Source organism: Manis pentadactyla, chromosome 1 (genome assembly GCF_030020395.1).
Source record: "Manis pentadactyla isolate mManPen7 chromosome 1, mManPen7.hap1, whole genome shotgun sequence".
NCBI lineage: Eukaryota > Metazoa > Chordata > Mammalia > Pholidota > Manidae > Manis > Manis pentadactyla.
The window spans coordinates 66,446,684-66,518,772 of NC_080019.1; the positions used below are offsets into that span (position 1 = coordinate 66,446,684).

Genomic DNA, 72,089 nt, shown 5'->3' on the forward strand with positions numbered 1-72,089 from the left:
TGCAAGTTCCGGGGGGTGAGGATATGATGATATTTGACCAGCTGTTCAGGGAGCGAGAGAGGACCTGTAGCAGGCATGACCTCTCCCCCAGATAAACACCTCTGCTGGCACCTAGTTCTTTATCAATTTAGGAATAATAAACTATAAATGACAAAAGACTTACAATTTACAATGGTTAAAGATATGAGGAGAATTTACTATAAGACAGTTGATATAAGGCTATTTGGATATATCTGTAATATAAAACATTTAATAAAGTTTAGCATTATTCCTTTGACTGCTTTCTAGGTAATTATATATTAGATAAATAAGCTCAATTAGCCAAATATTTTCCCTAATGAGGAGAAAAAGTTTCTCTGACATGTTCCAGGGGCCCTCTGGAAAATATCAGAGTTAGCTAGAGGTAAAAGCACTTTTCTGAATTTGGTTTTGAAAAGTTGTCAAAAGAAAAGTTTTTAAGGCATTTGCCTAAATATAATTATAGATTATTATTAAATAATACTTATTATTTAACCAGAATGACAATAAAAAGGTTTAAAGGCAAATATAGAAGGTTACACAGTTGTTAACAACACTTAGCTTATAGTCCTCTTAATATTGAGATCTTATTTTAAGCACTTAATAAACAGCTGTACTTAAGAACAAGCACTCTCAATACAATGCATTTCTATTCCTTATACCTTCTCTTATCAAAACACACATTCTTTAGCATACAGAAATGTTTACCTTATTGTATTAAGTAGTTTTAATTAGAATTTAAAACCATTTGGTACCTTAACCTTCAGTGAACACTGAAAAATAGGCTATTATAAATTGTTACATCAGCATTCTTCAGATTGATACATTTATGAACACATTTTATCATTCCTGGAAATGTGCTTTACAGCACAATTTTTCAGTGAGCACAGAATATGTCTACATAATTTAGCAAAACTTTAAGAATTTTGGTTACAACAAAAATTCTTAGACTGCAGATATATACAGTTATACATTAATACACTATTATTAAGATGTTCATTTGCTACACTTGTTTACTCATTCTTAGCAACTATGCCACATCACTTATAAAACTTTTACCAAACATTAGACAAAGTCAAGCCTTTCTTTAAAGCATCTTCTTGAAAGATTTAATAGATAACATCAACTTAAATGACTTTAAGTAAACTTGGGCAGCTGATAATTATAAGGACATGTTCGTTTCAGTTAAACTTAAATTAGCATTAATGCTGAATATTTTTTATTAGAATTTCTGGAAGTTTTGGAATGCCCAATTTTCACAAGTGCTTGTCTGTAAATAATTTTTATTAATACCATCCAGAGGTAGAAAAATATTTATTTACACATTTAGACATATAAACATATAGACTGAGACATAATGAATACAGTTAACATAAAAGAATATGTACACAGAAACTGATACAAAGATTTTTTAGTTACTAATATTTAATTGCAAAGTGATGATGTAATTATGGGTTGACCTATTGTCTGTTTGCTAAAGAGTAAGTTAAAGATAGAATCCATTCTGCCTTCTACTATGTAGTTTACAGATGGGCTTGCCCAGTTTGCAAATTACTAGAGAGAATGCAGTAGACTTGCAAAGGGAGGGAGCAGGAGATAAGGAGAGGTTATTTTAGGCTTTCCAAGGTCAGTTTGCACTGACCCGGAGTCTGTAGGCGGATTCAAGTTATTATTATCCTCCTCCCAGATTCTCTTTGAAAGTATTGTTGTTTCTTCTGGGTTAGTTTCTGCTCAGATTTGGGAGGTAAAGATTCATCACTCTCTGAGGCCATGGATTTTACAAGCGCCTCATAGCCAGTGACCGCCTGTTTAAGTTGTTCAGCCACAATGTTCTCTTCAAGAGGTTTATCTGGCAAACAGGAGGCTGTCGGGGAGGAGTCCAAACTTTCACTAAATTCCACAGGGCAAATGTTTCCGCCCAACGCCTGAGGCCCATGAAGGGTGAAGTGTTGTTGCCCCACCTTTTGCCAGATCTGTTTGTTTATGCTTCCTTCTTCAGGGAACCAGGGGCAAGTATCTTGCACAAAAGTAAGAAAAGCATCTAATTGCTGGGCCCGTACAGCAATACCATGGCCACAAAGAGTAGTTTTAAGCATATGCACAAAAAACAACCTTCGATCCAGACTGACCCATAGCTAAAGCTCTAAACGTACAAACAAAAATTTTTAAGGGTCTGACAGCCCTTTGACCCTTGCTATCCCTACTTTTACTCCTGATGCTACTACTCACATACTACCTCTAGGACTTCACCAAGTCATACCTTACAGATATGCATCTATTCACCAATGGGAGCCGCTCCTCACTGAAAGTGCCAGCCGTGCACACGAGACCTGAGTCTTCTCAGGTCCCTTTCACTCCGTATTTAGATTTTTGTTAGGGCGCCACCTGCGGATACCAGCTCCACAAACCAGATGATGCTGAATAAAGTGGGAGTGACTAGCTTAAGGAAAATACAGTGAAAGATACAAGAAAGACACAGAAACCAAAGCTGGGATCAGGAGGTTCACTGCCTGCTGATAGCAGACAAGTAATGCAGTTTATTTTCTGAGCACCACTTATATACAGAAGCTCATAATGATGTTACTTCTAGGCTGCTCTCACATCTGGTGTTGTCATTTCTGCTTCCAGTGATCTCACGGTGATCTCACTTCCTGTTGCCTGGATCCAATGATGTCACTTCCATGGTGACATCATCTCTGGCCCTCCACAGTTTCCCAACTTGCAGCAACCACTAACTGGTACTGGATCAGACCTAGTTTGCTCTAGGCAGCCAGGCTGCTGCTGAACAGACACAGATTCTGCAAGCAGAAACACTCCAGGAAGGTGCCCTCAGTTTTGAGGTGCTGAGATTCCCACCTCAACTTTCCAAAGTTCAGGAAAAAAGAGCAGAAACTGTTCAAGTGTGATATAACAATATTTTTAATATTTAATTAACAAAACATGCAGGTCAATACTCAATGCATATACAATAAGACCAAGCAACAACAAAAAAATTACAAAGCACTATCTAATTACATGAAGGCTTTCAAGCAATTAAGTGTTGGATAGAAAATATGCTTACTAAAAACCCAACCTAGGCACACCACAGTGCCTCAGACCCAACCAGGGACTTTCTGGTGGTAGGAGGGAGAGCCTGCTTGTACCCCATGACCTTCAACTCAAATCCCAAGAACCCTTAACAATCTCCATGCCCTAGATTGCTCAGCTTCCTTCTCCGACACCCTTGCTTTTTTTTTTTTAAATTTCTTGAACCGATTTATCTGTTTATTTCTTGTCCCCTCTCAGACAATGAGTTCCATGAGTACTTTACTGAATTGGTCTAAAACCATGGCTGTCTCGGTGAAGAGTCTCCGAGTTTATTTTGGCTCTCAGTGCACATAATTCCTTTGTTTAATGAGCCACGATCTGGTCTTTCCTTAGACATAGTCTGTCCAGCCTGAAGACCCCTGCAAACATCCACCTGTCTCCTTAGAGGCCCCTTTCATGGGCACTATTGGTGTGAGGACTTTGTTTTCCCAAATAATGACCCAGTGGTTAGATTGCCCCAGGGCCGGTGCTGCTCCCTGATCAGGTAGTTCTGAGGGACTGCGCGGGTCGGCCCGGCTCTGTGCTGGGGTGGAATTCCGGTGGCCTGGAGGAAGGGGGTTAGGCTCTCTGCAGCCACGATGCAAACCCAGGGAAAGTGTGTGGCTGCAAAGCGCTTTCAGTTCTTGAACATCCAACAGTCCAACCACTGTAGGAGAATTTAACGAAGGGAAGGACTAGCTGTCAGAGTAACAAAGCTGACCACAGTGCCTAATAAGTGCTACCATCAACTGACAGGGGCCTGTAGCCGGACAAGCACGGACAAGTGTCACTTGGAAGCATAACATTACATTCAGGCTCATTGCTTTTTTTTTAAAGAACTGCTTTCAACTCCCTTCCTAGGACTTGCTGTGTTCCATTATTTGGCTTTTAAAAGGGTTCCACTGACTATCACACATAGTCAAGAGTCCTGGAGACCTCAAAGGGAAAGAATTAGGATCAGTGAGCACTCGTAAAATTAGGACCTAAGTGTGGTTTTACAAAGTAAAATATAGGCATCAAAGCAATTATTTTTTTCATTTTCTTCTATCCACATGCACGGGTGAGGCTATTTCACAGAGACAGTGTGTCATTTCACTAATACATTATTTGTTCTAACTACATTTAGAATACCAAATATATTCAGGTTGACAAAAAAAAATCAATTTTTCGGTCTTCTAGGGACACTTTCTGGCCTGTGACAGAAAAAGGACCTGCAGTGAAGAGCCCAGGAGGCCTGGGGGAGAGTCTTGCTGGAATCAGCAGACGCCAAAAACAGCAAAAAGACTTGGTTTTCTCAAACTGAAATCGCTTCAGTTCAGGTAACAATCAAGATCACGGTGTACAAAAACTCAGATAATGAGCTGGGGGACATTATAAATATCTTTCCCTTATCACCTTTCCTTCATTCAGTATTTATTAGTAGCCACATTGTGGGGAGGGAGACAAAAATCAAATAGCAGAAAATTATGCCTTTTGATTGACTCTCCTTTTTTCCCTTCAGAATTGTTCTAGGGGATGAGTTGGGAAATAGATAATCAATGGGCTATTTAATGTCTTATAGGAATTCAAAACACATTCTATCATCAGATTGTGAGAAATGCTCTCACTGGTCCAAACTCAGTCAAAGAGAACAGCAGAGCGAGGCTTTAGTGACGGTCTTGCAAGATCGGGTGTCTGGCGGGCAGGCGCACTCTGGGCAGTTATCACAAGCAATTTATTCCTTAGCCTGCAAGTCCCTCCCCTGGTTCCTCATTGGCTGAGTACTACAGGGTTCACATTCTTTCCTGGATGTCGCCTAAGCAAATTATATTTATACTAGGCTCTTTTTTTACATTTGTCTTAATTTTCCTGGCTTGTTTAAAACTTTTTCTGCATTTTTTGGGAAGTGATGCAATCTTTCTTATCTTAATCTCCCTCTCCCTCCTCTCCCAGCCAGAGTGACTCCCTGGTACATGTTCTGACATGTAGGCTTCTTATTAATACCCTTTTGTTTAAACATTAATTCCTCTGGGAATAAATCACATTTAGTTTTATGCCATTTCTAACAAGATTAAGAAGGTTATTTAAAAAACAAGAAATAGAGGTTTGGAAAATGTGAGCTATAGCCTCTAATTCACATCTGATAACTCAGCTGTTTTGTGATGGAAAACTTAGAGACAGATACATGCAGCCAAGACGCTTTGGCCTCACCACAGGTGAAATCAAGGCTTTTCTAACTTCCAACTGTGAGTCCAAAGCAATTGCGAATCAAGGAAAAATGTCCTTGTTTTGGGGGGAGCTCTCATTGGGGGTGTCTTCTGCCTGTGCTGACGTGTCTTGGAGTGCTACACGTAGTCATACTTGGAAGGATGAGATTGTACCTCGTCCTCCGTGTGAGCTCCCCCATCATACATCCTCTTGTTTTTGGAGCTGGGTGCAAAGGCAGTGCTGGCCTTGAAGCCTCCAGGCTTATAGGAGACATTGTTGCCTGAGGCATGATAAGATACTGCTTTGTAACTGAAAGAAAAGAAAACATTCCATGACAACAGAAGTATCTGGAAGGAGGCCAAACCGCCCCACTTACCCTGGTAGGTCTCAGTTTTAGCACCGCAGGCCCAATGCCCCAGGAAAGTCCTCAGTCTTGGACAAATGGTGACAGCTGGACAACCTAGGCTTTGGGAATCCTGCAGTGGGGCAGAATTTCTCGCTTTGTTTTAGAGCTGGTGGTTAGTGACGAGTAAGTGCCCTCTGTTAATCAATTAAAATGAAGCTGAACCAGAAACAATGTCCAGGGGAACATAGTTATGCCAAAGAATCATAGAATTTGTGGGCTGGAAGGTCCTTACATCCAGCCCACCACCTGCAATCTGCTCAGTTTATGGATAAGGTAACCAAGTAACTAAGGCCCAGGGAGGGCAAATGGCTTGTTAGAGGTCACATAGAGGTGCCATAGAACCTGTGGCACCAGACTGGGATCCGAACTGCAGGTCCATTTCTCAGCAGCAGTACTACCAACATTTGGAACAGATGCTTCCTTGCTGTGGGGCTGGGAGCTGGCCTGTGCATTTCAAGTTGTTAAGAAGCCTCCCTGGCCCCCACCTGCTAGATGCCTGGGTCTTCCACACCTCCAGCCCTAAGCAGCAACAATCAAAAGAGTCTTCAGATATTGCCAAATATCTCCTGGGGGGCAAAATTGCTCCCAGCTGAGAACCATTGAGTTGCAGAATACTGGAGTCAGAGGGAACCTAGAAGGATGTTTTCTTTTTTTCCTTCAAATAGGATCACTCCTAAAGCTACTCAGGCTGAAATACTCTTGTTCTGCTCTTTAGTTCCCTGTAAAAGAAGGTTCATGACCCTTTAGTCTATGAAATTCTTCTATATATGTAAGCTGATCATTCTGGCTGCAAATTATACTTTAAAATGGACTAGGATCAAATGCCTGATTGCATTTGGATTGGGGGACTCACTTGGTTTCCTCCGGTGCCAGACCCCGGCAGGCGATGCACATCATCACACCCCCAATTAGCGTGAGGCCTCCAGCGACCCAGCCCACGAACAGAGCTGAACCAAAAGTATACCTGCGTGGGGAGATACGGCTATGAACGTGACTGACTCAACTCTCCAGGCTCCACCCACTGCCCCTGGCCACACAGACTCTCTAACCCCCACTTTTGGATTCCATGCCAATCTCCACACATTGCCTCACCCCCGGAGACATGCTCCTCTGGATCACAGCCAGCTGATCATGTGCCCTGCAGAACAGAACTGGGACTGCGGTTAGTCAGCAAAAGAGCAGTGGGATTCGTGGGCCCTTAGCATCACTAAAGCACAGAATTAATTATGTCTTTAATCTCAGAAGACATTACAGGAAATCCTCCTCCCTCCCTATTGGCAAAGAGGAGTGTCTTAAAGGCTTGGCAAGAGAAGCTTGAGAGATATGAAATCAGTCTCAAGTTATTATTTCTTAAGGAATTTTGGTCCCTTGAGTTCTTATGGGCCAAGAAGGTTTCATCTTTCCTAACTCAAGTAACCCTGGCAACCATCCATGAAGGTAGAAGCATTATATTCAGAAAGAACTAATATGAAGTGACCGTGCATCCTTTCATTCATTTGTTTACTCATTTATTCAACAGGTATTTACTGAGCTCCTACTATGCAGTGCCTTGTATTGGGACACCGGGGTGAAAAAGACAGACCCAGATGCTATCCTCATGGTGCTTCTGTTCCAGCCCACAGTGGACTGCTAACCTGTGGTGGTCTGGCTGCAAAGCTGGCACCCTTCCCCTGGGAGGGCCGTCTGCAACAGGACTCAGTTACATCAGAACAGGATTGTCTGAGAAAAGTGTCTCCTGAGAATAAAAGATTTCTGATTTTAAATGGACATTTAGCTGGTGGAGAGAATGATGAAATCTTCAGTGACAAAATGTGTTGGGGTGTTAGCAGGCATTTCCATGGTAGCTCCCCTGCAGAAAAGCAGAGCTCAGCATGGTGGGTACCTGCCCGTGGAGATTTCCCTTTGTGTTCCTCAGAGAGCCTGGGGCTGTCTGTGCAACAGAGAGAATCACTGGTATGTTTATAATCACAAACTAAGAACATTATACCAGGAAGAAAGACAGTTATATGTTTGCAGACCTCTGCAAACTAAGAAAATAAGGTACTTTAGATGTGCTTAAAAAGCACATATATTTTAGCAAGATCAAAGTAAACAATATAAGCCTAATGACCTAGTGTAATGTGAAGAGCAAAGCTGGCAGACTGAGCTCGGACCTTGGAAAAGTTCTGGGATAAAATTTATCTGTAGACTATTTTTACTTCCTTTGGACTAGGAAAAGACAGATATTTGGTTTGAGGGCTCTTGCCTTCGAATGAAGATCGTTATCCTGCCCTCTTATCCTCTCCAGTGTAGCTGTGGGCTTAACAGCTGACCTATACCTGGGGACCCTTGCGGGATCCGCGGTGAATCTCCTGGGGCAGCCTTGGTCTCTGCCCAGGCACAGACAGAGGCCCTCTCCTTGATATCCCTATAGATGGTTGAGAGACTGTATAATGTTAATCATAACAACAGTCACTATTTATTGGGCCGCTACTGACAGTGCTATAGCCACTTTTATCAGAATTTCATTTAATTCTCTCAACAGCCACTGGGATAGGATTTATTACACCTACTTTACAGATGTGGAATTTGAGGCCCAGAGAGGTTAAGTAACTTTTCCAAAGACCCAGGAAGGATGTAGCATTGTCAGAATTTAAATGCAGGTCCCTCTGCCTCCAAAGCCTCATTGTTAATCATTAATATATCTTTTGTGCATCAAGTCCCTTTCCTCAATTTAGACCTTCTTGGTCAAGGTTAAAAAACTTAAATACTTATTTGGGAGAAGTAAAAAACTTAAATAAGTGAAGTGGGCTGGGTATGAAAAGATTTCACTTTATTAACTCTGTTATATGGGGGAAAAAAACCCCCCAAACATGAGGGTAAGTGGCTTCAGAGTTGGGTCATTTGAGAGTGGAGGGGACTGTGGCAAAATGGAGAGTTGAGCTGCCTCTCAGCTGCAGAAATTGTTGCCATATGAGAATGAGAGCCCAGTGCTACCAGATATTTGATTTTTTTAAAATAAGAAATTGGAAAAACAGATGTGTGTGTGTGTGTGTGTGTGTGTGTGTGTGTGTGTGTGTGTGTGTGTGTGTGTGTTTGTGGTGTGAAATCTCCATAATAGGCACTGATGTGCTTTGTCCAGGTCCCTTCTGTCCCTTTAACCATTTCTGAGTTTCTTTCTAAGCTCCTGGATTCTTTTTTCTTTGCTTCTGGCCCCATGATTCCCCCTGGAGTTCTGGTTTTGGTTCAGCCACTGGAGCCTCTTTAACCACATGCACAGAGGCTGACAGTGCTGAACTCTGGCAGTTTGGGTCCAGGCACCTCTGAGATGTAATTCATGCCCCCCAGCTCCCTGGGATCAGGCTTGAGTCCCAGACTTCATCTGAAGGGCACCCCCACTCCCTATCCAGCTTCCCCTTCCTGAAGACATTACTGGCACCTGGACCCTCAGCGTCTGTTTCTCAGAATCTGTTTGTGTGACCCAACCTGTGACACTTCTAATTTTTAAAAGTTGGTGATTAATTCAGGTTATAAAATGAAATGTTTAGGTTAATACAAAACACCTCACAAACTGTGTACAGCATGAAGGAAGGCAGTTTGTAGCTCTGGTCCAGGCTCAGACTCCAGTTACACTCAGTGCAGCAATGGCAGAGGAGGGCATACGGGGACCAAACGGGGCATCAGAGCCAAAGCCCCATCCACTGACTGCCAAGATCTTTCTTGGAAGCTGTGCTGTGTTGTGTGACTTCTGGGTAGAAAAGATGAGAAGACAGAAAGAAGAGGGAAAACAGCTGCCCATCCATGGACGAAGATGTCCGGAGCCCTTTCAGAGCTCTACAGCTTCCGTCTCAGGACTGACATTGGCTGCCTGAGGGCCAGGAGCAGGTTCTCGTGAGACGGCGTGAGAGAGTGATGGTCAGCATTGGTGCAGGATGCCAGGTGGGCGGGTGACTCCTCTGGGCAGGGGCAGTGACAGTAGGCACCCAGGTACTCCAGACAAGGTGGATACTTCTAAGTAGGCTGACCAATCATCCTGATTTGCCCATGATAGGGGAGATTCCCAGGAGTTGAGATTTTCAGTGCTAAAACTGAGGGAGTCCCAGGAAAGCCAGGATGAATTGGTCAGCGAATATCTAAATTGCCCTTGTAACCAAGAGACCATGGGAGGATCATGGAGGAGGATGAAGGCAGTTTATGGGGATCACTTCTTTCCCATTCGTAAAACAAAGCAGGAACATAGATAGGGCTTGGAGCTCCAGGGACCCAGAGAGTGATGGGTTTATTGCATTGTCACACACATCCCATGGATGGTGTGGCTGGAGAAATGCCAAATGTATCCACTCTGGAGATGTTGCGTCACTGAGGTACAATATTTACATCAATCTCCCAGGATGAGATCTTTCTCCTTCAGGAATTTGCTACAGCTTCTTGCTATGAAACATGTCTCTTTGAAGTAGCTAAATGCATGCAGGTGTTAGAATTGCTCTGCCATCTTTTGACAGTCCTACCCTCCTTCAGACACCAAATTGTAATGGAGTTTCATCTCCCTCTGCTACACTGTAACCTCTGTGAGAATGGGGCCTTGTCTTTATTGTCAGCACTCATAAGAGCTCCTGGCCCACAGCAGGTGCTCTATAACACTTGTAGAATGAATGAATGAATGAGAGGAAGAGGCAGCTGTGCCAGGAAGTAACATTACTTTTGTTACCAAGACTGCATCGTGCTCATTTCTATTCAGGCTTTTACCTGTCCCTAGTCACGTTCCCATCATGGACTGGAGACACGGGTTGCTGCTCATTTTCATGCCTGAGCTAATAGTGTCAGTTTCATTGCCACACAATGGGGCCTGTGTAAGAGTGTTAGATAAATACTGTGAACTGCCGCTGTATTTCAGTGCAAATGTCAGATCAGCCTCCCATCATATCACCAAGGATATTTCACTGAAATGAAGTTTATGAATTTACAGATCATTCTTGATTTACGATATGGAACAGCTGCCTTTGATAAATTTTTGCTTTTTCAGGCACTGACAGCCACATTAGGCATATGTGTTTAATTGGATTTTTACAACAGTATTCATGATGGACTACTGAGACTAGATTAGGAGGTTACCTGTTCTGAACAGTCTGCACCATCCCACCCAGGCTGGTGTACATGCTGGCTGTAGACATCCAGAAGTTAGTGACCAGCATGTTGGCAAACACAGACACTCCAGCGATTGCACAAAGACCTGTGGACAAAGGGCCAGAAAGCTCCAGAATCAGGGATCACAATGTTTCTGAGGCACTGTATGCTTAAAGGTGTATAAATGAGCAGGCTGCAGAATATTCTATTCCTAGAGCAGGTCTGTCAATCTTAACATTGATTATTGACTTCCCAGTATATACTAGGCACTATGCTCGGTGCTTAGACTCTCTTATCTCTCTAATCGTGGAAGGGTTTGTTTGTGTGCAGAAGGAGATTTTCCCTGCATCTTGGGACCAGTGACTAATAGTACAAATATTTGGGGCCTTGTCCTTTGATGATGTCAAGAGCTCTTACCTTAAAATCATTTTATAGAGTCTTACCAAAATAATGGCTTTAGGGATTGTGTCAAATGACTACTTTAAGGTTGGGAATCTCTTAATGCGGTGGGGGTGGCAGCTAAGGGAATTTAGCCCTCATGCTAACCCTGTAGAGTACAACTGGGTCTTAATCTCAGATCTTGAATCTCAGTGTGTAAGGCTCGGATTCATGTTCAAACCATGCTCAATAGGGAGAAAATGTTTCTCTGACAGAATAATTTTGCTTTGACATTCCCAGAAACACATTTGAAAAAGGGCCCCCAGGCTCCCTGTTTACCTGCAATGATGAACATGATCCCAGAGGTCAGTGTCATGTTGGCCTTCGCAGAGTCCTCCATGCTGCCAATGCGGATGCACTTCAGGGCAAAGATGGACACCAGGAGGCCTATGGCACCCAGGACAATGCCCACGATCATCAGGGCTCGCACTGCCTGCAGCATGGCTGTGCGACAAGGGGAAAGACACAGCAGGCAGGTAAGACCACCTCACCATGATTGGTTTAGGCTCTGGTTTAATAAAGCAAAGCAGCTACAAACAGCCAGCACCAAACTTCCAAGGTACAGCAAGTCTTTAAAATGTGAACCTTGTCATTGTCAGGGGATGTGGACTTGTGGGAAATGCAAACCCATCATTTACAGCCCTCTAATTGTGAAGGACATGCACACAGATATCTTCACGCTGAGAAAATTATGGACCACTGGAGTTGGGAGGAACAATGGAATTTAGCTATTTTATTTCCTCAATTTAAAGTTTGATAATCTGGGGTCCAGGAAGGTAAAATGGCTTGACTAAGGTGACATTAAAAAGTATTGAAAGAGCTTACAGGAGAACTGTGGTGCTTTGATTTCTAACCCAAATACCTTCTCTAGTCATTTCATATTGGCTTGTTGCTTAATATAGTTGTGTCCACCTTAGGAAAACCCAGTATTTATTTAGCATATAAGGATGCAAAGTAACTAGGTGATGTACCAAGGGTACTATATTTTTGCCTCTTTCAAAAGGGACTATTAAGGTCATGGTGAGCTATAAGTTTTAGGTATATATAAAAAGATGACTCTATCAATTGCAGGCCCTTCAACATGACCAGTTTTTCAGCTGCACCCTCTCCAAGAATCTATGGAGGATGTAGGTCATGCTCCTGTTTTGACCTCTCCTTCAGATATATCCAAAGTGGCTTGCAGTGCATCTTGGAAGTACAGTGTCTCATCTCGGTGGATTATATGGAGCTCCTATAACTAGGCATGGGGATGACAGCAATTAACAAGTCAAACATCGTCAAGAACAGTCATTAAACACAACAACTACTAGCCTAATGACTTCTACAAAAGGAAGATAAATGAGTGCTTGCTGTCTTCCAGAGGGAAAGGCCCCTATTGTGGGTAGTTCTGGTAGGGAAGAACTGAAGAACTGTGGGAAGCAAAGCAGAGAGTTCCACCTACCCTAGTTGTCACAGCCAGTTGCTACTTTTGATAGAGAGCAATTAGGGGCTTTTCAGACCTTAAGAAATTTAATCCAGACACAAAAAAAACCCTGTAATGTAGGTAATATTATTACCTCTATTTCACAGTTGAAGAAATTGAGACTCAGAGGTTAAGAAACTTGCCCAAGGACATATATATCTAGGGAAAAACAGAGCTGGGGATCAAATCCAGATCTGTCTCAAAATGGACTTTGCTATCACAGTCCATTGCTTTGAGGTACTTTGCTCTGCAGAAACAGGCCGAATTCTGGCTGCTGTCAAGGTACAAGGATCTGTAAGCTCCTAACAGAATGCAGCCTCCAAACTTGGAGACTCGGCCATATTATGCCATCCCCTGAAATAGATGCTAAGAATGTATAAAGGAATTTTCTTCAAAAATCATCTCAGGGAATAACCTATCCCAGGAGATTATTTATAAATGTCACTCTCAAGACAAGGGAGCCCTGAGCGAGAATGTTCTCCAATCTGTTCAGGAAGATTTCCATCTCAAATATGGCGACTATCAGTGGAATGGCCAGCTTATTCATTTTAAGGTGTGTATCACAAGGCAATTTGTCCTGCTGGATGAATTGGTGATCAGTGAGATGTACTGAAAAGGGAGAGGGCAATCATGTAGAATTTGTTAGTCTTTTGCAGTATCTGAGGAATGGAGGCCCTGGCAACTTTCTCACCAGGCATTTCCAGCTGCTCTAGTTCTATGCCGTTGACCTCCATTCAGATGATTCTGGTTCTCTTCTCCCCAAAGAAACCTCTGATTTTAACTTAACTTCTGTGCTGGGAAGAGAATTCTATAAGTGGCCATTATCAGTCTTGGTCCTATTTGCAACTATATTCCCAGGGTGAATGTGTTGGTTTATGGGCTTGCCTGATGTGGAGAATTTGTTAACACTGACATCTTGGGCTTGCAGCCGAGTTCTGGCACTAGCCCTGTGTGACTCCAGAAAGGCAAAGAGAAATCACGAGGGCCTTGGAGTGGACCTCCGCATATGGAAGGGGTCTGGCATGTCACCCTCTGCTCTCCAAAGCCTTGCCCAATGGCTTTGATGGCCCCACAGAATGCCAGACACAAACACCCCATTCATTCCCTCATTAACAAACGCAAACAGTTGTCATCTACTTGTGTATTCATTTACGTCTTTGTGTATTAAAGAGAATGAGAACCATGTTGGTTCAGCATGTCCAGCACATGTTGGGGTGCTCCCACAGCCATACATTAACATATTCATATGCTCATCCATGAAGTTCACTCATTCATTCAAGAATCTATAAACTCAAATTATCTTAAAACCCTTTGCCAGATGCTGTAGGAGGTATATACAGTTTCATGAGAAATAATCTCTGTCTTCAGGTGGTTTACAACCTGGGAAGATTATATTTAACTGGAAATCCTGAACCTCAAATTTCTCTTCACGTTGGATGTATGCTGGCTAAGTAATCATAATAGAAGAACCACTTCCTGACAATAGCTCATAGTGTGGTTCTAGTTCTCTTTAATACGCACAATTAAGCTGTAAGCCTACGGTTCAGGACAGCTATGGAGGGAACATTTATGGGGCAGTCCCAGACTTCAGGAAACATCTTCAGGCTGTTCTGTTATTGTGTTACTATCAGAAATCTGGACATATGAGAAGAGGAAGGGACTTTGACTTTCTCTCCATCTTATCACCACGGGCCCTCTGATAAACTTCAAATCTACCCAGGAACCTGTTAGAGATTTCAAATCTGCTCTTATTCTGATATTTTAAGACTTAAGCTATTCAGAGAACAAAATCATTTATTCCTTTTGAGAAGCACCTGGCAAGGCATCTGGTTACAAAACAACCCAGAGTCAATCAACCAACCAACCAACCAATCAACCAACCAACCAAACAGACAAACAAACAAACAATATTAACCAAGTAGGATAAAGGATGTTCTTTATTCATTCTATGAAAACTTACACTATTCCAGACTCTTGGCAGGCATGGGGTTACTGGTTCTCTTTTGATTGAGTGGTTCTAATATTTATCCCTGAGAACGTATCACCTACATGCCGTGGCTGTGGCTGAGGTACAAGGTCTTCCCGATCATTGTTGGATTAGGAGGGTGGTGATGCTGCCAGGGTGGAGGTGAAAGCACTGCGATTGTCTGGTGTGGGGACCTGCTGCTGGGCCACAGGAGCCCTTGGGTCCTGGAGCCCTGGCCAGCCTGTCCTGGATAGCCTGTCCTTTGCTTCAGGCTCTCAGATGCCCTTTTGCCTCCACTGGATCAGGTTTGCATGATAAAGCTTCATTTCTTTCCTGTTCTCTCTTGATTGCTACATTTCTTTTAAACACTGGTACCTGCTTTGAAACAAGGGTCTATCCTGACCCTAGGCTCCTTTTTATTTCTTAGAATTGCTTTCCAGCTTATTCCTACCCCCTTTTTTATCCTATGATTGGAGAAGATACAACATTGGTTTATATTTTGTGGGGCCACTGTCAGAGCCCAACTCTGGGCCTAGATGGATGAACCAAGGTCTTCCCTACTTTGGAGAATCTGTGGGGGTTCTTTGGAGAGTGGGGGCTGTGATGGAGGCAGGTGCCAGGAAGTGGGGGGAAATGTTCTCCATCACTCATTGCTAGAACCCCCCTATGTCTCGTAATTACCATTAGATGCATGATGGTGACCTGAACTTCCTTTCCACCTGGAAGATTCTACTATCTGAGATTCTAATCCTTCTCAATAGATATGTAACCTGCTCCCAAAGAAGGTAGGTTTCTCTTTTAGCCACCCTGTCTCCTATTTGATATTTTGAGCAAGAGGCATAGGCTTATCAACTGATAACAGTGAGTCAACGGGATCTGTAGACTGATGCCCTGAACCAAAGGTGTGTACAGCATTCTTCCTAATGAACAATGAGGCATTATCAGACTTGAAGGGTGGGCAGGACTCAGGGCTAACAGAAGTAAACAGAAAAAGAGAACTCAGCCTTCCCTCCCTGTTGCAAAATATCTTAGTCCCCCAAAGTAGCTATGGACTGACTGACAAGCAAGGTACCTTTGGGTGTGATTCCCAACCCTGGCTGCACCTTAGCACCTCCTGGGGAAACTTACAAAGAAATTTTATGTTTTGGCCCTATGCCTAGAGATTTTCATTTAATTGTTCAGTAACTAAAATTTCAAGGAATACTCTGGGAAACCAGCCCAGCCTTCAAGAGGGCTCAGGAGTGGGTGCTTAGAGTGGAAGCTGAGAGGAAAGGGAGTTTCTAGGGGCTGTCCTCACTGAGCTGGCCGGGGTGTGGGGGTGGGGCTGATGAGGCGGCGGGGCGCCAGGACCCAAAGGCCTGACCTGGGGCTTATTTAGGGTGGAGAGGAGAACCAGTGCCTTCAGGCCCACTTGGCCTCAGACTGGATGCAGGACGCACTGGTGGAGTAGTCCAAAGGAGGGGAGCCTAGAGGAGAGAAGTCTGAGGCCAGACCTCAGAGGAAACCCCTTCAGAACAGGGCAGGAGATTCTCCAGAGCCCAGGGACCCAGTATGGATGGCCTTTGTGTATATCTTGAAATCCTACAGAGCGATGCGATACCAGGTTAGTATGGTTAGGCAAGTCTTTTAACCTCACTAAAGTGGAATTTCCTCAACTCTGGAGTGGGACAGAGATATCTCTTGCACAGAGATACTGGGAGGACCAGGTGCTACTTGGCGCCGGCAGAGAACCAAGGCGGGCTCAGTAAGGAGCAGTTTCCTCCCTCTCCCTGAAAAGAATTCTCTCTCTCCAACCCCGCAGGGCTGAGCTTGCACTAACTGTGCCTACAACTGAATCCTCTCATGTGGTGATAAATAAGGTTGAGGATTTGAAAAAGCTAAGTGCAAGGGAGTTAAAGGGCAAGAGGAGAAGATGATTTGAGAAGAGGAGGGAGAGAACGGCCTGGACCACAGCAGGGCTAAGATCAGGAAAAATGGGCAGAGGATCTGGCTGGCACTGGGGCAGAGGATGTGGCTCCATTCTCACTGCCCTTCCTGGTCGCCTCTCAGGTGCGGTTGAGCTACCTAGCTCTTGACTATGGGTGTTGCCACCAAGAAATGGTGCCGCCCCACCGACTAGTCCACGCTAGGGCATGATGTTGTGTGGGTGGCTGTCCCTACTATCAAAGCACCAACTTCCCCAACCACGGGCTGAGGAGGCATTCTGACACTTGGGTCTACCCAGCTTTGATGGTTGGAAAAAATCAGGGCAAACAGTCTCATTTTATACCATAGGCCCAGGTTCTCTTGGGCTTTGTAGATGTGTTCTCAGTTGTCTGTGGGGTCTCCTTCAGATGTACGATGATGTGTACACATTTAGATGTTTGACCACATATTTAAAAAGGCATCTTTGTGCTAAAACATGGCTCATTTTTGAAGACTGGGAAAGCAGCTTGGCCAAAAACCAAGAGGCTCCCTCAGATCTCATTTGATCTTTATAATAACTTACAATCACTCCACCTCTTAGGGCCAGTTTTTTTCCACGAGATACTGGAGAAAGATCAGCTGATGTCACAGGATCATGAGCATTAGACTTCATGTGAACCATGCAGCCAAGAGTAAGAATAAACAAGGCAGCTCCTTTAGAAAGGAGTTCATTTTTGCAATTAATTAAGAGCAGTTTCAGATTGTTTTCCCTTATGGATTTTGGATTTTGTGGCAATATTCTCTGGTTAAACGTAGTTTTGTGAAAACCTCCTGTTCCCATGTGCATAAATATGACTGAGAGGTGGATAGGAAATGCCCTGGTTCTCCAATGGCTGTTGATTTTTCACACTGAGGTAGAAAGGGGGAAATATAGTCAACTATATGAAAAAAGTCAAGATGCTCAGTACCTAAAAAGGGGCTGAGAACCAGGGAAGTGCTCAGAACACAGGTGGAATGGAGATGGAAAGGAGAAAAAAAGGACCCCCAATAATCTGTGCTTTGCTTATTTGAGTTCATGAAAGGTATTTGGTTTTGGAAAAGAAAAAAAAAGTCTGGAAGATCAAACATCCTAACTGTGAGCTCTGGGTGGTGCAGACAGGACAGTAATGATTTAATGATGTCAAGAACCAGGTCTCTCTAATGAGTTCTACACAATGATATAAAGGGCATATAAAAGTGTAGGCAAAGGGTCTGTTTGTGTTTATACAGAGGATCAAAGCCTAATTTGGCTACCCCGAAAATGAACTAAGATACGATATGAAAAAGAACTTCCAACATCAGCACTCTTGGGAAGACTCATGACAGAAGATGATCAGCAAAAAAAAAACTTCAACAAAGATCCACGCACTGTCACAGGTGTAGATGCACTCATCCCACCAGTTCCTGGACTTGCCATGGGAATGAAGAAGGAGATATCTAAGATGGCCTGTGCATACAGTAAAACAAAAAATTGGACTGGATCTATACTGTTGGAACTCAACCAAGAATTAGGAGAAGTGCAAATTGTAGCACTCCAAAATCTTACAACCACAGACTATTTATCGTTAAAAGAACATATGGGATATGAACAGTCCCCAGGAATGGGTTGTTCTAGTTTATCTGAATTCTCTCAGACTGTTTAAGTTCAGTCGGACAATATCCACCATATCATAGATAAGTTTTCACAAATGCCTAAGGTGCCTAACTGGTTTTCTTGGTTTCACTGGAGATGGCTGGTAATTACAGGTATGCTTTGGTTAGGTAACTATATTCCTATTATGTTAATGTGTGTGCACAATTTAATTAGTAGTTTAAAACCTATACATGCTGAAGTTACTCTACAAGAAGATATGTCAAAGAAATAATCAATCTTCCCAGGTTTTCTTCTGCCTGCTACTTCTGTAGCTTTTCTTCTTCCTACCTAATCACAACCTTTAAATAGAACTCGTGCCACATGTCGAATTTACCGAGTATCATAATTCTTCCAAGTGGTAAAGACACCTCAAGACAAATGCTGGGCATAGAAGCCACAGGGCATAAATATGCAAAGAAGTAAAAAGCTAACCTTTTCAAACAATAAGGCTTCTATCTCACTTACCAACTTAACATTTCCCTGTATGGCCCCGGAAGATGACTGGTTAGCCAGAGACGGGTAAGATTCCTCAAGGGAGGAACAACCTAAGACAGGCACAGTCGCAGGGGGCCATCTGGTGAGAAAATGGGGAGCAGCAGAGGTGAGGCTTAGAACCTCCCCCCTCATATTCTGAGAGAAATCTTCTGCATACATGGATGTTTATTGCCCTCGTCTAGCTCGGATTAACACATAGTCTACAGGCACACACCTGATCATCTACATTTGCTCTCTTACAACACTAAACTCTGTTTTCTACCTTTATCTCGTATCTACCTACCACTTCAGCATTTTATTAAAAATAATAATAATAGAGAAATGTGGTATCCACATATAAATCAAGTTTAAAAATCAAATGAATATTCATATTTGAACTGACTGTGTATAGTTCATAATGCATGAACAAAACCGAAAGCTTCTGTGATGACTGCCCTTGCACTGTTCACCATGTAACTTATTCACTATGTAAGAATTTGTTCTCCATGTAAGAATTTGTTCGTTATGCATCAGAAGATTGGAGACTGACGAAAATTAGGCTTGGGGTGGATTAATGATTGTGCATTGAGTATTGACCCCCCTATACAGAAATTTATTGTGGTTAACAACTATTTGATCAATAAATATGAGAGATGCCCTCACAAAAAAAAAAAAAAAAAAGAACCAGGTCTCATAAATGGGTCACAGAGCACTTTCTCACAAATGCCGTATTGTGAGGCGTTTCACACATGGGGAAAGCAAGGTCAAGAGATGTAGGTGGCCAAACTAAGCTCCCAACCCCAACTTACTGCCCACTAACTGTAAGCCCCCGCTACTGCCCCAAATCCAGTCTAAATATTTGCAAACACAGTAGAAAAAACATTACTTGACTATGATGTTATCATGGAGCCAGGGACATGAGTTTGCCAGGCGTGCCTCCTCCCCACCCTGCTCACTAACTTCCCTTTGCTTTTCCCTCCCACTGTCCCCAGGGATGGGGAAAGGTAATGACATACAAGTCATCACGCTTCCAACTCAGTAGTACTCCTAACTGTGGATTGTTATTGATATTGCTAAATGGGTCACGGTGCCCATGCACCTTCTACTCTCTTCGTGTTCAAGCCCAGACCAGTCTCTTCAATTCTAAAGGCAGCCACTCCTAGCTGGAATGTGGAAATATGGCCTGAGCATGGGGCAGGGGAAAAAACACAGAGTTGGAAGTCTTTTAGCCCCATGCTCGTATCCTGCTTCTGCCATCTTCTTGCCATTGGAATCTGGGCATGTTACCTTGTCCCCCTGAGACTCACTTTCCATTTTTGTACAAATAAAGCTAATACATATTTCCCTAATAAGATTAAACTGGAGAGTCTAAGTAAAGTTCAATAAGAGGTAGCTATTTTTATTTCTGGACATTGTCCTTAGAGAATTACTGCATGCTACATTGTTTGGAATAGGGTGAGAAGGAATCCTGGGCTAAACATTATTCAGAGCTGGTAATATACAGGTAAACAGTCCTGCAGCTACCACCCTTTACCTCATTTATCTATCTGTAGATTACATAATACAGCTAGTTGAATGGAACTAGATGATTCTGTGGCTGTAAATTCTGAATAAACGTAATACATTTTAATCAGTGAATGGAAAGAGACATTTTTGCAAGGAAGAGCGTTCACTTAGAAAGAATTGAATACTTGGTAGTGATTATTATGATTATTAACTAAAGTATTAGAAGGGTATCAGCCTCATGCCTTCATAGCACTTTAAGGCTTACTTCTCTGCTGGAGAGTGATACTCCCCTGGGTTCAAGTTCAACTCTCTGCACCCTTCCATTTCTATCTCCAAGCATTTCATCCAGCTCCTTGGCTTCATGTCCTTCTTCCCTAAGCTCCATGTCATGCCCAAGAGAATGCTTTCAGCAGCTGTTTCTGATGGCCGAGTTCCCTGTAGGTGCTAAGCCTGGGTGGTTATATCTATGCCTTTCAGCTCCCTCAGGAGCCACAGATGTGCACGAGCCACCCTCTAGCCTCCTCTGGCTGCTTCACCTCATGTCCCTGCCTTCAGCTTTTGAGTTTCTTTTCAGCCTTTCCCTCCTGGTAATCTTCCTGCCCAACCCTTACCTCAGTTGCCCAAATCTTAAGTTATCAAACAAATATTTGCATTTCGGGATGCCAGTTTACACTGTAGTCAGTCCTGCTGCATGGGGCTGGCTATTCTTAAATCCACAGTATTCTCCATTGTCACAGATTATCGACAATTCAAAGCATCTTGTTTTCTGCAAATTCAGTCCCCAAAAATGTCTTTCCTAGCTTTTGGTGGAATCCTGTGCCCCAGGCCAGACAGGCAGGACTGGGGTGCACCCCTGGGATGGCTGCTGGGGCTTGTCAGCCTATCCCCTCCTCCGTGGCTTTCCTCCTCTGAGCAGACTCTACCTCCCTAGTGTCCCAATGTCCCAAAGCAGGTCTCGCTTAGTGATCCTGTCGGTCCTGCAATGTAAGTGGTTCTAAAAATGGAGTAAATATGCAACTTTTTCTCTTCTTCTACCTATCTTCTATTTTTTTTCTGAAAATGATGATGAATTAGGTGAATTGCTTTTCACAATTCAATTTCAAGGGCTTCACAGATCAACAGGTTCATGCAAATTTCTTCACAAGAGGTTTGTTTCAGAGAGGGAAAACCCAACACCATTTTCCTTTCCTCACCAAACTCACATCTTGGCCACTCCTTGGAGCCACTAATTGGTGGGATCTTTTATTTTCTTTTTGCCTTTAAAAAAAAATACAAATAGAACTTGCATAATATCTAGAATGCAAAGTTCCTATGATATGTATTTGAAATATTTATCTGTATTAGGAGCAGAGGTTTAGCTTATTCATCTTCATGGGTGAAAGGATATTTCATTATAAGTTATTGTCCCTAATTATATTTATGTTCTGAAATTATTATAACATAATTATAGTTCTATAATTATATTCTGACACATTCTTTTCAGGAGTGCATACCAGAACTTCTCAACAGAAATGCAGAAAAAGGATATTTATAATTTAATGGCAATATACATTTTTCCCTCACCTACAGAGACTAACTTTTCATAGAAAAACTGAATTGAAAATGAAATGAAATTAGCTCTCAGTAAACTCTGGCTATGAGAAAACACCATCCAACTTGCCTACTCCCATGTGTATGGAGGCAGAAGCACCTCACGTGCACGTAAGGAGCATCTCACATGTACCTAAGCTTCTCCCTGAGGCACATCAGTCTAGTAGCATCAGTAAGAGCCATGCCCTTAAAATAGACCCATTCTTTTGGTGACCTGCTTCTTTACTATTGAGTCCTTTGACTTGAGTATGAATTCTTCCATACTCTCCCATCTGACCTAAGCCCTCTTTGACATAGTGCCAATTTCTGTTCTTATTCACACCTTTTCTGCTGAGCTAACCCTGCAAGGGTCCCCCCCAGAGTGGGAGCGCGGCGCAGGCTCTGCGGCGATTTCCTAGTCCTGGGTGCGCTGAGAGCGACGGCCGCTCCCTTGCGCTCACCTGGTCGGGCCCCCGTGCCCCCGGTGCCTACCTGGAAGGCCCAGGATGGTGAAGTAGGGTCGGCACTCGGTGAACCCCGAGCTCTGCCTCACGCAGCTCCGCCAGAGCCCTTGGTACTGGAACACGGAGGTGACGGGGTTGTCGTACAGGTCCTGGGTGCTCCACATGTCCATCCCCGTGGCGGCAACGCAGCCCGCCAGGCCCAGGATGGATAGGAGGAAGCCCACCCCTTGGAGTGTGGTGGTGGACATGGCCCCGGCACCCTGCCCTCCAGCCGCGGCCCCCGGAGCAGCTGCCCCGGTGGAAGTTGTGGGCCCGCCAGGCTCCTGGGGGGAGCTGCCCTAATCAGATGGCTCCCCGCAGCTCCTGGTGTTTGCTCACAGTGTTTTCCTTAGATAGCTGGGTTTCACTCTTGGTTCAAGGGCATTATTTTTTCATTTGTTAGGGAAGTGGCCCCAAGAGGCACTTGGCCAGTGGAGGCCCAGGTGGTTTGAGGGCAGAGCTGCCAGACGACGCCCTTCCGTCGACCAGGCCCCCAGCCCCCCAAACCCCCAGCACGCCTCCCCCTTGGGGGAAAGCTGCCCGGCCCCGCCCGGCTGCTAATCCCCACAGGCCCTTCCTTTGGCTCTGCCCCTCATGCTAAACCACCGTGGCTGATCTCACTAAGAAGAAGAAGAAGAAACACAGAAACAAAAAATCGCGCGGAAGCTCTCTGTGTCTTAAACCAGACTTTCTTATTTCTCCTCACAGCTCATAAACTTTTCACTTACTTTATTACATTTCAATCTTAGAGAAATGGGTAGGGAAGGCATTATTGTGTCCCACTCCTATTTTGTGGGGCTGGGTGAGTCAAGTGAGGTGCAGGAAGTTAAGGAACTTGTCCAGTAGCTTGAACCCCAGATGCTTTAAGAGGGCAGTGGTGGAGCTCACAGCTCATCTTCTGGTGTGGGGTCTCTCTTTCCATACAGAGTGGCAGGGGCAGGCAAAGTTGTCCCCACCTTTTGAGACCAGGAAGCCAAATCCTAGAGAGATGCTTTTGGTCCACAGGTACTGGAACTAGGGTGTGAAGGCCCAAGGTGTTCTGTTGACCTTCATCCCACCCTTCCACAAGACCCAGGGGAAGAGCATGTGGCAGATACAGAAGGTTCCACGAAGGCCAGAGAAGGGTCCGGGGCTGGCTGGGCCAAAGACCCTGACCTGGTTACTGCGAGTCCTAGAATCTGCACCTGACGCTGCCCCTAACAGTGCTGGGTGATCTAGGCAAACCGCTCAGCCCCTGCAGGCCAGAGTTTCTTCAGCTGTAACAGGTGGAGATTAAACGAGAACACTTGCAGAGCCCTTTCAGTTCTCACATGCTGTCTTCTACATTTTACGGAAGAGTTTTCACTACAGTTGGTCATAATATCAGAAATTATATAATCACACAAAAGAGAGACTTGTCTTGAGATCAGCCCTTGCATTTTGTCCCCACAGTTCTATTTTGTTAGAGAACTGATCTGTCTGATGCCTCCTGTGGGTTATCTGTGTCTGCCCTCTGAATTCAGGTACATTTTAATTAGACCTTCCCATATCCATATTTCAAGGCCTGGATGCACCTCTACACACACCCCAGTCTCTAACCTGTACAGTTTCTCCAGGAAACAAGCCTGTGCATCTGGACATTTCAATGTTATCTTGGGTGCACCCAGTCACCACTCCCATGGCTTTATTCCCAGTAAACACCGAAAGCAAATATGGAAGATCTTTCCCCTAATTTGAATGAAGGCAACACTCCCCTCAACCAGTCACCTTCCTTGCTTTAGGTTCTGGGATCAGTGTTTGTAGAGAGTGAAGCATGAGCCAGAAAACCAAAAGAGTTACTAGCAAGAGTTATGTGACTTCTGGGGAAATAGTGTTGGTGGCTCTGCATCCCCTGACCTGAGCTACAAGGCCAAGGTTAAAGAGTGGGGCGGGACAACTACAAAAAGTGACTGTGGTCTCTTCTGAGAGGGGAATTGACAAAGTAGATAGAAAATGTTGAAATAATTCAGGAATGATTCTGCCATTGTTTCTGTGGACAAAGTCCATTTTACTCATATTTCAACCAAGAGGCAAACTTTTTTCATTAAGAGATCTCTGAGTTTGGTTTCCAGTTGTTCATTTTATGATGTTTATCCAACAGACCAGCCCCCCACCCAATACCTTCACTATAGTACCACCAAAATGGTACACTGAAAATGCAAATTAAGAAAAAGGTTATTACCAATTATCTATTCTCACTCATGGAAATTTTCCCTCCTACTTCCCACTTCCCTATGCAAATGTGTTTATTCCCTATGCAAAATTTCAAGACGAAGGGGTGAGGCGGGGGCGGGTGGGGAAGTTATTCAGGTAATAATGAATTAGGCTTTCTTTCTTATTTGAAACTGTGGCAGTGACTTTTTTTGGACAAAGGAAAAGTTAATTTTAAAGCATAAACAAATTGATCTCTTCCTAGGCAAATACTGAATGAGTAGAAAGAAAATAAAGGTTTACACACTTTTTTTATGTGAAATAAATATTGACATGTTTTAAAACATCTGGAAGATGGGATTTGTCACATCCTGGTGAATTTGCTTTGCTATGAAATGAGTGGACCACAGCTTTAGATATCACTTCCCAAAAGTGAATGGGGGTCCACTGAGGAAAATTTGGCTTCCCTGTTCATGGCAATAGGCTTTGTTAAATGTATCAAATGCATCTCTAATAATAATGATAACTCATGCTCTGATTATAATATAGAATAATAATATAGAAAATAATAAATGATGATAATTCATGGCCTGTTTAACAATAACAGGGTTGGTACAACTTGGCTTAATTACCTTTAACAAGAAGCAAAATCTTTTGCTGGTTTCTTAGGGGAAAATCATCCCTATATTCAGGTTTAAATATGGTTCTGGCAGTTTCATTTCAGGCTATAATATTCAGGAGCGTATATTATCTTACTGATATTGTAGAAAAAATTTCCCCCACCTTTTCTTTACCTCTTTTTAGGAATATTAATATGTATAACACTATCTATGGTGACTAGGCAAAAATGGTGGTCATATGGTAATATAAACTGTAATAGCTAAGAATATGGGAGGTGGTAAATTAACATATTAGCAGGACAAATAATTGATACCTTATTAGCTTTTCCTTTAAAAATATCACATTATAGATCACTAATTTCTGATTCTATCTTTTGCTGTCATGACAAAATATTTGAAAGTAGAGAAAATTTTAACAAATCACTCAAAATTTTAAATCTAGACAAATTATTTGACCTACTTCCTTTTTGTTCCTTCTTGGTATATATTTTTTACATGATTAAGGAATGATACAATTTAATGTTTTGCTTTTTTCACTTAATGGCATATATGTGCAGTTAAAGGTCCTTATACACAACATTTAGTATATTTAATATTAAACATTTAATTTGATATGAGCAAATTAGTATTTTGATATGCATATATATATACTCCCATTATATAGATGCTGTTATTTACCTAAACAACATCTATTCTTATACAGTTAGATTTATACCCCTTCCCCAGGTTTTTGTATGAAAAACAATGTTACAGTGAACATCTTTGCAAAACTCCCTGCCAGCATTCCTGATTACTCTTTTAGGATAAATTTCTAAGTCTGGAATTACGAACTCGAAGGGTGTGAGGTTTTAAAAAATCTTTTATATGTAGAACAGCTTTTTACTATGAATTTTATTCCCAGCAGTAGTATTTTAAAAATATTATCTCACTACACCCTTACCTATGTTATGAATTTGTTAAGTAATACAGATCACGTTTTAATTTGCATTGCTTTGATTACTAATGAGTTTGAAACTCTTTTTAAGAAAATATTAATGAAGAATTGGTTTTTTCCTTTTCCTTTTTTTGAAGTTTGCACTCCTTCCTCATTTATTGACTGGAATTTGAGCATTTTGTTATCAATTTATATGAATTATTTATTTGTTAAGGATCTTAATATAGTGCTAAAAAGATCTTTTCCCATTGATTATTTGCTTTTTAATTTTTTTCGTGGTTTTAGAAAAAATACAATATATTCCATTTCTGTGCTCCACAGTACCTGGTGCATAACATGTGCTTAATTAATATTTGTTGAATGATGTAGTCAAATGAGTTTACTTTTATGTTTTCCTTCATCATTTCTATGCTTAGCAATTTATTTTCCATTAAAAAGAGTAGAAAGTTATTAGAGTATTTTAGAATATTAGAACATTTAAGAGTATCTTATGGGAGAGACGGGAAGATGGCGGCGTGAGTAGAGCAGCGGAAATCTCCTCCCAAAACAACATATATCTATGAAAATATAACAAAGACAACCCTTCCTAGAATAAAGACCAGAGGACACAGGACAATATCCAGACCACATCCGCACCTGAGAGAACCCAGCACCTCGCGAAGGGGGTAAGATACAAGCCCCGGCCCCGCGGGAGCCGAGCGCCCCTCCCCCCAGCTCCCGGTGGGAGAAGAGCAGGCAGAGCGGGAGGGAGACGGAGCCCAGGACTGCCGAACACCCAGCCCCAGCCATCCGGGCCAGAGTGCAGGGCCCTGGATACTAGGAAAACAGGGCAGCAAGAACAGTGAGCAGGCACCGGAGGCCGGGCGCCAGAGGACATAAGAAAAGCGCGCGACCATTTTTTTTTTGCTTTTATGCTGTTCTGTTTTGGCGAGCGCTTTTTGGAAGTCTTAAAGGGATAGGGACCCCAATACTAGGGAAACAGGGCAGAAAGACCGGTGAGCAGAGGCCTGAGGCTGGCACCAGAGAATAAAGAAAAATGAACGACCTTTTCTTTTTTTAATTAAAAACTTTTTTTTTTTTTTAATTTAAAAATTTTTTTCTTTTTTTTTTTTTTTTTTGGTGGTCGTTGTTTTGTTTTGGCGGGTGCTTTTTGGAACTATTAAAGGGGCAGGGCGGGTCACTTAATCCAGAGGTAGGGAATCCGGGGATCTCTGGGCACCCTAACCCCTGGACTGCAGGGAGCAGGGAGGCCCCTTACGGAGATAAATAGCCTGCCAGCAGCTCCTGCTAAAACGCGACGCCACCATTTTGGAGTAGCTGCCGAGCCAGGCCACGCCCACAACAACAGCGGAGATTAACTCCATAGCAGCCGGGCAGGAAGCAGAAGCCCTGTCTGCGCGCAGCTGCGCAGCACAAGCCGCTAGAGGCCGCTGTTCTCTCAGGAGAGGAGGGCCACAAACCAACAAGAAAGGAAGTCCTTCCAGCCGTCACTCGTCCCAGTTCTGCAAACTATTCCTATCACCATGAAAAGGCAAAGCTACAGGCAGACAAAGATCACAGAGACAACACCAGAGAAGGAGACAGACCTAACCAGTCTTCCTGACAAAGAATTCAAAATAAGAATCATAAACATGCTGACAGAGATGCAGAGAAATACACAAGAGAAATGGGATGAAGTCCGGAAGGAGATCACAGATGCCAGAAAGGAGATCGCAGAAATGAAACAAACTCTGGAAGGGTTTATAAGCAGAATGGATAGAATGCAAGAGGCCATTGATGGAATTGAAATCAGAGAACAGGAACGCATAGAAGCTGACATAGAGAGAGACAAAAGGATCTCCAGGAATGAAACAATATTAAGAGAACTGTGTGACCAATCCAAAAGGAACAATATCCGTATTATAGGGGAACCAGAAGAAGAAGAGAGAGGAAAAGAGATGGAAAGTATCTTAGAAGAAATAATTGCTGAAAACTTCCCCACACTGGGGGAGGAAGTAATCGAACAGACCACGGAAATACACAGAACCCCCAACAGAAAGGATCCAAGGAGGACAACACCAAGACACATAATAATTAAAATGGCAAAGATCAAGGACAAGGAAAGAGTGTTAAAGGCAGCTAGAGAGAAAAAGGTCACCTATAAAGGGAAACCCATCAGGCTAACGTCAGATTTCTCAACAGAAACCCTACAGGCCAGAAGAGAATGGCATGATATATTTAATACAATGAAACAGAAGGGCCTTGAACCAAGGATACTGTATCCAGCACGACTATCATTCAAATATGACGGTGGGATTAAACAATTCCCAGACAAACAAAAGCTGAGGGAATTTGCTTCCCACAAACCACCTCTACAGAACATCTTACAGGGACTGCTCTAGACGGGAGCACTCCTAGAAAGAGCACAGCACAAAACACCCAACATATGAAGAATCGAGGAGGAGGAACAAGAAGGGAGAGAAGAAAAAGAATCTCCAGACAGTGTATATAACAGCTCAATAAGCAAGCTAAGTTAGGCAGTAAGATACTAAAGAGGCTAACCTTGAACCTTTGGTAACCACGAATTTAAAGCCTGCAATGGCAATAAGTACATATCTTTCAATAGTCACCCTAAATGTTAATGGACTGAATGCACCAATCAAAAGACACAGAGTAACAGAATGGATAAAAAAGCAAGACCCATCTATATGCTGCTTACAAGAAACTCACCTCAAACCCAAAGACATGTACAGACTAAAAGTCAAGGGATGGAAAAACATATTTCAAGCAAACAACAGTGAGAAGAAAGCAGGGGTTGCAGTACTAATATCAGACAAAATAGACTTCAAAACAAAGAAAGTAACAAGAGATAAAGAAGGACACTACATAATGATAAAGGGCTCAGTCAAACAAGAGGATATAACCATTCTAAATATATATGCACCCAACACAGGAGCCCCAGCATATGTGAAACAAATACTAACAGAACTAAAGGGGGATATAGACTGCAATGCATTCATTCTAGGAGACTTCAACACACCACTCACCCCAAAGGATAGATCCACTGGGCAGAAAATAAGTAAGGACACGGAAGCACTGAACAACACAGTATAGTAGATGGACCTAATAGACATCTATAGAACTCTACATCCAAAAGCAGCGGGATATACATTCTTCTCAAGTGCACATGGAACATTCTCCAGAATAGACCACATACTAGGCCACAAAAAGAGCCTCAGAAAATTCCAAAAGATTGAAATCCTACCAACCAACTTTTCAGACCACAAAGGAATAAAACTAGAAATAAACTGTACAAAGAAAGCAAAGAGGCTCACAAACACATGGAGGCTTAACAACACGCTCCTAAATAATCAATGGATCAATGACCAAATCAAAATGGAGATCCAGCAATATATGGAAACAAATGACAACAACAACACTAAGCCCCAACTTCTGTGGGACACAGCAAAAGCAGTCTTAAGAGGAAAGTATATAGCAATCCAAGCATATTTAAAAAAGGAAGAGCAATCCCAAATGAATGGTCTAATGTCACAATTGTCAAAATTGGAAAAAGAAGAACAGATGAGGCCTAAGGTCAGCGGAAGGAGGGACATAATAAAGATCAGAGAAGAAATAAATAAAATTGAGAAGAATAAAACAATAGCAAAAATCAATGAAACCAAGAGCTGGTTCTTCGAGAAAATAAACAAAATAGATAAGCCTCTAGCCAGACTTATTAAGAAGAAAAGAGAGTCAACACAAATCAACAGTATCAGAAACGAGAAAGGAAAAATCACGACGGACCCCACGGAAATGCAAAGAATTATTGGAGAATACTATGAAAACCTACATGCTAACAAGCTGGGAAACCTAGGAGAAATGGACAACTTCCTAGAAAAATACAACCTTCCAAGATTGACCCAGAAAGAAACAGAAAATCTAAACAGACCAATTACCAGCAACGAAATTGAAGCAGTAATAAAAAACTACCAAAGAACAAAACCCCCGGGCCAGATGGATTTACCTCGGAATTTTATCAGACATACAGGGAAGACATAATACCCATTCTCCTTAAAGTTTTCCAAAAAATAGAGGAGGAGGGGATACTCCCAAACTCATTCTATGAAGCTAACATCACCGTAATAGCAAAACCAGGCAAAGACCCCACCAAAAAAGAAAACTACAGACCAATATCCCTGATGAACGTAGATGCAAAAATACTCAACAAAATATTAGCAAACCGAATTCAAAAATACATCAAAAGGATCATACCCCATGACCAAGTGGGATTCATCCCAGGGATGCAAGGATGGTACAACATTCGAAAGTCCATCAACATCATCCACCACATCAACAAAAAGAAAGACATAAACCACATGATCATCTCCATAGATGCTGAAAAAGCATTTGACAAAGTTCAACATCCATTCATGTTAAAAACTCTCAGCAAAATGGGAATAGAGGGCAAGTACCTCAACATAATAACGGCCATCTATGATAAACCCACAGCCAACATTATATTGAACAGCGAGAAGCTGAAAGCATTTCCTCTGAGATCGGGAACTAGACAGGGATGCCCACTCTCTCCACTGTTATTTAACATAGTACTGGAGGTCCTAGCCATGGCAATCAGACAAAATAAAGAAATACAAGGAATCCAGATTGGTAAAGAAGAAGTTAAACTGTCACTATTTGCAGATGACATGATACTGTACATAAAAAACCCTAAAGACTCCACCCCCAAACTACTAGAACTGATATCGGAATACAGCAAAGTTGCAGGATACAAAATCAACACACAGAAATCTGTGGCTTTCCTATATACTAACAATGAACCAAAAGAAAGAGAAATCAGGAAAACAACTCCATTCACAATTGCATCAAAAAAAATAAAATACCTAGGAATAAACCTAACCAAAGAAGTGAAAGACTTATACTCTGAAAACTACAAGTCACTCTTAAGAGAAATTAAAGGGGACACTAACAGATGGAAACTCATCCCATGCTCGTGGCTAGGAAGAATTAATATCGTCAAAATGGCCATCCTGCCCAAAGCAATATACAGATTTGATGCAATCCCTATGAAACTACCAGCAACATTCTTCAATGAACTGGAACAAATAATTCAAAAATTCATATGGAAACACCAAAGACCCCGAATAGCCAAAGCAATCCTGAGAAAGAAGAATAAAGTAGGGGGGATCTCACTCCCCAACTTCAAGCTCTACTATAAAGCCATAGTAATCAAGACAATTTGGTACTGGCACAAGAGCAGAGCCACAGACCAATGGAACAGACTAGAGAATCCAGACATTAACCCAGACATATATGGTCAATTAATATTTGATAAAGGAGCCATGGACATACAATGGGGAAATGACAGTCTCTTCAACAGATGGTGCTGGCAAAACTGGACAGCTACATGTAGGAGAATGAAACTGGACCATTGTCTAACCCCATATACAAAAGTAAACTCAAAATGGATCAAAGACCTGAATGTAAGCCATGAAACCATTAAACTCTTGGAAGAAAACATAGGCAAAAACCTCTTAGACATAAACATGAGTGACCTCTTCTTGAACATAACTCCCTGGGCAAGGAAAACAACAGCAAAAATGAGTAAGTGGGACTATATTAAGCTGAAAAGCTGCTGTTCAGCAAAAGACACCATCAATAGAACAAGAAGGATCCCTACAGTATGGGAGAATATATTTGAAAATGACACATCCGATAAAGGCTTGACGTCCAGAATATATAAGGAGCTCACACACCTCAACAAACAAAAAACAAATAACCCAATTAAAAAATGGGCAGAGGAACTGAACAGACAGTTCTCCAAAAAAGAAATACAGATGGCGAACAGACACATGAAAAGATGCTCCACATCGCTAATTATCAGAGAAATGCAAATTAAAACTACAATGAGGTATCACCTCACACCAGTAAGGATGGCTGCCATCCAAAAGACAAACAACAACAAATGTTGGCGAGGCTGTGGAGAAAGGGGAACCCTCCTACACTGCTGGTGGGAATGTAAGTTAGTTCAACCATTGTGGAAAGCAGTATGGAGGTACATGAAAATGCTCAAAACACACCTACCATTTGACCCAGGAATTGCACTCCTAGGAATTTACCCTAAGAATGCAGCAATCAAGTATGAGAAAGATCAGTGCACCCCTATGTTTATCGCAGCACTATTTACAATAGCCAAGAATTGGAAGCAACCTAAATGTCCATCGATAGATGAATGGATAAAGAAGATGTGGTACATATACACAATGGAATACTACTCAGCCATAAGAAAAGGGCAAATCCAACCATTTGCAGCAACATGGATGGAGCTGGAGGGTATTATGCTCAGTGAAACAAGCCAAGCGGAGAAAGAGAAATACCAAATGATTTCACTTATCTGTGGAATATAAGAACAAAGGAAAAACTGAAGGAACAAAACAGCAGCAGAATCACAGAACTCAAGAATGGACTAACAGGTACCAAAAGGAAAGGGACTGGCGAGGATGGGTGGGTAGGGAGGGATAAGGGGGGGAGAAGTAGAGGGATATTAAGATTAACATGCATGGGGGGATAGGAGAAAAGGGAGGGCTGTACAACACAGAGAAGGCAAGTAGTGATTCTACAACATTTTGCTATGCTGATGGACAGTGACTGTAAAGGGGTTTATAGGGGAGACCTGGTATAGGGCAGAGCCTAGTATACATAATATTCGTCATGTAAGTGTAGATTAGTGATACCAAAAACAAAGCAAAACAAAAAGGGCAGTTCCTGTGTGGTAACCTCCAATGAGTTCTACACAAGGGTATAAAGGGCATATAAAAGTGTAGGCAAAGGGTCTGTTTGTGTCTATACAGAGGATCAAAGCCTAATTGGGCTGTCCCGAAAATGAACTAAGATACGATATGAAAGAGATCTTCCAACATCGGCACTCTCTGGAAGACTCATGCCAGAAGATGATCATCAAAAAACCCCAACAAAGATCCACGCACTGCTACAGCTGTAGATGCACTCATCCCACCGGTTCCTGGACTTGCCATGGGAATGAGGAAGGAGATATCTAAGCTGGCCTGTGCATACAGTAAAACAACAAATTTGACTGGATCTATACTGTTGGAACTCAGCCAAGAATTAGGAGAAGTGCAAATTGTAGCGCTCCAAAATCTTACAACTACAGACTATTTACTGTTAAAAGAACATAAGGGATGTGAACATTCCCCAGGAATGGGTTGTTTTAATTTGTCTGATTTCTCTCAGACTGTTCAAGTTCAGTTGGACAATATCCACCATATCATAGATAAGTTTTCACAAATGCCTAAGGTGCCTAACTGGTTTTCTTGGTTTCACTGGAGATGGCTGGTAATTACAGAGATTCTTTGGTTATGTAACTATACTCCTATTATGTTAATGTGTGTGCGCAATTTAAGTAGTAGCTTAAAACCTATATATGCTGAAGTTACTCTACAAGAAGATATGTCAAAGAAATAATCAATCTTCCCATGTTTTCTTCCGCCTGCTACTTCTATAGCTTTTCTTCTTCCTTCCTAATTACAACCCTTAAATAGAATTCGTGCCTCATATCAAATTTACCGAGTATCATAATTCTTCCAAGTGTTAAAGATACCTCAAGACAAATGCTGGGCATCGAAGCCACAGGGCATAAATAATGCAAAGAAGTAAAAAGCTAACCTTTTCAAACAATAAGGCTTCTCTCTCACTTACCAACTTCACATTTCCCTGTATGGCCCCGGAAGATGACTGGTTAGCCAGAGACGGGTAAGATTCCTCAAGGGAGGAACAACCTAAGACAGGCACAGTCACATGGGGGCCATCAGGTGAGAAATTGGGGATCAACAGAGGTGAGGCTTAGAACCTCACCCCCCCTGTTCTGAGAGAAATCTTCTGCATACGTGGATGTTTTATTGCCCTTGTCAAGCTTGGATTAACACATAGTCTACAGACACACACCTGATCATCTACATTTGCTCTCTTACAACACTAAACTATGTTTTCTACCTTTATCTTGTATCTACCTACCACTTCAGCATTTTATTAAAAATAATAATAATAAAGAGAGAAATGTGGTATCCACATATAAATCAAGTATAAAAACCAAATGAGTATTCATATTTGAACTGACTGTTTAGAGTTCATAATGCATGAGCAAAACCAAAAGTTTCTGTGATGACTGCCCTTGTACTGTTCACTATGTAACTTATTCATTATGTAAGAATTTGTTCTCCATGTAAGAACTTGTTTGTTATGCCTCAGAAGATTGGAGACTGATGAAAATTAGGCTTGGGTTGGATTAATGATTGTGCATTGAGCATTGACTCCCCTATACAGAATTTTATTGTCGTTAACAACCATTTGATCAATAAATATGAGAGATGCCCTCACAAAAAAAAAAAAAAAAGGACAAACTTCCAATGGTAAAATAAATAAGTAACCGGGATGTAATGTATAGCATAAGGAATATAGTCAAGATATTGTAACAGCTTGGTAGGGTGATAGCTGGAACCTAGAATTATGTATATAAATGTTTTATCACTGTGTTGTACACTTGAAACTAATGTAATGTAATACTGTGGGTCAACTACCCTTCAATAAAAAATAATTATTTAAAATTAAAAAAAAAAAAAGAGTATCTTATGTATTTTTACATGTAATCAATATGGAATCTACTTTGGTATATATGTCAGTTATTACTGTAATTCTTTCATTTCCCCTCAAAAAAAGCTAATCAATAATCCCTGCCGCACTTACTGAAAAGCCTCCCCTTTCTCCACTGCTTTGTAGAACCTCATCTGTCTGTACTAAATTTGCACATGTCTTTCTAATGTTAGATTTTGTTCTATTGACGTACCTGTCCATCTTGGGCCAAAATGCATTTTTAATGATCACAGCTTTGGAATTTGGTTGAATATCTGGCAGTTAGTCCCCTACTTTTATTTTATTCTTTTTTTTTTTTTGGAAGATGCAATTATTTATTGAAACAAGATTTTCTAAGAATTATTATAAATCACACATTTTAATAAATGTGTTTAATTTTGGTTTGTTTCCCTTTTTTAAATTTTGGTATCATTAATATAAAATCACTTTCATTTTCTTCTTAAAAAAACTTTTAAAAGTTAATTTCATTTGCTTCTTCTTATAGAAAAGCATTCTGTCAAGTTTCCAAAGGAAAATTCTCACTGGGATTTTGATTAAAATTCCTGTAATGTAGCTTAAGCTTTGGAGAAAGTCTGCCTGGGTTTGAATCTTAACCCTGCCATTTACAGTGACCCTACAGTGACAATTAGGCAAATTCTTTAACCTTTCTGTGCTTCAGTTTCCTCATCTAAAATATGGAGCTAACAATACTACTTACCTCATAGGATTTTTGTGAAAATTAAAATACGTATATACAAGTTATTTATGTAAATTTGTTATTACATAAATCAGGTATATACATATATGTTAATTTAACCAACTAATGCCTAACACATAGTAAGGTCTCAATACATTTTATTATTACCAATATGTTATTTATTTTATACATTAACTAGGGACAAATTCACTTCTTTATAATATTCCTATCTAGCAACCTGTACTATATATTTCCATTTAGTTAAAGCTTTAACATTTTTCTTAATAAAGCTTCTTTTTTCATTTTGATTCTTGCCAAATATTTAAAGATATTATTCCTAAGTGTTTAAACATTATACCATTGCCCTGTGTTGCCCCCCATCCCCAGTTCATATTGCACCCAAAAAAACTAAGTTACTTTAATTCTCGTAACACATTACACTCTCTCATTCCATTGTATCTTTTCCAGATAATGGTTTCTCTTCCTGGAAAACCCTTTACCTCTTTATCTTCTTGGGTAACTCATACATGTTGGTAACTCAGCTCAGCTTTCATTTCAGTGGCAAGGGAAAGGACATCAAAATGAGTATGTTCCATATACACAATGGAATATTATTCAGTCATAAGAAGAAAAAAAATCCTACCATTTGCAACAACATGGATGGAGCTAGAGGGTATTATGCTCAGTGAAATAAGCCAGGCGGAGAAAGACAAATACCAAATGATTTCACTCATATGTGGAGTATAAGAGCAAAGAAAAACTGAAAGAACAAAACAGCAGCAGAACCACAGAACCCACGAATGAGCTAACAGTTACCAAAGGGAAAGGGACTGGGGAGGATGGGTGGGATGGGAGGGATAAGGGCGGGAAAAAGAAAGGGGGCATTACGATTAGCATGTATAATGTGGAGGGGGGGTCGGGGTGGGCTCTACAACACAGAGAAGACAAGTAGTGATTTTACAGCATCTTACTACACTGATGGACAGTGACTGTGAAGGGGTATGTGGGGGGGACTTGGTGAAGGAGGGAGCCTAGTAAACATAATGTTCTTCATGTAATTGTAGATTAATGATAACAAAAATAAAAACAAAAATAAAATTTCAAAAAAATTTTAAAAATATGAGTATGTTCCAGATCCTCAGGCTGGCCACTTACGGTTTATGTTTATGTTAGTGCTTATGATCCTATTTCTGCCAGGGCCCAGTGAAGTGATATCCTCCATGAACAAAGGGGCCATTCTAGCTCAGACAGAAAACGGAGTCAGGGAAATATCCCGCACCTTGTGGTACTGGCACTCCAAGCTCAGACACCTGCCTCCTGGTGGTCAATACCAAATCAGCATCACCAGCAAGGATTACACTGCCTTGTCTTAGCACATACCTGACTGCAACAGTTAGTGGCAGTAAATACCCAGCAGAGAACCTCCCCTCCCCAATTCCAAAAATAACTGATAGCCTTACAACCCACATTATAGTAGTTCCTCCACACAACCTTCCCTCAAGTGAAGAAGACCACTGCAAAGAGCTATCAAGTCACAGACACCTCATTACCAAGACATGATGGGACAATGAAGTTGTGGCTAAGTGTGAGTCATGAGTACCTTATGAATGCCACTCTACATGAATAGAGAATCTGCATTAACAATATTGAAGTCAAAACACTGAAACCGGTGAAATACAAAATCGGACTTGAGGCTGTATCTTTGTCCTGTTAAACTCCAAGTGTAAAATAACGCTACCCCTAACAGCAAATGAATTTTGAAATTTGGGTTTATTAGTTTTTTTAGTGTTACTTGTATTATATGTTTAAATGTGGTTTTTTACTTGTATAATATTTATATGCCTTAGGAATTTAAATCTATTGTTATATGTGTATATACTAAAGGGACATAAAAATAAATACAATGTAAATCAACATTGAGGGTCTGCAAGAACTGTTTCTTTTAAAAGGGATTCCTGCAAAATTCTGGAGCCCTGACAGCTCCAGAAAGCTCTTCTCTCTCTCTCTCTCTCTCTCTCTCTCTCTCTCTCTCTCTCTCTCTCTCTCACACACACACACACACACACACACGCACGCACGCACGCACGCACACTCACATGTCCTTACAGAAAGCCTAGCAGGCATTGTCAGTCTGGCCCAGTTTTAACTCTGTGAACTTGGGTAAGTCACTTTGCCCTCCTGAGTCTCCATCTGTAAAATAAGTGTGGGGGTGTTGACAGCTGTTGTCAGCCCAGGACACCTGCAAGGAGAAGTTGGCACCAGGCTTAGGCAAGAGATGTGGATAGAGGGCACCTCTGCATTGGAGATTTCTGCTTTAGGACAAAAGAGATTTCTGTCCGAATCTAAGAGCCTCAGGGCTGCCAGTTAGGGCTGTGAACCAGGGCAGGACAGGGTCTGAGCCCTGTCACCATCTGTGTCTGACCTTGGGCTAGTTAGCCAGATTTAGTTTCCTTGTTTCTAAAAGGGTGATAATAGTAGCACCAAGCTTACAGGGTGGTTTGTAGAGGTTACACAAAACGCTGCTAGGCATTGTTTACCCAAGTGCTAGTGTATGATTTACTGTTGTGATTTGCCCTTTGTGAAGCAGTATGACCTCCTCAGATGTCACACGGGTGGCTCTGAGAAGTGTGAGGTCAGCCCTAGGTTGATTCTGCCTGCCACGGCCTCTAGCTCTGTGGACTCAGGTCCTCGCCTCTGGAGAAATTCTGGGCATTTTGCATTTCAGGTGAGGGAGAATCCCAAGAGCAGGCGGTCAGACCCGGAGCTGAGGAGAGGTTGTCAGGACATAGGGATGTGGGAATGGCTCACCTTTCCTCCAGACCCCAGTGGAGGGAGATCCCACCTGTGACCCACTGTCCTGGCTCACAGTCTACAGTTTCTGCCCAGCCCCTTGGCGTTCAGTACTCTCCATAACTGTCCCCACAGAAATGTTCTCCCCTAGCCAGGGTCATTCTTTCATTTTGCCCCAAATAGGCCTTGGGTGGCAGCACCCTCATGCCTTTGCCCACATTCTTTCTGGTTCAGTGAGGCTGTTCCCTCAAAATCCTATTCCTTTCAAGGGCCACTGTAGTCTTCCTCCTCTGGGGAGCCTTCCCTGAGCAGTCCCATCCTTGTCTCCTCTCCACAGCACTGGCCCTCACTTGGTACCCCGCCATGCCTAATCTGGGTGCATCCACAGTATCCTGAGGTTATAGAGTGCTCTCCACTGCTAAGCATGGAAGATACAAAATAACGAACTACTGTCTGATTGAAATCCTCACGTTTCACTTTTCATGCATGTCTGAGTCTTGGCCCTGCAGGCAAGGGGCAAGTTCCTGGACGGGAAAGCCCAGTTTTCTGGTTCTGATCCTCCTCACAATGCCCACCTTAGGTCAGTGCCCCTCTCAAGACTTTGATCTATATTTACGGAAGGAACAAAGAACTGGAAATAAAAGTGGCATGCTTATTCATTGTCTTACACTGTTACCTGAGTGAAAGATACTTTTAACATTTACTCTCTCTTTTTTTTTTTTTTTTAACATTTTTGACATCTGCTCTTGAGAATCGAGTTTTTCTTCAAGTCAAGACGACCACACAAAAGCAAACACACACACATGATCCTTGTGTGGCCCATGAGGCCATCTGGGGAGGTGGAAGTCAGCTCACAGACCTCTGACCCATACGGCAGAGCTCACTTGCCCCAAGAGGCCTCTGTTCAGAGTGCCCTGAATCTGCTTCCATGTGGCCAAGATGTCCTGGAGGTCAGGAGCCTAGAGCCACAGAGAAGGGGGCCATCTGGCACACCCCGGAGAAACACAGCACTGGGGTCCTTTTCTCCATCCCTTTCCTTGGCCCCGTTTCTGTTGCTGCTGTGTGCTTAGCTTCCCTGAAGCTGGCACCAGGCACAAGGGCCTGGAGACAGAGCTCTGTTCAGGAGATTCATAGTCCCCAGTTCAGGGAGAGGGGAGTCTTGAGGCTAAAAGAAGGAAGTGGCTGAAATCTGGGCCTCCCGAGTTCTGGTCCTGTGGGTGACTGAGACTCAGTGCCATTGCTCACATAGGAGCTATTTTTAAAAAGTGTCCTTCGTGGAGAGTTAGGGCAACAGGAGCCCTGACAGATGCAGAAAGCTCTTCTCCCCAAGATTCCTGCACCCACTCTGGTGGCGGCTGTTGCTCCTCCCTCCCCAGTGGTCCCTATCTGGTGCCTCAGTCAGAGGTACAGTCTCCTGTCCACCTCGTCTCCCCACCAGCCTGCCGGGTACCCGGCCCTCACCTGGCAGTCCCAGCAGGGTGAAGTAGCCCCGGCACTCCGTGAAGCCAGAACTCTCTCGAACACAGGAGCGCCACAGCCCTTGGTAGTTGAATACAGCTGTCACTGGGTTGTTGTACAAGTCCTGGGTACTCCACTGGTCCATGCAGGTGGCGGCAATAATGCCCGCAATCCCGATCAATGAGACCACGAAGCCCAGGCCCTGGCAGGCGGTCACGGCCATGGTGGGGCACAGCATTCACAGAGCGCCACACAGAGGGACAGCCCGGCTCTGAGAGTGCCAAGGGCAGGGGTAGAGTTTTCTTGGAGAGGCTGGGACACACGTCACCAATGGGCCATGCAATAGAGGAGGGGACTCACCGGTACCGCTGGGCTCGCCCTGCTCCTTTATCTGAGTGAGTGAGATAATTCCCGTGACATGGTACCAGGAGCCATTTGTTTTCCACCATATGTACATTCGACTCACTGTTTACCTTTTGAGGGAGTTTCTTTCCTACTAGCCAGGTTCTCCTCTCTAGAGGGTGAAGCAAGTGCAGAGCGTGCTGCCTGGAAGGCCCTGCACGACGGCCAGTGGCTAGGCCACAAAATCCTTGGAGATAAAAGGACTTGAACACTGAGGCCCTCCCGAGGTATCCCTGCTGTTTTAATTTAAAACTTAGATAAGGCTGGTTACGAGGCAGGATGAAGTACAGCTGATTCTCATTAACTGTGGCAGTTGTGTTCTATAAAGTCACCAGGAACACTCAGCAAACACTGAATCATTGCCCTTAGGGGAACTACAGGGTTAGGCTCCTGTAGTCTCTGGGCGCATTTCATTAATGATCAATACATAAACTCATTTTGTGTGTGTTTCTGGTCAAAGACCCCTTATTTAATATGTATTTTTGATTCATTAACATTGACCTAATGGCCAGCAGCTCTATAACTCACAGCTGAGGGAGCCTATCTAACACAGCCTTTTCTCCCTGAAGCTGTCACAGCCTTCCTGCTCCGGGGAACACTAGACTGCACGGCCGCACTACACCCGGGGCTATTTTAAGTAAAGAAATCCCCAACAAAACGCATCAAATGTGAAAAACGTGGCACTAAACAGCATGCGAGAGGAACGCTGGTCTCCAGGATGAGAGCTGAGACGGAAGGCAGCGGTTACGTCGTTCCGCCTCAGCGGGGAACGCGCACCTCCTGCCACTCCGAATTTTTCACCCTCTGCATATGCGCATGTTCAATAATGACTGAGGAAGTTCCTCAGGTATTGATTCCAGGGTTCAAAGCTAAATTTTCACGAGTAGGCAAACTCTTAAATATGAATCTGCAAATAATCGGCTGTAGTTATGTGATGGAACTGAGTCGTTAATGTGGTCCAGCTGTTTGCACCTTCTGTGGCACTGACTCTTCCTTCCCCAGAGACGCCATGGTGGGGGGTGGGGGGGTGGAAGCAACAGGAAGGCCTGTGGTCTCAGAGCCAGACAGCCTGAACTCAGTCCTCACTCCGCCGCTGGCCAGCTGTGTAGGACAACCACTAAGTCATTTAACCTCTGTGAGCCTCATTGTCATCATCTGTAAAAAGAGAGAATAGTGTTTATCTCCCTGGCCTGTTTTGTAGAGTAAATATGATTATGCATGTTGGCATGCTAAGCAATCCATGTGGAGCACTGAGAAAATAACAGCAAATATTACTAGTGGAGACTGATAGTATTATAATTAAAAGTTTTACCAATTGACTAGTCACTTTCACATTGTATTTCTTCACATTGATCAGAAATTAAACACTAGCCACTCACACAAAATGTCTCTATTTACAGGAAGGCATTAAAATTATTTTTTGGTTCAAATATCATTCCTATCTACTTTGAATCTGGATTCAAGTCTTAACTCTTTTTACCAACTAACAGAACTATATTATGCATTGTTGGGTAATAGCTCTGTGCCTCAGTTTCCCCATTTTAAAAGAGGGACCCCTTTCTTTTTGATATCGTCAGCAAGAATATATGTCATGGAGATTAAAAGTTTGTGTGTGTGTGTGTGCACCTGTGTGGCAAAGTAAGACGAGAAGGATGTGCTGTTCTGGTTTATAGGTTGAAGGGAAGAGCCTGTCCACTTTCTCTTGCTCCCTGAAGTAGCTGCTTGGGTCATTTATTAGAACACTTCGGGCATCAGGGAATATAATTTGAAAACCACTGGATGAGAATCTTTCAGTAAGCTATTCAGCATTTTATACAGTGAAGGTATGGACTAGAAAATTCAGCTTACTGATCCATGGAGAGAACAAGGAAGCTTGATGAGCTTAGTCTGACCTGGTCCCTGTGTGGACAAAAAGACAAAGTCTGAGAATATATAATTGGAAGCCTCTGTTTCATATGGGACCGGGGTTTGAATTTGTACATCACCCTTCAAGGTCTTGGACTCTCACACTAAGAAAATAGCGTTAAAAGGTGATTCTGTGCTGATAACACATCTGAATAACCTATAGAAGCAACTGCAAAACCCTCAGTGTAGGTGAATAGGGTTTCTACATTTAAAGCCCTGTGAAACTTGAGTTCAAATATCAAAATTCAAATCTATTATAAAGTGGTATATATACTAGTAAACCAGCTCCCCAGAGGAAAATATCACTGACTTAAATAGTATTTGCCAAAGTCCATGGCATAAATTCTCCCACCATGGCTGCCTTCAAGATACTAATGGAAACCACATAATTCAAAGTTGGGAAGAGATGCACAGAATCAGCTTTCACAGTTGACTCCAGCACACTGCCAGATGAATAAGATCACAAGAATTAACACACAGTCACAGTGGATTTCCCAAGAAAATCAGAGAATATTGGTTAAAGACCTAAAGGAAGGAAATAAAATCATAGTTAAATAAAAGTCACCATGAAAAAAGGACAGGAAGATTTGACAACTCCCCTCCCTAGAATCTCTAGAAATTAAATACAGAGTCAATGAACAAAAAATTCAGTGGACGGTGTAGTAGGCACAATTTTGGCCCCTCTGATCTCTGCCTCTTGTGTTACTCCATGGTTATATCATGTCATATGGCCAAAGTAATCTTACAGATCCTATTAAAGTTACTAATCAGGCAACCTTAAAATGGAGAGATTATTCTAGATTATCCATGGAGGTCAATATAATCCTAAGAACCTAAGAAGCAGAGAAGAAGGCAGAACAAGGAGTGTGAGAAATACAACAGAAAGGTAAGTCTGAGGCTGGAAGAATGAGAAGGATCCAACGTATTGTTGACTTGAAGATGAAAGGAGCCACAAGTTCAGGGAACAAGGACTTCAGTTCTGCAAAGAACTGAATTCTTCCAACCAACAGTGACCTTGGAAGAGGACCTCAAGCCCCATCTGAGAACCACATGCATGGCTGATAACTTGGCCTAAGCCCAGAGACCCAAGCAGGGCAGCCAGCGGTGCTTTGTCAGACATCTGACTTACAGAAAATGTGAGAAACTAAACGGGTCTGTTTGAAGCTGTTAAGTTTCTGAAAATTTGCCATTGCAGCAACAGAAAACTAACAACAGGTAATTAGTAGATTTAATACAGCTGAAGTTTGCATTTATAAATGTAAAATGAAAATTTATGTAGACAGAAATAAAGAGATGGAAAACATGAAACAGCAATAAGGACAGAACAAGAAGTTCCAACATACATCTAATAGGAGAACCAGAAGAAGAGAATGAAAGACAGTATTTGATAAGCTACTAGCTAAGCATTTTCTAGAATTAATGAAATGCATTAATCTCATATTAAGGATCTAGAATCATTCCATAAAAGGTAAATAAAAATAAATCAACATCTGGCTGTATTCTAGTATTGCAAAATACCAAAGATAAAGAGAAAAATCTTTACAAAACCTGAAAGGAATTACAGCCACTATATTAATTGTAACAATGGAAACCAGAAGATGACAGAGTTATATCTTTAAAAATTGAGAATAAAAATAACTATTTAACCTCAAGACAATGAGAAGACAAACCAAAGAGAGAAAATATTTGCAAAAGGAAAATATTTATAAAGAAGTCTTTTTTATTTAAAATATATTTGGATAAAGGACTGTTATCTGAAATACACAAGAACACTTAAGGCTCAACAGTAAGAAATGAACAACCTGATTAAAAAATGGGCAAAATATTTAAACAGTACCTTATCAAAGAAAATATACAGATGACAAATAAACATCTGAGAAGATGCAGAACTTCATATGCCGTTAGGGAATTACAAATTGAAACAATTGGGTTCCTACTATATACCTATCAGGAATGTTAAATTTCAAAACACTCACATGAAATTCTGATGAGGACGTAGGGCAATGGGGATTCCCATTCATAGCTGGTGGGAATGCAAAATGGCACAGCTACTTTGGAATGCAGTCTGGCCATTTCTTGCAAAGGTAAACATACTCTTACCATATGATCCAGCAGTCACACTCCTTGGTATTTACCCAAATGAGGTGAAAACATGTCCACACGGAAGCCTGCACAGAGATATTTATAAAAGTTTTATTTGTAATTTCCAAAACTTGGAAGTCACCAGCATGTCCTTCAGTAGGTGAGTGGATAAATAAACTGTCATATGTCAAGACAATGGAATATTACCCAGTGCTAAAAAGAACTGAGCTGTCAAGCCATGTAAGATCCTTAAATGAATATTACTAAGTGAAAGAAGCCAATGTGAAAAGGCTGCAGACTGTATGATTCCAAATACATGACATTCTGGAAAAGACAAATCTATGGAGGCAGTACAAATGGTCAGTGATTGCCAGGGACTCAGGGCTCTGGAGCACAGAGGAGGTTTAGGGCAGTGAAACTATTCCATATGATACTATAATGGCTGGACACATGTCATTATACATTTGTCAAACTCATAGAATGTACAACACCAAGAGTGTTCCCGAATGTAAACTGCAGTCTTTGGGTAATAATGATGTGTCCATGCAGGTTCCTATGCATTATAGTGCAGATTATAACAGAAGTAGCACCCTGGTGTTGAATGTTGATAGTGGTAGAGGCAGGGCATTGGTAGTGGGCAATATTGCTGTGAACCTAAAACTGCTATAAAAAATAAAATTTGTTTTTAAAAAGGGCTAAGAGTCATAGTTGTGTTGATGCCAGAGGGTTCAGAAGAGCATCCCTGGAAGGGCAGAGTAGAGAACAAGACTTCCGTAGGGGTAGGGACTGGGAATGAGAGGTGGTCATGGAAATGTAACATTTCTGGAAATACTGAGAAATCCTGGAGTGGGCAGACTTTCTCAAGGCAAGGAATGAGGGCTCGAGACAATCTCGAGACAATCTCAGTCTGACCTTCAGGGACAGGGGAACGCCAAGGGGCAATCTCAGTTACGTGATAGGCAGAAGGAGCTGGGATCACATCCCAGTGATGTGCTCAGTCATAGAGGTGACTGAGGCCAGAACACACATTCAGAGTCTCTTAATGGGGCCTGGATTGGGAAGAGAGAATTCTGACTCAAAATGGCTTTCGGGTGGCTGTGAGCCTTCTCTTCGTAGCTCTTATCCTCTGACTGCTTCTCTTAGCTCCGCAACCAACAGAACATTCCTTATATCTAACCTTCTGTCCAGATGGTCAGTGGTCAAGGATTCTTTGGAAACTTGTAGGAATTTTTTTTAAAAACCAAATCTGGGAATCAGAGGCAAAACAATCTCAGCATGTATGATACCATGTAAAGAAGTTCATGTCCATCTAACTCTAACATTCCTGTGGGATTTTACTTGTACTATTTTACCAATACTGAACCTTTATTTCCCAGAGAAATAAGGAATATCTCTTGTCTACTGTGTAGGAATATTTTGAAAAATAGCAGGCTGAATACTGCTATGTCCAGAGGTCTTCAGTACTGAGTATGGGCCCTGGAAAACCAAATTCAAACTTCTTGAAGTGAGAGAGCCATCTTGCTTTTTCCAGGTGAAGCTTCCATCCCAGATTCTGTGGGAGAAACTCAACTTTCTTGTCATTAGCTCATGCTGCCAAGTCAGGCATGACTCAGAAAGTGGACCATTAAGCCCTGAGTTTCCACCTCGTGTGGGTGTTCTGAGAATAGGATGCAGCCACCTAGTGACTCATTCCCATTTGGTCTGGCTTGCGGGATAACAAGCTTATGACAAGATAATACTCCCTTGACTGTGGGCAGGGGGTAGAAATGGCTCAAGTAGCCCACCTAATTTCAGGTCCAAGATTTAATTCTAAAGGTAACCAGCATGGCTAACCAAAATACTGCCCAGCATTCATCAGCTTTCTAGATCTGACTATGTTTTTGAGTCCCAGTTTGAGTGATTAATAGCGTATGGATTTTTAATAAAAATGTCTCTGGCATATTTAGAAAAGAATTTGAACATTATGCATCCTTTCAGGCTAGACAAGAATTAGGTTTCTATTTGCTTTTCAAGCAGGGTTTCATTTGGAAAACCTCAACTTTGCTCCCTTTGGTAATAAAGCAGGAATATGGACACTATCCACAATGTTCATGTTTTTCCTATTGCCAGCATATGCCACTATCGAGGTGTATCCTGAAACACAGGCCACCATGTTAGGGCCAAATTCTAAGACAGAATCGGTCTCTGGCGTGAGTGTGATGACACCAGAGATGCCCCTCAGACCCCCTCGCCCTCACCTGCCTATCTTTCTCTGAGACTGTCTTCTCCTCCTTGATGCTCAGACCCCAGGCTCCTCATGGCTCCTCCCATCTCTAAAATCTGCTATTTGGAAAGAGACATGCTAAGGTTCAGTTTGTAACCTCTTCTGGACTATTTGTTATTTTACCCCATGGATCAACGTCTCCTCTCTCACTTTAAAAACAAATCAAATAAAACATTTTCTGCTGGTTGGTGATTTGGTGATCCCCAGACTTTTGGATTGTATGAATGAGTATATGTTTCTGTAAAAGATGCCAGGACCCAAAATGGACTGCCAAATTTTGATTTTTCTCAGGAAGGATCATAACTGATTATCATAGTCATCATTATTTATAAGAGAGGGAATATTGTAATATAAAAATATAGAAAAACCACAGTATATCAGAATAAAGGACGGTCAGGGACTGTTAGAATATGTGTATTTGCATTTATGGTCTACATTATCTTCATTTTTCCCCTCATTTCTTTTCAGACGGGAATATCATTATTATGAATCCGTATGGCCCATGGAGCAGCATGGGTACAGAAGCCCAGAGCCAGAGGACTAAGAGCTGACCTATAGCCAGTGAGATGCTCCCTGTTGCGGTTTGCTGAAGGAGAGCAACACCAGGACACTGGGGCCAGAAACACGACTCTTGAGATGAAAGTGAGGGCAGCAATTTTTGTGATCCTGAGGGAAGGTTCTGCCTTAGGGAGGAGAGGCAGCTGGACAAAGATAGGAGATCTTGAGAATTCAGGATGATCTGGCCGAGGGGGCAGGGACTGAGGTGGGTGGGAGTGGGGACGGTGTGTCTGGTGAAAAGTCATTCATATCAGGCACAGAAGAGGAGGGAAGGAATGAGAAGTCCCTAAGGACAGTGCCTATGACCTTAGGAGGGACTCATGTAGAAAGTTTTGTGGACAGAGTCTAAGGAACATCACTGATTGATTGATAGATTTCATGTGGTCGATTTAATTCATTCATGGATGCATTTGTCTAGAAAAGTAATTGTTGAGCCAGGCAGTATGCTAAGCACTGGGAATATGAAAATGAACAAAGTACAGTCCTTGTCCCCAGATATGCATAATTATTTTATAAATGATATGTATGTGCTACCATGTTTATGCTGGTTGGTGATTTGGTGTAAATTCCAATTACATTGGAAAACATGGCTCAACATGGAAATTAAAGGAAGAGAAAACAAAAGCGATTGTAAAGAGAAGTTCTGAAATTATCTTTCTTTACCCCAGTGGATTGATTTGTCCCTAGGTTCTATGCATTCCCTATTCAGAAACTATTGGCCTGATCAGGTGTGAGCAAGTTGAGAAGAGACCAGCAAGTAAGAATGCCGATGGCTTTGGAGAGAGGAGTACCACTGTAAGGCTGAGGATCAGACACGGTCACAGAGAGAGGGGCTCAGGTTCCTCAGACCAAAGAGGGAAGAGAGTGAAGAGAAGTGAGATGAAGCAAAAGAAGAGAGAGGAATATGCCGCGTGGTCCTGGGGGAAGAAGTAGAGTTATCAAGAAACCTGGTGAGGGACCCTCAAGGCAAAGCTTATCTATCCTCAGAAAGGGAGCTGAAACTCTGGTTGGAATGGATCAGGCTTATTTGGATCCTGCTAATTAAATAACATGAGACTGGGTCTGAAGCTGGGTCCTCAATCTACCTATGTGCCCCACGTGGTGATAGTGATGACCAAGGGCTTGTGCTACCGCAGAGGACAAGGGAAGGGCTTACATGAGAACTGAAAGAGGGAGAAGCCATAAATCTTGAGGGAGAACTTTTCAGTGCTTTTGATGTATAGGTCAGAGGGCGCTGTGGCTCAGTGTTAGCTTTTTGAATCATTTGTTGCCAGCACTAGGGTGACCAGACATCCTGGTTTGCTTGGGACTCTCCTGGTTATATCACTGGAAGTCTTAGGTCCTAGGAAACCTCAGTTTTGGGCAAACTGGGACAGTTGGCTACCCTAAGTTATGGCATCTTGCCTGCTCTTTGGAGGAACAGCCTCTTACCCTCTCCATCCATTAGGCTCCCTGGAGTGGTTTCCTCTCTAGGGTGTGTGTGTGACTTGAGTGCTGGCCAATCAGCATCTGCCATCTCCTGGGGTGCAATGATTGGTTCCTGCATGGGCACATGATACAAATCAGGTCAGTAGGACTCAATTCTGGACCTTTTTTTAGGGCTGTTGGGAAAGAAAAAGGGCTGTTTTCACTAGGACTGCTGGTATCGAGTCTGATGAATGATTGGAGCTGATGGAATCTCTGATGAGGATCTTGAAAAAAGCCAACTTTAAAGAAAAGTAGAAAACAGAGTTGGAGAGCAATACTAGTTCTTGATGTCTGAAACCCCCTACCAGACCATGCATGAAAAGAGCATTATTCTTAAATTTTTTCACTTATGTGAGCCAAAGCAATCTCTCTCTCTGCCTTACCATCCCTGCCCACTCTCTGCTCCAGCCAGTTTGAACTGAATTTTTCCAACTCTGACTGATGGAGTCTTGACAAATACAGCTTGAGCTGATCAGACAGAGACCAGGAAAGACATATTGTCCGATCCTGAAGACATCTTTCATTCTGCAACTCGATGCTTGGGGAAAGGGGTACAAATAGCTGCCAGTCCTCCCCCCAAACAAAGGTATTCAATAGTTGTATGGAGTTGAATAGTTTGGAATAAAAGTGGAGAACTGATATCTAATGGGACTTGGTTATTATTTCAGAAAGTGGTAGGAAATAGTAATATAGAACTAATGCTTTAAGAAAGTTAGAAAATTCCTGATTTTTAAAAATTTCATTATATTTATTCCTTTATTTTTATTTGTTCCCTCACCTAGCATCATTACCACCAAAACCTTGAAAAACCATACTAAGAATGGGTTACTGAGTGTCTTTTCGGGAGAAACTATTTTAGGGGAAGAAGAAATCAAGGAATATCCAGGCAGACTAATCACTGAGAGCCCTCTGTCCAACCAAAAGTCTTTAAACATTTGTTCAACATTTAGAAGTGGCCAGAAAAACTTATTTTTATGAATAATTCACTTTCTTAATTAAAACTGTCCTAAAAATATTCCATAAAATGTTCCTCACTTTTTTGTAGTTCTCATTCTTCCCTACAGTTTTATGATTTTCTGAAGCAGACACCTCCTTGGTAGGCTTATTAAAGAGTTTAAAATTTTAAAAAGAAATCTCATTAAATGGCACTATGCTATGCATGATTCAGTTTTATAATTTCAATTCTCTGTGACAGAGACCTCTGGCAACCATTAGCATGCCGGTTTTAAGTTGCAGCAGTTAAGAGAAAAATATAGGTGCTGGAGAGATGTGTTTTAAAAGAGTTTTACTGAAGGGCCTATACGACTTTGGAGAGAGTGGGGCAATTTAACTTTTCACCAAGGTAAGGAAGGAATTGTGTGAGGAAACCTGAGTTAATTGACATCCTATTTCTAAATCATTTACTATGGTTTAATACCCCATGTGGATTGTTACCACTATCATTTGTCTGGTTATCCCGGCCCTAATTCAGCTCTGCAGAGAAAGTGGTAGTAGGTACCTAGTGGAAGAACAAGTTGGATCTTTGAATCTGCAGGAAAGGTTGCTCTGAATGGAGTAGGGAAAACCAGTCTGTTGTCCTTAGAACTGGCAGTAGAAATGGTAGAAATGCCAAGTTTCCTGTTTCTAGGAAGGGTGGGCTAGGTAATTTGATTGATCCATCTACTGGAAGATATTTAAAAAGCTGAAAAAAAAATTTTTAATATCCTTAAAAACATTACAAAGTAACAAGATAATAAGGCATCACCATGCCAAAAGTGAAGGAAAACAGAACCCTGAGATATAAATGAGCAGGCAAGTCACTCTTAACTGGGTGCATTTGCTGACACTTCAAAATTAGGAACTTTGTTTTGACAACTTTGTAGTGTATATGTGGAAGACAAAATCAAAGCTCATTGAGAGCTAAAGGTTGGGAGACAAGAGACTATCCCACAAATAGGGACCCCAAAAATCTAAACCCTCACATAAGGGTGATCCATTAAGTTCAAAATGTTAAAACAGTTTAAAAAGTTAAAAATCATTTTTAATTAAAAAAAATCCACTAATATTCCAGATAATGTGGCTTAAGGTGATTTCACACTAGAAACTACCCCAAGCACCTGGCAAAAAGAAAATGCAAATTCTCCCCTGTGGGTGGACTTTTTATTGTGGGCCTCAATTTATTACTTTAAATAATTTTAAAAGCATAAAATACAATGTATAGCCAAACATAACCAGGCATACACATAAATAACACTGCATGAGAAAAAGCCAGCAAAAACAAAATACAACACAATAGCAGCTTAGACACAGTCAAAGGGGGAATTAGTGAACTGATAGACCCATTGGAAGAAATGATGCAGAATAGAGTATGGAGAGAAAGAGAAAGAGAGAAGGGTGGGGAGAACAAGAAAGAAAGGGAGATGAGTCTTGGAAGATACAGTGATAAGATATAAATGCATGTTTGAATTCAATCCAAAAAGAAAGAGAAAGCATCAAATACACATGCTGTATTTCAAGAGACAATCACTGAGACTTTTCAGAACTGATGAAAGACACCAATGCACAGGTTTGAGAAGTCCCCAAATCCCAAGCAAGTTAAATCAAAATAAATAAACCCATAGACAAATCATGACATTGTCTGAAATCAAAGATAAGGAGATTTTTTAATAACAGCCAGTGAAAAAGAGATTATCTTCAAAGGAGCACCAGTTGGGCTGTCAGCAACAGTGGATGACTGAAGACGGTTGAATGGTATTTTCAGGTTGCTAAATGGAGAGAGCTGCCAGCCTACAATTTTATATTTGGCAAACACATCTTTCAGGAGTGGAGGTAAAGAAAAATAATTCAGATAAAAAAAATGAGTGAGTTCTCCATCAGCAGACCTGTACCAAAGAAAATTCTGAAGGAATTTTTTTTGATAGTAAAAAAAAAAATGACTCCAAATATCATAATCTGATAAAGGGCATCTATAAAAAGCCAACAAATAACATCATATCTAATGGTGAAAGACTGAATGCTTTCACCCAAAGATCAGGAATAAGATAAGGATGTCATCACTTTATCCAATATTTTACTAGAGGTTCTGGTCAGGGCAATTAGATAAGAAAATAAAATAAAAGGTATCCACATTGAAAAGGAAGAAGTAAAACTATTTCTATTTGGAAACAACATGATTTTAAATTTAGAAAACCCAAAGGAATCCATGAAAAAATATAATAGAGCTAATAATGTGCAGGTTGTAGAATATAAGGTCAATATACAGAAATTAATTGCATTTCTATATCCTTGCAATGAAAAATCTGAAAATGACATTAAGAAAATAATTACATCTAAAATAGTATCAAAAAGAGCAAAACACTTAATATTAAATTTAATAGAAGCAATATAAAACTTATATTCTGAAACCTATAAAACATTATTGAAATAAAGATGACTAAAATAAATGGAAAAATATCCCCTGTTCATGAATTGGAAGACTTAATATTAAGATGGCAATAGTCCTCAAATTGATCTTTAGATCATTTTCGTAAAAATTCAAGCTAATTTCTTTAATAGAAATGATAAGCTAATCATAAAATTCATATGGAAATTCAAAGAACCCAGAATGGGCAAAACAATCTTGTAAAAGAACAAAATTGAAAAGCTCACACCTTCCAATTTTAACACTTTTTACCAATCTACAGTGAAGAAGACATGTGGTACAGGCATAAGAATAAACATATAGATCAAATAGAATAGAATTGAGAGTCCAGAAATAAACCCTCACATTATTGGTCAACTGATTTTTGACAAGGGTGTCAAGACAATTCAAAAAGGAGAAAAGATAGTCTCTTCAACAAATGGTGCTGGACAGCTGGATATTCATGTACAAAACAGTGAAGTTGGACTCCTACCTTATGCCCTATACTAAGTGAACTCAAAATGGATCTTACAAAAATGTTAAGATCTAAAATGATACAGTTCTTAGCATAAGCAACAAAAGAAAACAGAGAAATTGGAATTTATCAAAATTAAAACTTTTGTGCATCAAAAAACATCAAGAAAGTGACAAGACCACCGATGGAATGTGGTGCTGAGAAATCACCTTATTTAAGAATTTGAAAGCAAAATTGTGTTTTGAAGAGTGGAGATATGCTTAAGGAGAATTCTGCTAGTCCTCCAGAGATATCTGTATGTTGGGCTGGTAAAAGGTCACGCAGCAATGCTTCAGAGCACTCCTGACGAGGTCCTGTGCAGTGACTGCGATTTCCAAACAGAAGAGCTTGTGTGCATGAACTCAAGAAGCTTTTCCCCCTCAAAAAGACTTGATTAGTTGAGGCGAAAAAATATATATATAAAATTAAATCACTGTTAGTTAATGTATGCAATACGATGAGAAGAAAGCCTCTACCTGGGAAGTGGTTGGGTGATGATCACAGTTCCCATCCCCCCCACTCCGCCCCAGCGCTCTCCTTATCTGGGCCGACAGGCGCAGGAGGCAGGGGCTCTCTGTTTCCGGCTCTCAGGAAGAGAATGAGGCAAGAGAGCAAACAAGGTGGAGGGCTGGTTTCTGTTTGACTAGCTGTGGGCCCTCGAGGCTCTCTGCCTCCTCTGCTACTCAACACAGAAGCTGCATGTTCGCCTTTGGGTGCTTTTAGTCAGGGGAGTTAAAAATGGAAAGCGTTTCTGAGTCATGGCAAAAACGAAAGCACCAACCTGAGTTTTCCTTTGCCAATGATGTATTTATTTTTTCTCATCATAAAATCAGTGTGAAATGGTAGAAAATGTTAAAGAATAAAGAATTTTTAAAAATCCCAAAGAGGGATGAATAGGTGGAGTGTGGGACTTTAAAAGTAGTGAAACTACTCTCTCTGCCACCATAATGAAGGATACATGTTACATATTTGTTTAAACCGTAGAATGTACAATACCAAGGCTGAACCCTAAAGTAAACTTTGGGTATTAAGATGTGTTGATGTAGGCTCAAATTGTAACAAATGAACCACTTTGTTGGGGAATGTTGATCATGGAGGAGGCTGTGTGTGTGTTGGTGAGACAGGGACCATGGGCTCAGACAGAGTAGGGTGAGGGCCTGTGGAAAAAAACAAAGCAAGATAATACATTGCGGGATTTGCTTTGGCCTGCTGGGGGACCCAGTTTATTTTTCTGACTACTGAGGTGCTGCTTTTCTTTCCTCCAGCCCTAGTCAAGTGATTTGCCACCTGGGCAATTTAACAAGCAAGCCCAAAACAAACAGGAACCGATTCCATCTAGAAAATAAGATTGTGTTTAAAACCCAATTTGTTAAAAAGTAACTTTCTTAACATACTGTTTAACAAACAGACAATAACTCAGCCCACCTTGGGAGCAAAGCAGGCAGCCTTGAGTGATATTCTCCCAGATCAGGAAGCAGCTATCCTGGGAGGAAATCAAAGCAGTAAATTTCTTGTAAATAACAGGAAGACTAATAAGAAACTTAAATGTCTCTTCAAAGATAAACATTTGGGACCACTTAGCAGGTGTGCATCCCTAGCTCTTTGTCTCTCAACCACCTATAAAACCTCCAGACAATGCACCACCCCTGGACTCTCCTATCCCCTCCTGGTGTGAGCCAGGAGCTCTGTCCTCTCTCTTTATCTCTAGATAAAAGCCTCTCCCTGGCTGTCCTACCTTGAGTGTTTGTGAAGTTCATTCTTCCACTCTGTGAACAAGAACCTCGGCATCACTGGGGCAGGAAGTATATAGGGAGTCTCCATACATTCTGCTCAATTTTGCTGAGAACTAAAATGGATTAAAACATAGAAGTCTAATACAATTTTTAAAAATTAAATTTAAATGTAATAATAACCTAATTAAATTTAAATAAAAAAATATTTTTAAAAATCAAATTAAAAGAAAAAAATTTTTTTGAAGATCCAAAAGAATAAGAGAAGAGAGTAAAATGATAAACTGTGTTTCCATCTCAAAGACGGTTAACATTTTGACTTCATTTCCTTCTAGTCTTCTTTCCTTGAATACATATATTCTTACATAGTTGGGATCATACTATAGCTTTTGTCATTTTTTAATTTAACTTTGCTTATCAAAAACATTTTCTAAATTAAAAATTTACTGCAAACATAAATGTTAATGCTGTATGTGGATATACCCTGTTTTTATCCTTTCCCCACTATTGAGTATTTAAGCTACTTGCAGTGTTTACATTTTATGTGTAATAATGATTTTTGAAAAATCAGAATCTCTAATCTTTGGACACTCCATGGGTAGAAGCTGAAAAAAACTAGCATTTAAGCTGTAAACAGTTTCTTATTTCACTAGAGACAGGTTCTAACACTCCTTCAGACACGCTGTATTTTGGTCTGGGCACCAGAAAAATTAATACTATAGTTACACAGACACAAATTTACTTACTCACTATCCTTGGGGCAAATGAGTGTTGCACCAGCCACAACATACATGTTTGTAGACTGAGAATCCAAGTATCCAGGCGGCTAAGTTACATTTTTTTGGTGTGTGCTTGAGTCAGAATTGTGTCTCTGCAGAATATGTGTGTGTGTGTGTACATGCATATATAATTTTTGCTTTTTGGTAAGAAGATGTAAGTGGAATAAAAAAAGTTTTTTTCTGTTGGAATGAAACTTTTTTGCCTAAAAGCTTTTTGTTCTGGATATGGAGATGCGTGTCTGTGCATATACCCTGGTACCCAGAGCACTCGGCCTCTTGAGATCCAAATAAGACTGGTTCTATTACTCATCCTATAGCTCATGAATCTCCAAAGTCCAGCCCAAGATTTCTGTGATTTCCTGAGGGTCTACTGTTCTTATCACATTTGCTTCTGGGATCCTGTTTCCCTGCAGCTGTACCTGTCCCATACCATGTATAACCAGATGTCCAACTTGGCTTCTTCCTCAGTTTCCACAATACAAACTCACACGTTCCTATGTAGAGAAATAATAATGACCTCTATGTTTATTGAGCACTTATACTGTAAAAGGCATAATTATAGGAACTTAAGAGATATCCCATTTAATCCTCATAACAGCTCTGTGAAATAGAACTTAAAGATCCTAACTTTACAGATGGAGAAACTGAGGCCCTTAGGTACAGTTTATGTATTAAAGCATTCACTTACTTCAACAATTAGTAAGCATCCTAATAATGCTGTGAAGTGTTAGGGGTTCAATGGTGAATAACATAGACATGGTCTGGGCTCTCAGAGCACAGAGTCTAGAGGCAGGAAAGAGACAATAAAGAATAACCAAAAAACATGAAATAGATGACATACAGAGTGAAAGTCCAGAGAATTGTATTTGATCTTTGAAGTTATGGAAACTTCCTGAATGAAGTGGCAACTAAGAGACCTGCAAGGTAACTGGAAGTGAGCCACGAAAGAGGGGGAAGATCATATGAAGAATGTTCCAGGTAGAGAGCAGTTTGTGCAAAGGCTGGGAATGGAGAGCAGGCATGGTGAGGACCAGGTGCTAAGGCAGGTTTCTAGTGGCTGCAGCACGGAATGAGGCGGGGTGAATGGTGAGAAGGGCTGGGGGCGAGGGCAGAAGTCAGGTCAGTGGGGGCCTGGTAGCCATGAAGGGGCTCAGAGACTGTTAAGGATTTTAGACTCCATCCCAAGGGTAATGGAAGCCAGTGATGGATTTAAGTGGGGGAGGGACATTACAATGTGAAAGAAAAGTCAAGAAACCAATGGCCATTTTGGAGAAAGAAACAACTCAAACCTTACCCACTTTACAAAATTAAAGGAAATCTAAAACATTTCCTGCCATTTTGCCTGTGCTATGAGGGAGAGCCAGTTGATGATAGGTCAGATCAGGGGGCAGGGTGGGGCCGCCTGGGTGTGCAAAGGTCTCACTGAAGTTCCGGGTCAGTGGGCTTGGAGAGCGAAGGAAGCTCCTCCTCCCACCTTTCCGAGGCTACAGATCATGCGTTTGGAGCCAGGAGGAGCGCACCTCTTCACGGCTTATCCTGGGCCAGGGAAGCAACAGCTCTTTGGGTTACTTTTCTTTCTAAGGCATCTGCCTTCAGCTGGGCCTTTGCCGTCCTGGGTCCACTATGAATTTCACCAGACCTCCTAGTGGCTCTTGAAGTTATTCACTACCTCAAAGACACACTCACTTATTCACCTATCAACTCATTCATTCACTCACTCACTTACTCACATATTTACACTAACCTGTTTACTCACCTGACCTTTATGTGTTGGGCATTGTGGGGAGAGAGCAGAGAGATGGGGGGGTTCAGAGTCTGGAGTCCAGGACTGTCTGCCTTGGCCAAGGCCACTGGGCAGACCTATTTTCCTTCTGCTCTATGCCTCCACTTTGCACGTAGCTTTTAAGCTCAGTGCTTCTAAAACCTTGATGTCCATGTGAATCACCTGGGGACCTTGATAAACTGAAGATTCTGGTTCAGTAACTCTGCGTGAGGCTTAAGATGCCACATTTCTGACAAGCTTCCAAGTAAGACCTTTGTTGCTGGTCCTCAGACCACATTCTGAGTAGCACGAGTCTAGCTTAGTGTTGTCCAGTAGACGTACTAGGGGGCCAGACAATAAACAGGACCCTCAGTTAAATCTGAATTTCAGATAAACAATAAATTTATTTTTAGTTTATTTCCCAAATATTGCATGGGACATATTTATACTAAAAACTTACCAAATATACTAAAAAACTTATTTATGCTTATCTGAAATTTAAATTTAACTGGGCATTCAGAATTTTTACTTGCTAAAACTGGTGATCTTACATATGATCTGAACCAAAAATGTGAGCCACAAACATATTTTAAATTTCCTAGTTACATTTTAAAAAGTAAAAAGAAACAGATGAATTCATTTAAATAATATCCTTTAGCCCAGTATATCCAAAATACCATTTCAACATATAATTAATATAGGATATTACTTTATGATATATTAATGAGCTATTTCACATTCTCTTTTTTGTACCAAGTTTTTGAAGTCCAGTGTGTGTTTTACACTTACATCCTAATTCGAATAGCCACCTTTCAAGAGCTTAATAGCCGCATGTGGCTAATGGCTACTCTGTTGGACAGAGCAGGTGTAACCCTCCCAGATGTCCTGATTTCATTGGCCTGGGACCTGGGTATGTTTCAATAGCTCCCGAGTGAATCCTATTGCAGCCCCGTGACCCACACTGCTCACCAGGGCTGCATGGTCCCAGATCATTCAGTGATGAGCGGCAGCTGCCACAAGAGGGAGCCAGCCCCTCGGAATAAAGGCCTCTCAAAGCCTCTCACTAGGCAGGGATTCAGGAAATGCTGGGTGAGTTTGTAACACGGCCCTAGACCTCCCACTGGCCTCAGTTAAGCTTTTCCGCAGCTGAGGCCACTACTGCAGATCTCTGCTGAGTTGCTCCATAATTATCCCTGTCCTCTAGAGGGTCTCGATTTCTCCCTTCTCCTCCCACCATAGGAACGTCTGTCCCCCTTAGCAGTGTGGTCAGGCACAAAGACTAGGCCCTGGGGTCCTACAGATTGGGGTCTGAAACCAAGCCCTGGTAGTACTGGCTAAGGGTCTCTCAGCACATCGTAACAGCTCTCAGCTTCCTCTCTAGTGTGAGATGCGCCAATCTCATCACCGGGTTGAGGAAGGACAGCATGTGATCCTAGGAGCAGTGCCCAGGAGATGCTTGTCATCAAGTAAAGCAAAGCAGGTGCTCAGGAAAGAACAGTGCATTTTCTGCATGCCCTACAGATAAGTTGGCGGTAATGTGACACACCTAATATACTAGTCCTAATATACTAGGCTGCACACAGACCACCTAAGGAGCTTATACATATCTACTATTTCCTGATCCTCTCTCCCAGAGATTCTGATTTAGTAGGTCTGGGATGAGGCCAGGGGTTATGAATTATGAATTTTCAAGAATTTCACCAGGTGATTCTGGCCAGCCAGCCTGATACTGCTTTTGTGGGTTGTTTGGGAACCATTTACACAGGGAAGGAACAGATGATTTGGAATCAGGGGTCTTGGGCGTAACTTCTTGTTTTGCTGTTTATTCAAATTCTCTTGAGCCTCAGTTCTGTCATTTGTTAAAGGACACTGATAAGAGTCCCTGCTCAGGAGGAGGTAACGCATGGGAGCCTGGGTAGCCATGGCCCCTGCCTTCCCTGGCCGCTCTCTGTGCTCCTCTTCCCCAGTGCCCTGGGCTACCTACGGCCTCTTGCACAGACCATTCCCTCACATCCCCCAAACAACTGACATTCCTTTCCTGCCACTTGGGAGGTCCTTTGCTCCGTTCTACCCCTGTATCAGCTGGGCCAGCTGAAGGAAAGCCACACCTGCTTCCCTTGGACTTCAGATGAGAGTCTGTCTTTCATGTTCTATTTCTCCACCCTGGTTTCTGACTCAGTTTCTTTTGAGCAATGAGTTTACCCCTGGACCAGTTCAAATGAGGCCTTTTCTATCCCCTAACCACCCCCTCCCACCGTACCCCAAGGAGCCAGACTTAGCTGACAGGGCTTCCTGGGGGATATGGGTGCCATAGGGGCCAGGGGAGAAGGTCCATGTGAGGGAGACAACCCACCCTCCTTCCAACTGCAGGCTTCTGGCATGAAACATATTTGCTCTACAGCAAAAAAATTAGTAAAAAATAAAAATAAAAATGAAAACAAAGCTAAAGACAAATGACAAAGGGTTAATATCGTCATAGGTCTCATATATAAATGATACTAAATCAAGTTGGGAGATTTGATTAATACTGTGGACCATCATTCTGATTTTTAAGTTGAGATAGTAACTTAAAATGACTATAGGACTGCCTAACTGAGAATTAGCAGAAAACTCATGGACTGCCGGAGTTTTCATTTAATTGCAAAGGAAATTTACACCCACTGACCAAAGTTTAAAGTGACAAGAAAAGACCCAAGATAAAATTGCTTTATTATTATGTCCACAGAGATGCCCATTCAATGTAATGGCCACATCCGGTATTCTGTAAACTCTTTATTTTTACTTTAATATATCATGGAATAGATTTTTATGCTTTTACATCAAAATTTACATTTTAAAAAATTGCATAGTATATCATCATGCAATTTTTCGGTCATGCAGTTATTTTCAATGTTTTTTTATTATAAAGAATGATATTGATATCTTAGAACATTAATGTTTTCCCACTTGTTTATTTTCTTAGGATAAACTCCTAAGGAAATATCTGGTATGAACATAAAAAAGATGCACATTTAAAATTTTTATCATACTGTGCTCTCAGAAAGTTAGATCATCTTGCATGCTTGCTAAAAAACAGTATGCTTAAATGACAGTTTTCCATATCCTTGAAAACTGAGGATTATTACTTATGAGCAAGAATAGACGGAAATGATGTCCCTTTTTGTGGGGGTGGTCAGAGGCAGTTTATTTTAGATTTTATTTCATTTACATATATAAGCAACTTTTCTTGACAGGAATCTTGATTCGTCAAGTTGTTTTCGGTTCTAAAACAAACCTCTGCTGCTTTCAAACTTAATGTGCTCTGTCCCCAACAAAACATATGAAAATTTAATTTAAAGCAGTTTCCCTGGAGTCAGCTCTGTGAGCGCCACGCCCGGCCAGCTGGGCGGAGGGAGGGAGGGCGGGGTGAGGAGAGGAAGGGGCAGGAGGAGGGGGAGAGAGGCGGGGTGAAGGGAGCGGAGAGGACGGGATGGAGGGAGACGGGCAATGATGTCCCATTTTAACCTGCAGTTCTTTGATTACTGTCTGCCAATAAGTGCCTTTTCTTGTATTTGTGGACATTTTTATTTCTTCCCTTTTGATTTGCTTGTTCATGTAGGTGAGTAAAGTTTTAATCAGATTAATGATTCCATTATATGGTTGTGTTTTAATATCTTCTTTTAGTGAAATTAATGTCAAATTGGTGGGCAGAGGTCTTTACCCCCCAATTATAGATAAGATTAATGCCTCCAATTACCATTTTAGAGTATTTTTCAGATCCTTATCTTCTGTGTAACTCAAGGTTTTATGGTGTTTCTTGCTTTCTTTTATTTTAGAAGAATGGGAGCATAGCATGAAATTCATTCAGACAGAAATAAGGTTGTTAACATGGCCTTTGATGGGAGCAGGTGCTACTTACCCTGTCTGGGGGTATCCCATCAGGCAGTATAGATCTATTTGAAACAATATTTGTAGATGTTTATAAAGACTAAAAAAGGCATTAATGAGACTGCCCTCAATTTTTTACTAGACAGTTAACTTAAATATACATGTTTTAAGCATATACAGATAGATTCTGTGATCAATTTAAGTTTCCTCGTCACTAAGGAGCTTATTGAAAGTCTACCTGTGATGGTAAATAGAACAACCATTTCTGGCCTGTTGGCAGAGACCAGGTTTCTGGGGACCCTCTGTGCGTCTCGGCAGCTCTGCTGTGCCCAGATGTGTCCTTACACCAGGTGTAATGGCCCTTGTTGGCAAACATTTCCAGTCTTTCCATCATGTTTCAGCTCAGAGTAGGGGCCTGCTGTGATCGTGAGAGTAAAGCTCAGCATTTTCCTTCCCTCCAGTATGTTTTGCAAAATGCAGGGAAGGAGTTGAATCCATAGGCTGCAAACCCAAAACAACTTTCCCTCCTCAGTGTCCACACAAACTCAGTCTTGGAGCAGTTCTTTCCATGTTTGTGGGCATTATCCTGAGCAGGCCCAGAGTTTTTCCCAGTCTTTCTCAAATAGCAAAATGTCCCCAAATCAGTTACCAAAAACCAGTCATATTTTAGTAATCAATCTGTCCACTCTAATAATGATGTGCCCAGTATATTTGACACCCACAGAGCATCATTTGTTAGCATTTCCTTCCTCTGTATGACTAAATTACTGTCAATAATAATCATGAAAAGAAGCAAATAATAATGTTAAGAAACAAAGAAACAAATAATAATGATGATGTCCAAAGAAGAAAGTGGACTGTGAACTTTTTTCCCTCAATCTTGGATAGGTAATCATGCCAGTAAACAAAAATATAAATAAAAACAAAACCAATATTACAATACAGAAAAGGGGGAAAGTAATGAATTAATACTTTCTATTTTACATTAGCAGTTTTTTGAAGAGGAAAAAATTACACTGTGTTTTGTTTTGAATTTTAAACACAAGAACTCCATGCAGTCTTACAGAATGACAGAATGAAACTCACACGTGTTCCTGGACTTTACAACAGCGATGCTATTGTGGCTTATTTGAAATCCACTGATTAATGCAGGAATATGTAAAACCACAGGAGCTGGAGATTTTAAACTGGGCCTGAAGCAATCATGTATGATTCCAAACCTTAAGAACTTACTCTTAAGATGAATGTGTCCAGATATGTGTCGGGGCCCACAGGACAACAAGGAATTTTCTGAATTAATTTCTATGTAGAAAATATTTATTAAAAGAGAGCCAATAACAATGCACAAATCTAAAGCCTACATATATATTATTTCTACTCAAGAGTAGCCACAGTGATTGTTTAGACAAGAAACAGTATTTTGGGGTAGGAGAATTTCATTGCTGACAGGATACAGAATTGTCACATGATGATACTAAAAAGCAGGCTGACTTTGAATAGGTTTTATTATTGCTTCTCAGTTCTCTACAGATGATGCATCTCTGATGATTCAGTACCATGTCAGCTCCCGAATGTGATTCAAATTTCAGGAAAACATGGGAAGACGATCCAAGTTCTCATCACTGAGAGAAATGTGGCTCAAAGTAAAAACTATGCTCGGTTATTAAAGAATGGACAAAGTTCTTTTCTTCAACCTCTGAGTCTGTGGCTGGAAATTTGTACTCAGTACTGTGTTTTTCCAGAAACCGCTTCGTGGTGCTGTGAACTTTCTCTGTCTCATCAGAGCCCTGGGGCCTCTTCCCTCATGGTGCAGCTTCTGTTGTTGCAGGGATACAAGAGATTCTAAAAAACAAATCTCAACTGAGTGAATTTGAAGATCTAATTGGTTTTATTAAGCCATTCATGAATTGGGCAGCATCTACCCACAACTGGAGAAATGCTCTGAGGGGTTAGTTATACAAAGTGGAAGGAGTTTTATAGACAGGAGGATGGGGCAAGAAGTTATTCCAAAAGAAAAGAAGGGACTGTAGCAGGCCAGGTCACCCTCCCTAAGAGGGAAGAGCAGGGGATGGTGGTATATTTTTGTGAGACAGAGAGCACCCAGGTGGCAGATTACCTCATGGGTGCCGGCCAGAAAATTCCTGACTGACTAAGACTACATTCCTCTGGGAGGCTGAAACTGCAGAGATGCTGGTCCTGGTCTGGGGACCTGGCTCCCCTCGCCCTTGGGCCTCTGGCTTTTCTTTCCAACAAAACTTTTATTTTGGAGAGAAGAATCACTTTGTGAACAGGATCCAAACGGAACATGGATGCCCCCCTGGGCAGAAGCATGAATGAAGAGCCTCAGCTCACGATCTGCCCAGAGTTTAAGGGACGTCCACGCTCAACGTCGAGGGGGTCACAGGGGCCCCTCATCCTCACTCAGCGCCCCTCACTGACCGCATTCACACCCTCATCTGCCCGGGCAGCTCCGGCCTGAGGCCGCCCTCGGGAGCTAACTTGGCAGGCGGGCAGTCATTATGAACAGCGTCGGTCTGAGTGTCTGTGGCAGAGAGCAGGTGGCCTGCGGTCCTAGGGGTGGGGCTTTCCAGTAGGTCATAGCCATTTTTCTGAATGGTGAAATCCAATGAGGCTTTGCAAATGACCGACGGGGAGGGAGTCTTCAATCAGGATGTCTCTTAGGCGGTGCTCCAGCCGCCAGGGGTCTCCAAAGCCCGCAGGGGAGGCACGGTCTGCGCGGGCGAGCCGTCCGGAGCCCCTGGCAGTGCGCCGCCCGCCCGTGCCAAGAAGGCGCCGCAGCAGTTAAGAAGGTTTGTCCCCGAGCTCTGGGGTATGTCTGTCTTCAAGCTAATGTCACAGTTGCTTTCTTTTGACAAGCTTCATAACAAGTGGGCCTCCTATTCCTTTACAGCTTCATAAGAGAGTGAGAGGAGGATTCAAAGCATAGAAACAAACCTTCTGGTGAGCGGGGAAGAGCGCTCGTTGACTATCCATCAGCTCCAGTAAGTCAGCCTCATTTCAAAGGCATCCTGTTGACCTGTCAGGTCCTGGTGAAGCTGTGACCTAGAAGAGGCGCTGGGCCTTTTGTCCCCAAGCTGGTGGGAGGGTGGGCGGCCTGGACGATGCCCTGCTGGACAATAGCGAGCATTGACAAAGTGCTCCCATTTATTGGCCGAGTGACTGCATCAGTCATTCATTCCCAGGCACAAGGTCTAAATTGCAGAACCAATTAACAGCACTAATAGCCCTTGCCTGAATTAATCTCTGAGACAAAAGGGAGGAGAAGTGGAAGTGCTATTAGCAAATCGAGCTGCACCATCCCTGCTTTATTGAGGAAATCTCAGTGTCTGTATGTGGCTATTGTGTGCTGACTGCAATTACAGCCCTCATTGAAAAATGATTAAGTGGTTATAATTATTTTTCAATTAAAACTTATATCTTCCATTTATGCAACATTTCAGACTTCAATTAAACTTCCTTTTGAAAGTGCCACTGAATCAAAAGATCCCTGTTTCCTCTTTTACCAGGAAACCCTAATCTCAACCCGGATAGGATTTTGACTTCCAGTCTTCAGCATTTGTTTCATTAAATTTAGACACTGTGATGAGAGTTACCAAAAGATGCAAAAATCTGTGTTGCTGGAAGGAGTGAGAGGGAGAGACAGTCCGAGGCTTTTCCTGGGAATCTGTGACGCCTGAGGAGACAAGTGTATTCCTACCATTGGAAGGAAGTGTCACTGGCAGAGCTGACCCCTTAGGGCTGCACTCTTGGCTTTGTTCTTGTGACTGTAATCATGACTGTAGGAAAGGTGTGAAGTCCTGAGCAATTTAATTCATTTAAAAATTAGAGCAGTCTCCTGGTTTCCCCTTAAAACCTGTCTTATTTGTCTATAACGTGCTTTCTTCTGGTGGGAGAGAAAGGAATCGCTAGGAATTATGTATGAACCACAGCCTATTTCATGTTGCTTTTGCCCGTTATCAGAGCACATTCTCAGAGTATGACCCTCCTGGGGACATCATGGGTCATGTGTGAGGCGGTAGAAAAAAGGGTTGAGAGCCTTTGGGGTCTAGATGTTCCAGTTGAGAATGCTTCATACAGCCTGGCTTACCAGCTTTATGGAGGACCTGAGCTGTGAAAATCAGTATGTGGCCTCAGAGAGGCAGTGCGGAGTGTTAGCTGTTACCCAAATACTGGCTGACCTTGGCCTCCTGTTTCAACGGGGTACAGTATTCTGAGTTAATAACCTCAGTTTTATTCAGTGCTGCTGAAGGCATGCATGGCACGTGTAATAAATTTTAAACTCACGCAATTAAAAGAAATCATTTATAATTCTTGTTCCTTAGTCACAAAGTCCTGGTTTCTCTGACCTAGTTTTGGTGAGGAAAATAATGTCTCAAGAACTGGAAGGCAATGGCAGTAATGAAATCTGGAGCCCTGATTGTGGACCAGAGCCTGCTCAAGAAATTCAGACAGCCCTTATGGCCCCTTCCTGGAAGGAAGAGATGTGTTTATATACACATTGTACACGTTACCTTAAAAAAAGAAAAAATTAATCAAATGTATCATCTGATACTGTTTATACTTCCAAAATATCTTAGGTTGTTTTACTTAAAAAATAATATGTTAATTGTAAAAAAATAGAAAATTTGGAAACAGGCAAAAATAAAATGAAGTCAAATTACCTGTAACACTGTTACAGGATTTTATGTAAAACCTTTTAGTATTAAAAAAGTTATTGCTAATTAAAGTTAGATAGTAACATCCCTGTTACCCTGAGCATCTTTTTGGCCCATAGCACAGGGATGACGTGCCCTGTGACCTCTGTCCTGGGAGGGCTGTCCCCAGGGTCTTGGGAAAGGACCAAAGCTTTTTACTGAGCTGTCTGTGTTTGTGCCCAGGGCAGAGTAACCTGTGAGAACTCGTAGGTTCAGACAATGAGGAACTGTGTGTGATGCAGACCAGCATCAGAAACAAAACGGGAGCCAACACCTGATAGCAAGCAAGGAGCCGGGTCAAGAGTCTCTGTATTTTTTTTTTAACCACGGGAAGCACAGGGCTGGCCATAGGACAAAGAGGGTCCCTGAAGACCAGGAGAAGCCAAACTATTTGGAAGTGCAATTTCCCCAATTAACATTCTAACAAAGCTAGTTATAGCTGAATTTCTATTTTTGGTTTTCAGATGTATATCTAAATACCCTTTCTTATGTCCTTACTATTTCCTACTGAACTGACCATTTTACATCAGTTATTTTACATAGTTTATATAACACACCCATAACGTAGATGCTATAAATTCCCAGATGGGGATTAAAGAAGGTGTTTAGAGAGGTTAAGATTTTGCCCCTGGCCGCATAGCTAAGTGGCAGAGTTGAATTCGCTTGTCCATTTGGCCCCAGTACCACTCTTTCTTAATTACAATGGCTTTATGGAATGTCTGAGACCTGCCTGGGTAAGAACCTTGCCCCCTCGCTCCCCTGCCACCTCACAGTCCCACCTTCTCCCCCCCACCCACTTCTTCAAGAGAGTCTGACTTTCTTGGCTCTTTACTCTACTGTGTGAATTTAAGGATGAGTTTGTCACATTCCATAAATGACAACCCTGTTGGGATACTGATTAGAATTACATAAAATTTACAGGTTACTTTGGGGAAGACCTGAAATCTTTACACGATTAAGTTTTTCTATGGAGGTGGAGCATCTCTCTGTTTATTCAGGTTTCCGTTCATATACTCCAAAAATATTTTATAAATTTTTTTTCGTAAAGCACATCTGTTTATTCCAAAGTTCCCTGCCAATTTAAAGATTTTGGTATTGTGAATGGAATCTTTTCCTATTATCTTTTCTACTTGATTTTGTTGTTGTATAGAATTTCATTTGATTTTTGTATGTAAATCTTGGCTTTAGCAAGCTTGCTGAATTCTCATATGTGCAAATAAAGACTTTTATTTCCCGTTTCAGTTCTTATGCTTGTATTAGAATTGAGTTGCTTGTATTCAATACAATGGTGGATAGAAGCAATGATGTAGGCATTTTTGCCTTGTCCTTGATTTCAAAGGGATAACCTCTAATCTTTCACCATTAAGTATATTGTTTGTGTTAGGTTTTGATAAATGCCCTGGTACAGATTAAAGAAACTATTTTCTGCTTCTATTTTATTACAAGTTATTTTTAATCCTGAGTAAGAGTTGAATTTCATCAAATCTTTTTCTGCATCTACTGAGATGATCACATAGTCTTTTTTTCATTTAACTTAATACTGTGGTATATAAAATTAATAGATTTCCTTGAATTCCTGAGATACATCCTGTATTATCATGATATACTGGTGTATTCAATTTACTGATATTTTACCTAAGATATTTCCATCTCAGTTTTATAAATGAGATTGATCTGTAATTTCCTTCCCTCCATCCTGAGTGCTGAAAGCATACTCATCCTCTTCCATGAGTTAATTTCCATCATTCCATATTTATCTATTCTTTGAAACAATTTATGTGTAATCAAGGTTGTTTATTGAGCACTCACTATGTGCTAGGCTTTCTTCTAGTCACCGAGGTTATGTTAACAGACAAATGAAAGTCTCACTTCACTCATTCCTTAACATTTTGACCAAACTCCCTTGGCACTGGGTCTCTGGGAGTGAGGAAGAGTCTTTTCAATTTCCAATTCATTTTCTTTCATGCTTTTTGGCTTAGTCAGCTTCCTATTCTTCTTCAAGAGATTCTTCTTCTTAGGAAATGTTTTTTACATTTTCCTAAGGACTTTTTCAATAAATCTGTTTACCAATATATTGGGTTAAAATTATTTACAGTATTACATTATGATTTTTAGTCTTTACTATAGATGTAACTTGTTTTCTATTTTTTTTCTCCTTGTTTATGGAGACTAATTAAACATACTGCTTGTTTATGTCTTCTCATTCTTGCTCAGCCTGATTAAAGTTCTGGTTAAAAGTTTGTCTATTTTATTATTATTAAATTAATTTAGTTAGTTTTTGCAAGGGACCATCTTTTAGTTCCTAAATTGTGCCCTTAATTTCACTTTTTCCACTTATTTTTAAAGCAATTTTTCCCTCTAGCTTCTTGAAATACCACATAACTAATTTATTTCCAATCTGTCCATTAAAAATGCATTTCTCTCAATACCATTCCCACTGAAAAGAATCAGGGTTTCTTAAAGAATGGCTGAGTCCAGATCTGGAGCAGAAAATGCACAAAATGAGCCTGGAACATCTATCATAACAGATAACAAAAAAGCTATCAAAGACTGGTAGGGTCATAACAATAGGACCCTGAAGCCTAATTAAAGGGGTTCATCTCACTGGCTAAAGGTGGAACACTATGACCATCAAAAAGAATAATCTCTCCAGTAGATTGAAATATACCATGTAATATACCATGTATGTTAAAATCCATGAATTCATAATGATACTGCAAATACTCTTCATGGTCATCTTTGGTTTTAGGATGTCAACTCATTATTTTGAAAATTTTCTTAAAAGGGAAAGTATCAGTATTTACCGTGATGTTCTTATGCAAACTGTACCTCAGGTAAATAGTTGATAAGGGAAAGCAGTTTTCAGAAAAATTTTAGTTAATAAATACAGAATGATGTACTTAGGAGATGATCAGTTTGTAGCCCTTAATAATCAAACGGACGTGGGCACTGATCCTCAATGACTTCTAATGTCTCTTGAGTTGATGGTGCTGAGAGTGCACACCATCACCTAAGATGCATTCTTGCCAAAAATCCAAACCTTGATTGAATTAGATATTAACATCTAACTAATTAGTTGAAACTCAGAAACAAGTTAAATGATTAAATGACCCTTTAGGGATGGAATCAATAAAATCCAGACTATGGGAAATTCTGCAGGAAAAACACCAGGTTTCTTCAAGAAATAATTAGCAAGAAAAAAAGAGAGTTGAACTTTATAAAACTTATAGATTAGATTATACCTAGGAGACACATAAAACAAATACAATATGTGGACCTTGTTTACAATCCTGATTCAAACTAAGCAAAATTATTTAAGAATTATTATTAGTTGTTTGGATGTGGCAATAGAATTGTGGTTTGTTTAAAAGAGAAAGAGGAGGGCTGTACAACACAGAGAAGACAAGTAGTGATTTTACAGCATCTTACTATGTTGATGGACAGTGACTGTGAACGGGGATGTGGGGGGGACTTGGTGAAGGGGGAGCCTAGTAAACATAATGTTCTTCATGTAATTGTAGATTAATGATACCAAAATAAAATTTAAAAAATAATAATAAAAACAATAAAAGAGAAAGAGGCTTATATCCTAAAGATATACACTGAAGGATTTATGGATGGAATGATATGATATAGTATGCTCCAAATAATCCAAGATGGTCAAATGTTAATAATGGTTGGGTGGGGTTCATTATACTCTTTACTTTAAAAAAATTTTTCCATAATTAAAAAGAATGCATCTGAAGTTTTAAATTTGCCTCCAAGCACATCGGCTTCATCTTACAAGTTTTCCAGGTGGCACTCTCATTGTTTTTCAGTTTTAAATATTTTTCAGTTTCCATCATGACTTCCCCTTTCATGAACGATTTATTGATTCAGTTATATGCATACACACATCCATGCATGTATATATGTATATATGCACACATATACTTGCTTTATATACTTAAATATATTTTATATATAATCAACTTATTGTTCATTTTTAATTACTGTTATATCAAGAGATGTCTTTATTGTATTGATTTTATTCTTTGAAATTATTTGAATTTCTCTTATGACCTAATACAAGCTCAAGGTCAATTAAAAATAATTTAAAAATAAATGTTGCATTTGAATTTGTAAAGAATATGTATCATTTATTTTATGGGTTCAGAATTCTCCTTACGTCTATTAGATCAACTTGCTAATTGTGTTGTTCTTTATTCTTACAATTTTTTAATATGCTATCTACTGTTTTTTGATAAAACCATGTTAACATTTCTTACTATGATTATAAATTCTTAATTTTCTTTATAATTTTATAGCTTCTTACTTTATACATATTGAGCCTATGCGGTTCATATTTTACTTGACATTTTTTCTTGCCTATTCTGCTTCTCTATCATTGTAAGAGAGGCATAACACAACAACCATTTTTATTACACTCATGGACTCTGAGTCAGGAATCTGAGCAGGGAATGTCAGGAATGGCTGTCTCTGCTCCACAGCTTGTGGGACCTCAGTGGTGAAGATGAAAATGGGGCTGAGCACTTGAGTGGCAGGGTGCTGGAATCACCTGCAATCTTCTTCACTTGAATGTCTAGGGCTTGAGCAAGGCTGGGGCTAAAGGCCATGGCACCTACACCTGGCCCCTCTGTGGGCTTGGCTGTCTTACAGCATGGCAGTCAGCTGGGTTCTGAGAGGGAGCACCCCAGGGGGAGCACCTGCGGAGTGAGCATTCCATGAACCCAAGGCAGAAGATGCGGCACTTCTGACCTTGCCCCTCAGAAGTCTTATTGTGTCTTATGGGTTGCAACCCAGTGATTAAGGGCAACTCAGATTCAAGGGCAGGGAAATCAGATTCTGCCTCCTGATGGGAGTGGCAGCATCACACTGCGGAAGAGCATGTGGGGTGGGAGTGTGCTGTGCAGTCAGCTTTGGAAAATGCAATCTGTCTCAGAGCTCCTGTGGTTAGGTGCATATCTGCAGCCTTTATTATTACATAATTTTTTTGTTTGGATGTTCCTTTTATTATGTTGTGTTCCTCATTTTTATTAATCATCAAATCTTTTTTGATACAATTAATATTTCTGGCCTAGTTTTCTTTTTGGTAATATTGGCGTGCTGTATCTTATTTGATTCCTTTATTTTCTGTCTTTCTTGTAGTTTTATTTTAGGTTGGTCTTTTCTAAATGCTTCTAATCTCCATTGCTCAATTGGTAAATATAACAGTGTAATCTGTTTATGTGTATTGAGATTCCTAATATAATGGAGTTAATGCCACTATCTTAGAAGATTGCCAGGCACGTAGTAGGTCCTTAATGTTAATTACTACTACTACTACTACTACTACCACTACTGAGTTCCATTCCAGAGCCCTCAGTCATAACACCAGGGAGAAGACCTTCCTCATCTTCTGCTTGCTCATTTTCCAGACTTCTCTACTGAAAATACTCTCTGTCTGCATCTTTGTAAGATAAGGATATTTCAGTGCTTCCTGGTTTCTGGCTGGGGAAAGACAGTTAGTGGCAAATTCTCTGCACAGGCCCAATTTCAGATGCTATGATTTAGAACATAAGTTTAGAATTATTTTACCACTCACTAGCTGTTGGGATCTTGGAGAAGGTGCTTGACCTTTCAGAACCCCAGTTTTCATATCTGGAAGATGAAGATGCCAATTGCAGTGAGAATGAAATGAAGTAAAGTGCTCTGCATGGTGATTTTAAGTGGATGCTGTGGTTATTAGTGTCACTTCCAGGGACATTTTCTGAAGCCAACTCCATGTCAGGCTCTAAGCAGAGCCATGGGTACCGCATCCAGAAACCTACTAGTAAGGCAGGGCAGTAAGCCTCTGACTCCCTCTCCCTCATGGGGACTGTCTTGCCAATGGGTTTCAGCCCCGGGCAAGTTCGCTATGGGTTCAATGTGACCAAAGAAATTGACAGCAAAACGTTCTTTGGGGTGAAAGGGTTTATTACCCAGCTTGTTCTCCAGCGGTAGGTTGAGCACTAGCGTCTCTGCCTCCACCCAGAGCACTGGGCCAAGCTCTCTATGTAATACAATAATAGCTTATTGCCTAAAGGTGTGGAAGCAGTAGTCCAGCAACAGGCCAGTTACATCATCAAGTGGTTTAAGTTCAGTGAGGGTCCTGGCCATAGGAGCCCCAACTTCCCCACAGGGACACACGGTGTATCAGGGTGCCTTCTGATGTGGCCTACAGGTAGACATTGCTATCTTAGTTTCATGACATGAAGTTGACCCAAATGGCCTTTCCCAGCAGTGGACTTGCTTAGGATGTGAACTGCTCAGTGGGAGGTCTCTAATCACCTTCTTTGAAGATGAGGATGGTGGCTCAGCTGCATGCAAGGACATCTGTGGATAACAGGAGGACCAACACATTTGCTTTAAAATATAATTTAGCGTTGCCTTCTTGTTCTTTCTGCCTTCAGATGCCGGTGAGTTCCTTCTCCAGGGCTGACATTGTAGTTCCAGGGTCAAGTGGGGCTGAAAATCAGCAGCTTTCTGCTCTACCACTCATGCTGGGATGGGCTGCACCAGGCAGGGTGGGTGCTGCTTCTGTTTAGCAAAGTCCCCATAGTATCAAGAATTAGCAGGGATGTACCTGTGGGATACTGACTCATGCTACTACCTTCCCTCTTTCCATCTCACTGAGGGAAAAAGTGTCCATAGATCTGATAGATGTCACGAGGGCTGGGGGAATGCCTGGAGCTAAGGCTGCACCCACCTGCCCTGTCAGTTGTCTCTGTCATCCTGTACCCTGAGCACAGTCTCGTTGGGGTGGGACTGACAATGGGAAGCCAGCCCAGGAATTTCTTTCAGTCTGTGTGGATACCTTTTGTGGGGTCCCCAGTAGCCTTCACCAGAGGCTGCCTGATTCTCTGCCCCATATCCACTCCTCCAACAGCCATACTTTTACAAATGCACGTGTCTTCTCTGGAATGGGCACATTGCTTCTCAAGCTTGTTGCTGGCAATCAGTGCCAGGCTTAGAGTAGGTGCAGCCTTGGGAAAGGTCACATGTAAGTCAACAGAATCCAGGGGGAAGACTGTAAACAGCTGGCACCCTCAGGGTTTCCAAGAG

At 41.5% G+C, this 72,089-nt stretch overlaps 1 protein-coding gene across 2 annotated transcripts; it reads right to left on the minus strand.

Moving 5' to 3' along the window:
• Positions 1–4,992: 4,992 nt before the first annotated feature.
• CLDN18 (claudin 18) lies at positions 4,993–40,152 on the minus strand. 2 transcript variants are annotated; one of them, XM_036877333.2, is made up of 5 exons: positions 39,587–40,152; positions 11,498–11,662; positions 10,769–10,886; positions 6,531–6,641; positions 4,993–5,580 (listed from the first exon to the last, which is right to left on the minus strand). In XM_036877333.2, exons 1-5 carry the CDS (start codon positions 39,819–39,821, stop codon positions 5,409–5,411), a joined length of 801 nt encoding a protein of 266 aa, XP_036733228.2. In that variant the 5' UTR covers positions 39,822–40,152; the 3' UTR covers positions 4,993–5,408. The 2 variants fall into 2 exon arrangements, with proteins under 2 accessions (XP_036733228.2, XP_036733230.2); XM_036877335.2 differs by lacking the exon at positions 39,587–40,152 and adding an exon at positions 22,265–22,579.
• Between the last annotated feature and the right edge of the window lie 31,937 nt (positions 40,153–72,089).

Excerpts from the sequence above, each read along its gene's own strand:
- CLDN18 (XM_036877333.2), bottom strand. The coding sequence starts at position 39,821 with ATGCTGTGCCCCACCATGGCCGTGACCGCCTGCCAGGGCCTGGGCTTC. Across the intron at positions 6,642-10,768 it reads GTGCAGACTGTTCAGAACAG|GTATACTTTTGGTTCAGCTC; the intron begins GTAACCTCCTAA and ends CTCCCCACGCAG. Across the intron at positions 5,581-6,530 it reads CTGGCACCGGAGGAAACCAA|TTACAAAGCAGTATCTTATC; the intron begins GTGAGTCCCCCA and ends CTTTTCTTTCAG.